The sequence below is a fragment of the Mercurialis annua genome, linkage group LG2 (assembly GCF_937616625.2).
Source record: "Mercurialis annua linkage group LG2, ddMerAnnu1.2, whole genome shotgun sequence".
Classification (NCBI taxonomy): Eukaryota; Viridiplantae; Streptophyta; class Magnoliopsida; order Malpighiales; family Euphorbiaceae; genus Mercurialis; species Mercurialis annua.
In genome coordinates this window covers 16,509,903-16,581,991 of record NC_065571.1, presented here as the reverse complement: position 1 = coordinate 16,581,991, position 72,089 = coordinate 16,509,903, and the positions used below count along the sequence as shown (strand labels likewise).

Here is a 72,089-nt window from a genome sequence, read left to right as displayed (position 1 = left end):
CCCGACGGCCTGTACTGATGGTGAGGTAACTACTCAGCCAGGGAATTTATTCTCTGACAGAGGGAATAAATTCCCTCTGTAAACCGCGGAAGTGTTCCGCGGTTTACGCTGACGTGGCTCCACCTGCGTCCAGATGGAGCCACGTCTGCAGACCGCGGAACACTTCCGCGGTTTACTCCAAACCGCTTAAGTGTTCCGCGGTCTATAAAGCACAATTTGGGGAAAAATGTTAAACACGGGCTAATATGAAAAATTTTATTAATTTTTGAGATAAACATGTCATTAATCCAAAAAAACACTCTGGTGAAAAGCCATGGTCGCCGTCTGTCTTTTCCTGGACGAACCCAGATCCAAGGTTCATCTTACAGAAGACGAACAAACAGATCTGGGTTCGAAGAACCCAAATTTGGGTTCAAGATACCCATCTCCCTCACGAATGCATTGGTCCACTGGTGGAAGAATTTCAAGAACACAAGCATTGGGATCTGGGTTCAACTTAGTCAAGAACACGAGCATTGAAATCTTGCAACTCGAGGTTATTTTAAAGATTTGTATTTGATTTTTGCTTGAGTCATCATCGCCACTTGCAACCGGTGGTGACATGATTGTACTTGAGCAATTATGCTACTGCTTTGGTCCAATTGCATAAGAGAAAATCGGGTGTGTTTCAAATTTGGAATTAAAATTTGTACAAAAGCTAAAAAAATGAAAGATCTGGTGGCGATTATAAAATGATGGTAGAATTAGTCTACAGATGGGAGTTGGGTGTCAAATAGAATTAAGTATGGTTAATTAGAGTTTAATTAGATGAACCTTGAACAACAATCGGTTTTCGGAATTTGTTCGATGTTTTTTTTTTGTAAATCGACTTTGTTTCGTATAATGGGCATTTGTTTTATGTTTATAAATTTTAAAAAATTATTAACAATTAATATAAATTAAATAAAAAAAATATTATTTGTTGAATGTTTTAAGGAAAAAAGTGTTTTTGTATAATTAAGGCTTAATCACTCAAAAACCCCTCACCTTTAAACTTTTTTTCAATTCTACCCCGACGTTGAAAATTTGTCAATTTTACCCACTTTTGAATTTTCTGTTTTCAATTGTACCCCAATATTTAAATTTTTGTTAATTTTTTTACTTAAATGATGAAATCATTCAATTAATTAAGTGTAAACATGAAATTAAATTCTTTTTTATTCAAAAAAGTACAAATAAGTCCTTTATTTTTAAAAACTAACTAAAAACCATAATCAAATTAACACTAATTTAAATTCTTAATTAATTTAACTAAATTTAAATAAATTTTAAAAATATACAATTAATATATGCGAGACATGTAGAATGTTTTAAACAAATTTCCAAACGCAAAAGACGTTAATTTAATTTTTCAGGGTACAATTGAAACACAAAAATGCAAAATAGGGTAAAATTGACAAATTTGCAACGTCAGGGTATGATTGAAAAGGGGCTAAAAGGTCGGGGTTTTTTAAGACATTAGGCCTATAATTAATAATATTAACATGTAATTAGAATATAAACTAAAAATGAAGGATTATTTTAAACTTTTTTTCAAATAAAAAGAGGTCAATTTAACTCATTAAGTACTAATGAAACATAAAAATCAAAAATAGGATACAAATGAATTTTTTCCTAGGTTGTGGTATAAATGAAAAAAAATTATAAGGTGGGTGGTTTTTAAGTAATTAAACCTTATTTCATAGAGTTATTGCTAAAATCTCCATCTAAAAGTTTGATTTTACCTCTAAAGAAAAAGAGAGAATCCAAAAAAATATACTAAATCAATAATTTGTCGGTCTTATCTAATAAATATTTTATTCATCAGTTTACATATCTTTATATGATCATAGTGAATCTAAGAAGAAAACAAAAACTCTATCTCTAAAACTTTTCTCTTTTCTCTCTCGGAAAGACTTTTTTTCATTTTAGGGTGGAAATAAACCGGATTGGACTCCGGTTCCTGATCGAAAAAATCGAATCGGCCGGTTCGGTCCGATTTTTAAAACACTGATTACGGCAAATCCGTATAGATTCTTTTTGAACTTACTTTGTCTTTAATTTATAATTCTTCGGCAAGTCCAATGTCCGTCTCGATGGGCGAATCTCACAGGACTCTATTCATAATATTTGATTTCCATCAGTAAGCTCTCTTAAAATTAAATTATATACTCCCTCCGTCCCGTAAAGATAGAAAAAGTACCACTTTTTTTTGTCCCATAAAAATAGAAAAAGTGGAGTTAGTTAAGTCAAAAATAATCAAAATACCCCTACTTACTTATCATAAAACATTAAATGCATATTTTGAAAAGATAACAAAAAAAGGAGTTGTAAGTGCTATATTTAGTAAAGTGGCTTTGGGAAATGTACATAACTAATTGATTACAAAGGGTAATTTAGACAAATTATCACAAATTACCTATAAATAACTACTTTCTTAATTCTTGTAAAATGGGTGCTTTTTCTATCTTTACGGGACGGAGGGAGTATAAATTTTCAAAAATAAATTACAATAAATAATATATCAAAAAAATTCAAATTTTGACATAAAAATTGAAAAAAAACCCTGAAAAACAGTTTACATTCCTTTTCTTTATTCAATATTTTTTAAAAAAGAGAAAATTAGAAAAATGAATATAGCAGGAATGTCAAAATATAATCTTTCATCAAGTAGCTAATTGATCTTAATATGAGCGGTAAAATATATACCGTTTAAATATGTCACCATATGAAGCAAACAATTATTTCATAATTCATGCTATTTATATTTACAAAAAAAAATATTCATGCTACTCATATGAACAAAGCAATATTGATTAAAATTAGGGTTAATTTTATAAAAAAAATTACCACCTTTATACTTTTTTTTGATCACGTGATTTAAAAAGTATCATATAAAAAATCACCACCTTTCATTTTTTACAAATGTATCACCGATGAGAAAATTTGATGTCTTACTCCCAAATAAATGTCCCAATCTTACCAGTGCCCTAATTTAAACAAAACATATCTTCCTCTTCCTATTTTTTTGTTGATTCCAGTTGTCGAGTTAGAAAAAATACATCGAATTTAAAAATAAAAAAAAATTAAATTGTTTTTAAATTTGTTTTTTTTTACTTTAAGTACTAATTTATAAATTTTAAAAAAGTATAAAAACTATTTTGGACTTTTTACCAGGACAGTGTTTCACACACGGTGTAAAAATAGGTAAGAATGCGTAATAGGAGTGTTTGATCAGGTTTGTCATAGGTGTGGACTTTGTTTTATCCGATTTCATGACCTTAGGCCTAATTGATACTTCATGAAGTTTTTTGATCCTTTGTTCGAACATTAATTATATATTAAATATTAATAATTAAAATTAATAGTGCCACAAATCAAACCTAAAATTATTTTTCGCCATTGCTCAAAAAATAAAAACTTACCGCCTATCATATCAAGCATCTAAATTTATAATTAGGCCTAATTACTTAAAACAACCCACCTTAAACTTTTTTTTTTCGTTTATACCCTAACCTTGTAAAAATGTCATTTGTATTCAATTTTGGGTTTTTTCAACTCTACCTAATACAAAAATATAATTGACAATTTAATGAATTAAAGGATGAAAAAAAAAGGTTATATCATACGTCTAATTAGTATATAAATATAAACTGAATGATTATTTTAAACTTTTTTTCAAGTGAAAAGAGACAATTTTAGTGCTTTTGGGTAGAGATGAAACCTAAAAACCCAAAATTGGATACAAATGATTTTTTTACAAAATCGGAGTATAAATGAAAAAAAAGTTCAAGGTGGGGATTTCTTAAGTAATTAAACCTTATAATTATTTCGTATGCTTTTTTTTTAAAATTCAAATAAATGTCACATTTTAAGTATGACCTCAATCTATGATACTATATTCATAAATTACAAATTATATCAACTAATTCACCTATCATATTAAAATAAAGTCCAAAATAATTTTTGAAAATTGAGAATCTATAGAGTCTTAATACTTCTAATATGCAATGTACATAAAAAAAAGCCAAATAACTTAAAAGGCCAAACCTTTGATGAAAGTTTCCCAAAAGTTCAAACTTTTATCGTCCTGAAACATATAATTTCGTTTCAATAATATCAACCTCTAAAAAGGCAAGCGATTTAGCTTATTTGGTGCTGATGTGGCATTGCCACACATGTGCCACTATGGCAAACAGTATGTTAAAATTTTAAATAAGTTCTCAATGTTTAGAAAAAGGGTTAATGTTATAAAAATACACCAACTTTACACATTTTCTCAATTTAATTACATTCTTTAAAACTTCTCATAAACATACACCAACTTTCATTTTTTTTCCAAAATTCATACATGGTGATGACGTGTCACTCATTCATTGGATGAAAATGACTTACACCTCAACAAATTGCACCAATGAATGCGTGCAACGTCAGCATCATGTATGAATTTGAAAAAAATTGAAAGTTGGTGTCTGTTTATGGGAAGTTTCAAAAAACGTGATTAAACTGAGAAAACATGTAAAGTTGATGAATTTTTCTGACATTACCCCTTAAATATTTTTACCAATTTTGTACTTACAAATTTAAATTTGAGGGTGTAAACATTTTTACAAAAAAATTTAAGAACTTACTTAGATTTTTAACTTAGTGTTTGCCTTGATGGCACATGTGTGGCACGCCACATCAGCGCCCCATAAGCAAAATCGCGTGTCATTTTAGAGTTGGATATTATTGAAACAAAATCCTACGTTTCAGAACAAATTGAATAAAATTGAAAGACTTGTGAAACTTTCATGAAATTGTAAATTTTACCAGAATATGGTTCCAAGTGCCAAGGCTTGAACAATCCTGTGTTAAAAAGCAGGTTGTTGGATGGTTAAACAGCAGTCTCACCTCAATCAAAAGACGGGATAGATGATACTAATTCCAGACCTGAATTAACATTGTCTATTCTAACTAAATCAACTCATTTTAGATTTTTCCTCTCACCTGAAATCAGCCATTTTGCGCCTTGCCAATATAGATTGTGGAACGCGATATCTGAACTCATTAGCCTTGCAGAATCTGCAGCCGGCTTTCTATATCCTTCGCTGAAATGCTTCACATTTGTTGAACTTCTTCAGGTTCCATGAATAAGAGCACAATCTGTAAAATAATTAAGAGAACTGAAAAAATGAGATTAGATAATATTCTTCATTCATTATTGGTACAATGAGATAGATAAAGAGTAAACAATTTTTACAACAAGCCCCCTGAGGTTAGGTGAAAATTACTATTTTCTACCTGCATTTCAAAGAGTTATTGAGTCTACTAACATTTAGGTGTTAGATAACTAAACCCCTTGGAAGGAACGTATAAGTTACGTGAAAATAACATGTCAAAAGAGAAAATAGTGATTTTTCAAAATGAAGGGAAGAAATGGTTATACCGATCAAACTTTAGAGGGTTGACAGTAATTATCTTCAAATTTACATAATACATTTACACAGTTATCAGTCAGAGTTGGGAGATCTGAACTCATTATAAAAAAAGGCATCCTAAACGAGTAGGCAAGCCTTCCGTTGTACCTGACGTATTCAGCTAAGAATTCATGGAGTCGATCGTGAGTGTTATTAACTGGAGAAAAACTGCTCAAATGCATCTGAGCTGAATGAGATTGTGCATTCCAAATTTTCTAATTGCAAGTATTAAATGCCCAGATCTCGAACTAAATGAACCAAAAATTCTAACAAACCCTTAAATAAAATCCAGTGTGTAGCATCATGTCCATACCAGTAGCTTGTTTAGGGTTAGGAGTCACCTATTTAATAGAAGTAGAGGTGTGTAATGAACCAAAAATGATTGATTTGATTTATTTATTACCCCCTCCGTCCATAAAGATAGAGAAGGATTTATCATCACAAGGATTAAGATAGTTACAATCATTATTGATCATCATGAAATAACAATTTTAAAAGAACAAGGTCATTATATATAAATTTATAATGCATATTATAAGACTATGAAAGGTAGTTTAATAATTTTATCAATAACTAACATTAAAAGTAGTCATTTTTTTATCTTTATGGACATAAAAAATAGCAACTTTTTCTATTTTTATGGGACGATGAGAGAATAAATTTTTCAAGAATTTTACTTTGTTTGGTTTTCAAATTTTAAAAAATTAAAAAGAATTAAAAAACCGAACCATCGATATATAATATATATTTCCAAAAAAATAACTATATGTTCAAATGACTAAAATGTAGTATAAAATATCATAATTAGCGTAGGTTTAATTCTTAATGATAGTATCTATTGTAGAAGTTGTTAGGAAGATTATTTTGTTTAGATGATTCAAAACAGAACATGAAATGAAAGGAACTGTAACTATAATCAATTTCATTAAATTAATAACCATTTGTACTATTTTTTGCAATTCCATCTTTTTAATCTTTACCTGTTTCTCAATCTGTCTTTATCTTCTCTATTATTTCTTCTCAGGCCATTACCCATTTACCAGGATCATCACAAACCAATCAAATCAAAGCTGATTTTTTTTTTTTTTTTTGCACTTTAGAGCAAACTGAATTCCAAAACTTCATAAATTGAGGAACAAAGGTTAAATCAAGGAGGTAACACTAACCTCTTCTGTCTCCTAATTTAGTAAACTGTGTAGAGAGGTATTGATGAATAACGTCTCTCATTGACGAAATCCTGTCACAAATCGTTGGATACCAGCATAGTCGGATATTATTTTCACATTGAAAAAGTGTTTGGAATAATTATTTTCCATGTGATCCACAAGAAACTTGCATTGTTTCTCCCCATTTGTCTGTAACAAAAAGATAGGATAACTTAATGTTTCAACCTCGGGAGATGCATAAATTACAAAACAAATCGGTAACATACGAATTGCAAAAGAATCATAAAACTATAAGAAATTAGCAACAAAATCATATTATACTATGACTAAGGCAAATATATACATATTTAAGTAAGAACCAAAATATGATACCTCAAATGCAAAAAAGCCACCAGGTTTCAACATTGAAGCAGCTCCATTGGTAAGGTGAATAAGACTATCCAGGCCGTTAATACCGCCATCTAATGCTATCTTTGGCTCATGTCGGCCAACTTCTGCTTGTAAACCAGAGATATCATTACTTGGTATGTATGGGGGGTTACTCACGAGGCCAGCTAACTTTCCTTCAACATCTTTTAATGGTTCAAACCAAGATCCTTTTCTGATCTTAATGATATCCTAAAAGTGTAAAACAAGAAAGTAAAAAAACACAGCTTATAGAAATAACAAAAAAAAAACAATAATTTGTAGCAACTGGTATACCGAAGATGGAATATGGTATTCCAATTATAGAGAACATATATTCATGATCTACAGAAAGAGTTGAGTGAGACAGATGCCTTGTTTAACATTTGTAGAGTAATCAAGCTCAGTCATTGACTCTTGTCACTAATAGAATTCACCATATTATATATTGTGTTCACATAACTCTACTTCTGCATAGACTTTATGCATAACGAGGAATAACTATGTACAGTCGGGCCACGCTCGCCTATGCATAAATTCTATGTATGGCCGCTTCCAAGTGCGATTAAATAGGAGAGTTATGGAAGGCAGGTGATAAGCACTATAAAGTTTTGTCACATTTCTTATGATATGGATCCTTATGATATACACGTTGGGGTGTCTCCCACTTATAACATACTAGGACTGGGGTGTAGCGGTAAGTGGGCAAGTAGGACATTCGCCAAAAGAAATGCACCATATCGGTTTCTATTGGTAGCGCTAAATAAGCAAGAATTCTAACATCAAGGACGAATATATGGATAAAGAAACTAGTTCAGAAACTAAGATAGATAGTGTAGGTTCTCTACTCTAGAGGGAATGGAGTTAGTGGACACAAAGGATAGGAGTAGAATTAGTATATGCATTGCAAGTACAGTGAGGGTAGGAAGGGTTATTGTTACTAAATATCCCCACTTAGCGTTATTTTCGATTTAAGCGCAATCAAACATACTAACAAACGTTATACCTCGCATCCCAAACTTTTCATTGTGTAACTCAGTTGCCGTTTTATGCGTTATTTTCCATAATAAAGATACCGTTTTGGCCGTTTGAATGACCAAAATGGTATCGCATAAGGCACATAGGCTATATAATTTGATTTTTAGATTATGCTTAACTAAAAAAAAAAGGCGATATATTATAACAACAACCCAATAAACAATTGCAAACTAACCTGCAATCCATATCTCTGAGCATTATAGGTAGCCACTTCAACAGCCACCGGACTTAAATCAGTGGCAATCACCCGTCCCTGAGCACCAACAAGCCTCCCAATACCAACAGCAATAGCACCACTCCCAGTACCCAAATCAACCCACAAACCCTCACTAAAATCCTCACTACTCCCCACCAAATCTCCAACCAAATCAACAACCATCTCAGTCTCAGGCCGTGGAATCAAAACCCCTTCTTGAACACACAACACCAAGTCCCGCCAATGCTCACATCCAACCACGTACTGAAAAGGTCTCCTCTCCTCAATCCTCTGCCTCCAAAGACTGTACAGCTCATCCAAACACGCCCTTAGCCTTACATTCGTGAGATTATTTTGAGTACCCAGTTGAGGTATGAGTGAATGGTCCTCGACTGCGTCTTGAATGAGCCACTTGAGCTCTCGGCGGAGGAGATCGGCGTCGGGGCCGTTGTCTGATTGGAGAAATGATGAGCCGACTGAGGAAGCGAGGTTCTTGGCCCAGTTGTGCCATTTGGTGAAGTCTGATGATGAAGCTGTGAAGATGGGGGGTCTTAAATAGAGTGGGGTTTTGAGTTTTGATTGATATTGGGGTGGTGATAGGGAAGAAGAACAGAGGGGTCTGTAGTGGAGAGTGGAACTGAGTGAGGGAATACGCAAAACAGAGAAGGCAGAGCAGCCTAGCTTCATTGTTTCGAATGCTTTTCTTTCAGAAACATTATTTTAATTTGGATAATTACTAAAAGAACAAAGGATCATTTTAGCCCCTGAATTTGGCATAAAGTATTAAAACGTCCAAATTAGTAAAACAGGATCACTTTTACTCTGAACTTGGTAAAACCGGCTCAAAAATTCCCCTATGATGACATGGCACCTTAATTGGAGAGTGGGTTTCTAATTATTTGTAATTTTCTTAATTAATCATACTTAAATATTAATTAATCATAATTAAACTCTAATTAACCTATGGGCCTTTTTGAACTTTTTTCATAAAAAAAAAATCTGATTTTCGGCGAGGATCCTCGCTAGAGAAGATGGTCTGTTCTTATGAAGAACAAACCCAGGTCTGTTCACAGACCACGCGTCTGTTCTCGGAAAAAGAACAAATCCAGGTCACATGTGTTTGTTCTTCTTCTTAAAAAACTTTGATTTCTTTTTTAAAACAAAATATAAATTTGGGGGTTAATTTGTTATATATATAAAACTTGGGTATTAATTTATTATATGTAGAAAATTTAGGGGGTTAATTTGTTATATATATAAAACTTGGGTGTTAATTTATTATATATAGAAAATTTAGGGGGTCAATTTGTTATTTTAAGTTTTTAATTAGAGGGATTAAATTGTTTTTTTTAATTATTAGGTATTAATTTAAAATGTTTTAAAAAATTAGGACTATTTTAAACCTTTTTATATCAAAAACCACCTTGGTAAAATGAAACCTCTATCAAAACCGGAGAGTGTATCTCACTCTTTTAGGTAAAAGTGGGGAGAAGAGTTTTTGTACTAAATTTGATAAGTTCAGGGTAAAAGTGATTCTATTTTATTAATTTGCACGTTTTTTATACTTTGTGCCAAGTTTAGAGGGTAATGTGATCCTTCGTTCATTACCAAAATATCGGGTAATTATCATCCACTGTGACGTTAGTTATTTTTTCAATAACATCTTATTTGGCATTTTAGAGAAACATTGAATTCTTTTAACTTAAATAACATACAAAATAAAGCTTTAATTTTTAATATATATGATATACATAACATAAAAATATCTTCTTTCATAAAAATTCTAAATTGATACTAATTTTATTGTTATTTAATTTAAATTACTAATGCTAACATATAATAATACTCTGCCATCCTATTTCGACTCTACTGCCTTCTTCGGATCCGCCAACGCTCGTTTTCCATGGAAGATGAGCTCACATTACTCGTCTTCCATGGAAGATGAGTGACGGCGAGCCCGAGGACGTCGGAGGAAGATCAGAAGATGGCAGTGGCAAATTTGAAGTCGGATGTTTTGACACATCGATTTTTAATTTATTTAACTTTTAATAAAATTAATTAATTATATATCTAATGAAATTTTTATTTATGATTTATTTGAATTTTTTAAAGATAAAAAACTTGTATGAATTTGTTCAAGTAGAAAAGAATATAGTATTACTTTTAAATTTAGTTGTTTTGAATGTTTTTATCCTTAAAGCAACAAAATGTTTATATTTTTTAATTTAGGATACAAAGTGAAGTCAAAAATGAAAAATAGGGTGTTACATGAAAAAAATAAAACGACACGATGCTATCAAAAAAAATTAAAAGTTAGTGATGGTAACAGTATTCCAACATAATTCAATGGAACCGAGTCGTATAGGATCTACCCTTATGGGAGAATCCCAACACCCTTAGTGATGGTAACAATATCGACACCCGAATTCATGAGATTCGCCAAACTTAAAGAGAAAAGGAAGACTCGCGCGAATCTCCAAAAAGACCGAATCCTAGAGGACTCGGTAAAAACGCATCACCCAAGCGTATCACCAGAAACCTAATATACGAAGAATAGAAGACCAAATATACGGGATCTCTTTCCTATTCAGATACAAACTCCTACATAGAAAGATAAGTTTATTCAGGAAGATATTCCTGAATAAGACTTCCTTTGAAAAAAGGAATCTCTTTCCTATTCAAATACAATGCTACTAAGTAGGAATCACTTTTCCTATTTGATGTCAACTAGATATCCTCTCAACTACTATATAAAGAGTGAGGTAAACTTAAAAATATAATTACATTCATATACGCAAAACGCTGCTCAAAGCCTAAACTGACTTTAGCATCGAAGAGTTAATTGGACAACCACCGTCTGGTTAGCTATTTATCATATTTTGCAGTTTTTAATCAGTAGATCAGAAGTAAGACTCCATCAAGGGGCGCCGTTTGTGGGAAAAGTTTGACAACTTCAAAAAATGAGCTTTTATAAACTCATAAACAAATTTGTCATTGGAGGAATGACTTCTAAAGGATCAAACCTCAAAAATAATCAATCAATAAATCCAAAAAACCAAAATCTGACACCCCCGCAAGGTTTAAATGTCACCGGACACGATGGCTCAAACACCACCAGAACATTCGATGTCACTGGAAATGATGCCCTAACATCATCGGAGAAAACAACACTGGAGGGACTTCATACTCCACGCCACAATACCAGACACACCATATCAGAGGAAGCAATCCCATCATCTTCCCAGATCTAGGAGGAAATAACGAATAAACCCCAAACGTGATATCTTCAGAAGTCTATCATGAGGTATTGAAGAAGATTCTAGAAGCATTCTAGGCCAACCTCGACAGAATGACCGGTGAGGCCCGAAAATCAAATGAAACTCGTGCAGAAAACATGAGATTTCTAAGAGACCATTTGACTATACTGCCTAGGCGACGCCAACAGAGAGTGGAAACCGAAAGAAGAAACCCCAATAATCAAGGAGCTACCAGAGGAAACGACGAAATGGAGAGGAATAATGACAGACACGAGACCCTTGAAAACGAAGAAAGGAATGAAAATGGAGAAGAGGTGAATTAAGGTAACGCCACCCAAAACGTCAAAAACCAAGACAAAGTCAGAAGCGGACTTAACTCAAGAAGAGACGAGCGAAGGGAAAGAGAGAGGGAGAATGCTCCCACGAAGAGCAAGAGGCAAGAAAAGGAAACTGGGAAAGCGCAATCAAAAAAGAAGAATCATGAGGATGAAAGCATATCGCCCGAATCCCCAAAACAAAGTAAAAACATATACATAGCCGAAGAAGACCTAGAGGACAAGATAGCCAAAGCGCAAAAGAAGCTGAAAGCCGAAGAGCTGGACATAGATGCTCTGAGGTTGAAAGGTTCGCCTTTGTCGGCCAAAATTATGGAGGAAACCATTCCCCATAACATGAAGTTGTCCATCTTGCCGACGTTCAATGGAAAAAGGGATCCAAGAGACCACACGTCTAGATTCTCAGTAACAATGGGCTTACTAAGCGTTTCAAACGCAATCCTATGTTGGGTCTTTCCCATCACCCTTATGGCAATCGCCCAAAGATGGTACAACAAACTCAAGCCGAGGTCAATCAAGAACTTCACAGCTTTATCGACCGAATTTCTAAACATGTATCTCACCAACATTCCAGCTAAAATAACCACTAGTATTCTGATATCGTGCATCCAGGAAAAAGGAGAGACACTGAGGAGTTACATCAAAAGATTTAACAAATAGGCCATGAAAATCGATAATTTAAACATCGACATGGCCACCGAAGCTCTAAGAGAAGGAATGCGATTTGGAAAGTTAGTGGACAATCTACTAGTCAACAAACTGACAACCTTTATAAACTTGACGGGAATAGCGCAGAAATATTTTTTGATTTGGATGAGGGTCGAAAAGCCATCTGAGGAAAGGAAGCGAAGAGCAAGGAGTCTAAAGAAAGATCAAGGGACGGGCTGAAATCCAGAACGGATGAGAGACGCCACAGGTTGGAAGAAAACATACGTTTCGCCCCTTAAAACAAATTTGAATCAAGAAATGATCCCCGAGATGACGAACGAAACTATACACCGCTCAACACAAGTAGGACGAATGTCCTGATGTGGATAAAATAAAATGTGAAGAATGTCCAATGGCCGTCCAAGATGAATGCTGAAATCAGAGACACCAGGAAGTTTTGCAAATTCCACGATGAACACGGACATGAAATTGACAAATGTAGAGACCTCAAAGTAGAGATAGAAAGAATTATCAACTCGGGCGAGCTCAGAAAGTATATCGCCACAAAATCAAAAAGTAATGACCATGAAGAGAAAATACATCGGGATGATAAAGAGAAGGAAGCGGATGAGGAGAGACCATCCAAAATTCTGGGGACAATTCACATGATCAATGGAGGGGTCCCTAGCAGCTCGAACATCAAAAATAAACAAAGGAAAGAAGTAATGAACATCAGGAAAACCCATATGCCTCTAGTTATCTTCTATGTCGAAGATTACGAGCATGTAAAAGCACCACAAAACGACGCACTAGTTGTAACTACTATCATCAAAAACTGGAATATGAAAAGAATCCTCATAGACGAAGGAAGCACGGTAAACCTCATGACAAATGCAACTTATAAAAGCCTCGGAGGAACTGCTGTCAAACTGTGCCGAGTCCCAATCCCATTGTCAGGATTAGGAAAGCCATCCATTAACCCTCTAAGCGCGGTAACCTTAGAAGTCATAATTGGCCCAGAAGGGGAATAAATAAGAAGATCATGTCCCTAATTAACATAGTAGACATGGATCTGACGTACAACGCGATACTGGAAAAACCTTTCCTCCACGACTCGGCCGCAGTCACAAGCATTGGGGCGCTCGCTATGAAAATCCCAACTGAACATGGAGTGGTAACACTTAGAGGAGACCGGAAAATCGCCAAAAAATACTATGACGAGTCAATTTTCCACCTTCAAGAGAAAAAGAAATAAAGAAAGGAAGAATGAATTGAGACCGAAAGATAACACATCGCCGGTAGGAACTTTAGGTCCTACCCGATGAAAGTTATAACTATCTTTATTTTGTAAGTAAGTTTATTTACATCAATAAAAGATTTATTCTCACAAAATTATGCCATGAATAATACAAAAAGGAATAGGGAGCTTAAAGCTCCGAGAAGGGTCCAAATACCCAATCAAAATAAAAAAAAGAGTTTAGATTAACACTCAACAAAAAATAATTTAAATTAACTTTTAAAAGGAGAACCGCCAAAATATAAAAAAGGAAACAAAGTTTAGATTAACTCTCTGCAAAAAAAAGTTTAATTTAACTCTCAAAAGGCAAAACGCCCAAAAATAAAAAAGGAAAGAGTTTAGATTAACTCTCGACAATATTTTTTTTAAATTAACTCCCAAAAAGGCGAAACGCCAAAAAAAGAGAGAGTTTAGGTTAACTCAAGCAAGAGTTTATATAAACTCCCAAAAGGCAAAAAATAAAAAGGAAACAAATCATAAAAAGAGATCACAGCTACTCAAAATAAAGCCTTTATTAAAAGAGGAAAAGCATTACAGATAGAAACACGCCTAAAGGCGAAATGATAAAACAAATTACAATCAAGATTATTTTGAAGCAGCAGCTTGATCCTTCGCCATCCTGTCCATCAAAGTCTTCGTCAAGTCTCGAGGATTCAATTCATTCACACCCGAGAGATCGATATCAGGATTTTGCTCGCGAAGCTTATTTCCTATAGCTAGGTGATATTCGCTCATCAACGTCGAGTAAAAAGACTTTGTGTCAAGAAGACGAATATGGAGTTTATCAACTTCGGTCCTCAGGTTATCTCTCTCATCACCAACATAAGTATATGTACCAATGAAATTCTCGATTACCAGAGTTATATGTGCGGTCCTTTTTTTGATGACCTCCACCTAATGAGCGTTGATGGGATTCCGAGCCTTCAACTTTAAAAGTAGCAACTCATAATCTTCAAGAGAAGCTTTCAATCTCGCCTTATTAGCCTCAGAATCGACTAGCAAAGCGGCTAGCGGTTGAACTTCACCTTCGGCGAACTGGCAGCGATCATTGAAAATAAAAATTGCCTGAATGGCCTACAAAAAACAAGCAATAAGGAATAAAGAAAAAGACGAATAAATAAAATAAAAATAGGGGGAAGAGGAAAAACATGAAAACATACCGAGAAGCCATGAAGACAAGACATATCTGACAAATCAGTCCCGGCCTTCGAGTCAAACCAATCAATATCCTGAATAATCATTAAGATGTTGATATACTCAGTCAAAATTGGGGGGATTCAACAAACTTGAAAATTCATGTCCCTCGGCCCAATCAGCCAACTTGGGAGCAAAATCAAAGCTCTCGGCATAAGTCCCTTCATAAGTTGATTCCTCATCAAGCCGACGTCTTTTCCGAGACTTAGATCCACCACTAACGGAAACATCAAACGACTCATCAGAAGGAAGAATGCCCTCTAACAAGTCCGGAACATCGTTAACGATCAGTTTCACATCAATGACTGTAACCTCTACCGTCTCCAAATGGGCCACTAGAGTTGGGGGAGCGGGTACCTCTGCGATTTCAGCATCGTCGTCTATCGCTACAACTTCAGCATCATCCACCGCTATGGGCTGAATCGCCCCATAAGGAACTAAGGCAACTTCGCCCATCGAAACATTCATATTTACTTTAAAACAGGAAAGCAGATCATCATAAGAGGAAGACATCCTACGAAAGAAAAAGCAAAAAGAATAATGTCAAGAATAATACCTTCAACGAATTCATATGAAAGATCAGCAAGACCCTTCGAGGGATCCTCCAAAGGAGGCCACCGACATTGGACGTGAATGTTTACTAAGATAAGAAACAACCGCCGTTGAAAAATACTATGCAAAAATAAATCAAAAGCAAGAATAGATTCAGACAAGCTTAAAGGCGAAGGATAATTACTAACTAACCTAACTAAAAAACCTGTCGGAAAACGGAAAAACGAAAAATCATGTATAACTACAAAGAATTTCTTCCTCCATCCGTTATCTAAACAGGGAAGGTAAATGACAGAACTACCTTTCCTACCGATAGCAAAAATAAAACACCTATCACACTTCTTTAAAGAAACGAAATGATGAAAGACATTTAAAGAAGAGGATTGCCCCAAAAGCCTATTGTAGACACCTATTTTTCGGACAGGTAAATAGTGATAAGGAACTGAAGCATCTAATGATGATTACCAGAGAAACCCGTACGGGTGACGAGCTTTCGATTTGCTTGTTGGAATCTAAGCAGGCGTAATCTGTGCACAGTTGCAAATTTGGAGGATTAAAACGTAAATAGCCCATAAAAATCCAAAGAAACTGTAATCTAAGTTTAGAAATTGGACGAATTGCCATATCTTAGATGTTTTATGGGCCAATTTTCAAGTTTGACAGACAGTAATTGACCTTAACCAAACCTATAGGGCCCGAGTAACCTTTTTTATCACTTTCGAGCACCAAAATGCACTTTTGGCAATCTTTTACTTAGTCACTAATCCTTAATACGAATTTAACTAAAGAGTTAGAGTTTAAAACTAATCTTAACACTTAAAAACTTATCACTTCACACACTTTCACCCTTGAATATTCTAGAATGTTCTAGAAGATTCTAGGAAACCCTAGGTCACCCCTAACCACTATAAATACAGCCTTAAGTGAGCCTGGCTAATAGTGGCATATAAACCCTAAAAACAGACAGCAAAATTCGACCATCACACACACACACAAAATTCTAGTCCTGAAAACACTAAATACGTGAAAATTCTCCAAGAACGCAACATCTGCACGGATTTGAAGCTGGATTTCGCATCCACTTCGCCAGCAAACGAGCCAAGGACTCAGATCGGTAATTCTGAGGACCCTTTATAAGTATTCCTTTGATTTTCCATGCCATGAATATCATAATTGTTATAATTGTGTATTTTAGGGTGTATTGCTAGCTTATCTGTTAATTTTAGCCATAAAATTGCCATAATTAGCTTAATCACTAAATTGCCAAATAGCCATAAAATTCGATGAAAAGCATGTTAATCACTACAATTAGCTTTTTAATGTTTAAAACCAGAAAACAATCAATTAGATACCTGAGTTACGCCCACAGTGTCCCCCTCCCCCACCCCACCTACTGCTGATGTCACTAATAGCTTAGAGTAGAATTTTGTTATACATTTACATTTGCTATTTTGACATATTTAGGTCTTTTTAATATTGTATGCTTTTGTATACATTTATATATATATACGCAAAATTTCTGGTTAATTAGCGACCACAAAAAACCCTTTAGCGACGGAAAATTCCGTCGCTAAAAGGTTTTAAAAATGACTGGGTTATGCAGTTAGCGATGGACAATTCTGTCGCTAACTGCATAATACAGCGATGGAATCAGCGACGGACAATGTCCGTCATTGAATGGTCGGCAATTGGTCGGCTGGCCCGACCAATTTGCCGACCGATATGCACCAAATTACCGACGGAAAATTAGTCGGTAATTTGGCGACGACCTCTCTTTTTGGGTTGCTAGCCAATTCGCGACCCAAAATGTACCGACGAACACGGTCCATCAGTAATCCGTCGCTCATTGGTATTAGTGACGGAATTCAGGTGTTTAGCGACGGAAAAATCCGTCGTTAAATAACTGATTTCTTGTTGTGAGATATAAATTGGAAATGAGTAGTTCAGATAGAATTGAAGTTTCGATTGACTTAGGCACTTGAGATTTTATGGATGAAGGTATGTTTGGATCCTATTTAATTTCATTCAGAAGAGGAATCTTATAAAGATCTTATTGATTCTTATAAAAAAAGAAGACATGATTAACCAAGGCCGTTCAAATAGACACATGTCAACTAAACGGCACTCATATAGCAATTGGAGTTATGGATTTTCAGTTTATAGGGGTAGTATGGGGGCTGTTGTAGGTGAGAAAACTACTCATTTAATCAAGTGTGCTTCCGGAGGAGCGCGGATGCAAGAAGGAAATTTAAACTTGATGCAAATGGCTAAAATATTTTATGCTTTATATGATTATCAATCGAATAAAAAGTTTTTTTATGTATCAATCCTTGTGTGTTACAAACGAAAACTAATATTTAAAAGAGAAAATATTAAATAAAAGAAATATAAATAAAGATAGAGAACAAAATATTTATAATAAAAAATATAATAATTTACAATTTTAAGTGTTGATCTAAGTATAGTACATATTAAAAAATAAAAAAAGTTAATATAAGTGAGATAAAATATTTTCTTTTAGTGAGTAATAATTGAAAATAATATGGATATAAAATTTATTCAATAATAAAATTTATATTTTATCATTTAATGTGTTCATTGAAAAAAATAAGGCGAAATTTGTGATTTATTATTTTAAGTGGTTTTTAACTTAACTAAATAAGTTAAGTTAAACTTTTTTCAGTTATTAAACCAATTTATAATAATTAAGTGCTTAATACATTAATTTAAGTAATAAGTTGGGTCATCAAATACCCCCTCTCATTTGCAAAAAGATAGATTTATTTTAATAAAATTCATTGATAATTTTAAGGTATTATTTATAGGCTTAATTACTTAAAAACCACCCAGCTTATAACTTTTTTTCATTTATACCATGACTTAGGAAAATTTTCAATTGTACCATATTTTTGATTTTTATGTTTTATCTCTACCCTAATGAGTTGAATTGACCTATTTTCTTTTAAAAAAAAGTTTAAATTAGTCCTTCATTTTTAACCTATATTCTAATAAAACGTTAATGTTAATCATTTATATATCTTGTTTTTAATATTTTCATCTTTAAATTAATTAAATAATCAAACAATTCTCTTTTGGGGTACAAACAAAACATAAAAATCGAAAATATGGTACAATTGAAAATTTTCCTAGGTCGTGGTATAAATGAAAAAAAATTATAAGGTGAGTGGTTTTTAAGTAATTAGGCCTTATTTATATAATACTTTACTTTTGAACCTTAATTACAACATTTTTTGTCGTCTTTCTATAATTTCTATCGCTACCATTTTTACTAACTTAAATTCAAAAAGGACCTAACTAACGGGACAAGACTTAACGATGTTAGCCATAATTCTTCAAACAAAAACACAACAATGTTAGAGAAAATGCCAAGACTAGGAAAATGGCATCGCTTGGAGGATAACGCGTTGGGTGCTGGTGATGAAAAATATGGTTATATGATCAATGCCGACGAGGAACGATTCTTCTTTGACGACAATAAGGAAAAATTTAAAATTATTACCGATGAGAAAGAAAATAAAAACGATGATGATAATAAGAAAGTTTCATCATTGATTTCTACCGTTTTGGAATTGTTTGGTCTTTACTCTTACTTGTTACAGAATAATCACAATGACACGAAGCTTAAACAATTCAATCTTTTGAAAATTTGGGGTTTAAAAAATAATAATGATGAAAAGAAGTTAAAACACTTTCAAAGTTTGGGGTTTAAAGAATAATAACGATGAAAGAAGTTTAAACACTTTCGAAAATTTGGGGATTAAAGAAATTAAAGATTGGGTGTTCTTTTATTAACCGTAATCAATCTATTTCGGCTTGCTCTTTTTGTAAAAATATTCACAGTGAGTCACTTTTTATCTTCAATGATTTTGCTATTCTCATTATCGAATGTTTTTTATTTAGTGTTGTTGGCGGTGGTCCTAGAGTCTATGTTAAATTTTCTGTTGATGCATACATATTTTTTAAAGGAACATGTTTCACTGTTGATGCATTTCGTTGTGGTTTAGTTCAACATTGTTCTGTTTTTGGTATCTTTTGGGTATATTTTCAATTTTTTTAGTCTATTTTAAGAGTTTTTTTGGTATATTTTCGGTGTATGTTCATTATTTTCTCGGTGTATTTTCGGAAATGCTGATACATAAAAGTAAACCAAAAGTATAATCATCTCTAATTTCGGTTTTTTGATGGAGTAGTCCGAAATTAAAACAATTTTTTGTAGTTTATTTTTATTATGTTTTTAGTTTATTTTTGGTATACTTTTGGTTGCAGTTAATAGGTTCTTATTTGAGACAACCCAATCTATATGCCCTTTGATAATAGTTTACATTCTAGTGTAATTACTTATTATTATTCCAAATGACCTGAGCTTACCATGGTGTTCAAATTACATCTATTTTACTAGTAACCATGCTTCAGAAGTTCAAAATGTTTTCATACTTGTTATGTTATCTTTTGCAAGATTTGAATATGTTAGAATAACTATTTAAAATAACAAAGATAAAATTTAGCTTTATCATTTAATTTTGGTCTATTGTCGATGAAATGTTAGTATATTTTCCGTGTAATTTTGGTATACGTTCATTTATATTATTTCGGTTTACTTTGGGAAATTATTAAGGAAACCATTGATGATTGATGATAAGCCATCACACAATGGAAAATAATTGTATTTTAGCTTTCTCATTCTTGTGCATTACAATATCAAAAAAGCTCGATGAGAGCTCAGGTTCAGGTTCGAGTAGATTAAAGCTTTTCCTGCAACACATTTCTAATCTTGGTAACAACAACTCGGTGTTGCCTGTCCTTGCTTTCAATGTCATCAACGGCGGATCACATGTAGGAAACAAAGTCGCTATGCGAGCATGCTTCTGAAATATTTAATTTGTTACATTTTTTTCCCTATACATATCTTTTTTAAGATTACTTCTTGCATGAGTTTCTTACATACTTATGCATACAAGAGTGTACAATTCTTCCAGTTCGATTGTCTTCATTCAAAGAGGCTATGAAGATGGTTTCTGAAGTATACCATCATTTGAAGGTTGGTGATTCCTCACTTTGCTTGACCTCTTTATTGACTTCAATTTTTTACTAGCTTTTTGTTTCTTTCATGATATTTTGTTGATGCTGATTCAAGTCAACAACAAGATGACAACATAATAATTACCCATGCCCTGTTATCAAAAATTAATTGCTAGTTGTACTTAACATAAGACTATGTAGGACTATGGGGTTTTGACAACGAATCTTGTTGCGCCATACATTCTTTTTTGGTGTTTTTTAGGTGTACTTTTTTTTTGGTTTTATTCACTGTCATAGTCATTTGTCTAAGTTCTAGCTTTGTTTTATTGATGTCTAATGTTTTCCTTATGATTACCAGATTATTCTTGCTACTATATAGGCCATGTTTGGTTCATGAAATAGGTGCAGAATAGAATAGTTATTCAGTATAGAATAACAATTATTTACTTTGATTCATGAATTAGATATTTCAAAGAAATGCTATTCCATGATTTTGTGGAATAAACATTCCTCTTAAAAACTAAAGAATGGCTATTCCATTTCTAATGGAATAGTTATTCTATTGCATGAACCAAACATGACCACAATTTAATGTTGATAAATTAAGGTTACTTTTGATCTTCTTTTCCATATTAATTATTTTGTTGGGTTTTCTTTCTGTGTGTGCATGTGGATTTTACATAACTTAAGTGTTTTAAGGATTTGGGTTTTTTTTATCAGTCCTTTTTTTGCTTTCTTTGATTTTCTTAAAATTAAATATTTATGGTTTCATGTTCTATTATTAAATATTTGATTCATTTTCTTTAAAGTTCATATGATCTTTTAGCTAGATGTTTAACTCTTTTGCTGATTGATTGATTTGCATTTCATATTCTAAGGATCAAAAACACAGTTTTTTAGCTAGATGTTTAACTCTTTTGCTTAATCATCTCAATCGTTCATGTGTACATATACTAATCACTTACTAGCTTAGTAGCACTGATTCGCACGCGCTATACTACATATTACCAATGCATATATCACACAATTACAGACAACTAAGGTCTGACTCAATGCTGCAGTAGTTCCTAGGTATACTTACTGACAGAATACTTCTAGTCAAACAGACAATCAGACAAATCTAGCAGTGGTAACTGGACCAAACTGCTCTGATACCAAAATTTGTCACGACCCAAAATATTGAGCCGCAACCGGCGCTAGGGAACGGGAGTGGTAGCTCCGGAACCCGTAGCAAGCCTCAAATCACTATTAATTTTTCGCAAACAATAAACAAATAATATCAAACAACGGAAGTAATTACATATATATCCCATATAACAAAATATTTACATTAACTGTTTAAACCTCGCGGGCTCTAGTTACCGTACCTCGTACGAACTAGCCTCGCGGTACTATATACATCAGTTAATGTCTCAAAACATCTCACCGGCATCTGGGGTCGTGGATCATATACAAAACACATAGCCTATCAGAAAGCATATAAAACAATGACAACAGTTAATATATACAATCAAAATGAACTGCTGTCTAGGCTACTATTCTATCGACACAGGACCACTACTGCAGCATTCACAGAAGTCAGAAACTATACATACACAGCTGACTTCTGGACTTCAAAATTGGAGTCTAGCTAGGTCCACAAACTAAGCACCTGAAAGACATCAAAGGTGAGGGGTCAGTATTTGGGAAAATACTGAGTGAGTTGGCATTTACTAACAGTATTAATGTAGAAACATAGCATCGCATCTCAAGAAAACAATAATATAAAACATATAAACATGTATTTGATCCGTACGAAACTAATATCCTAGCATGCGACACATTTCTCGAATAATCATATATCATTCAGCCCAATCGTAAATCTCAAGCTGTGAGTCCAACTCACTGGTGGGTCCAACCCACTAGATACGGGAACTTCCAGACTACACCGTAGCCGAGTTCACTCTCGTATCGAATTCATATCATATCATATGTATCCAATTATTTCTCAGATGCAAACACACTAGACTGACTCAGTACTGGTGATCATACAGCCTATTGACACCCAATAGGTAGCTAGTTTCTTCGGATCGCATACTAGTTCTCGTATATAGAAACTAGTAAAACATATAACATTTCAATAAATTATATATAATGCGATGCGTGTAAACAGTATATATATATCTATATAAAATAACTTTAATATATAATACGTGAAAGTAAAGTGCAACTCACAGTGACCGCTATCCACTCTATAACAAGATCGATGTGGTAATATGCTCGTACTAGTACACCTCTAGAGCCCTCACTGCTCGGTCGTACGTCTGATACATATTAATTAACGTTTAATAGTCAGACGTAAATCATGTGTTTATACGTATAATACTTTCATAATTTAAGTATTGGTTTCATTCTTAGTATTATTTACGCATTCAGAAATTCTTAGTCGTATCCACGACTTATCGAATACCATTCCTTGTATTCGAGAATTATATAATTTCCTTAACGTTTTTCATTATCGTTACTCGCGTAAAATGTCGAGCTAAATCTTACTTTTTAAGTTATCGGGGTCTTTTATTGAATTTTAGGGTTTAATATTCAAAATTATCGAAATTCGGGTCAAACTAGGTCAAAAATCCATTTCGGTCCTCCGACTCTACTGTGCGGGCGCATAGCATGACTATGCGCTCGCATAGTCTGGGCTATGCTGGCGCATAGTTTGGCTATGCGCCCGCATAGCCTTGCCTGGCTATGCGGGCGCATAGCTTGGCTATGCGCTCGCATAGCCTCAGCTATGCGTGCGCATTGCTTGAGCTATGCGCTCGCATAGCTTAGCTATGCGGGCTATGCGCTCGCATAGCTTTTGCTATGCGGGCGCATAGCTCCTCGCTGTGCTCGGCCCGGAAACGCCGTTTCCGGGCCGTTTCGCCGCACCCCGACCTACTCCATACGTCAATTATCTCATTTCTCACCAAACCCGTCATTTAGTTTTTACCAAAACGCTCAAACCGAGCCAAAAACGTCAAATTCACATCCTTTACCCAAAACAGGCCATATATTGCAGTTTTGACACCAATTCTTGAAATCTTACCTTGAAACGAAGCTTGAGATCGATAGAGTTTTCGATTTTGAAGAGATTGACGCGAAAATCGCTTGATTCGGACGTCGAACGGAGAAACGGCGGCGAAACGACGTAATCGGCGATTACCTTCTAATTCTCTCGATCCTTCTTCTGTTTCCTCAAATTCAATCTTCATTTCCTTATATAACATGGCAAAAAGGCCACTTTAATCCCTGTTCTTTTTGTTTCTTATCATTTATCCTTTAAACGTTTCTTTTATACGATTTAGTCCATAGCTAAATCGACAAATTATTTTATTACGACTTATACGTATTATTTATACCCGATAAATAATACAAAGATCGATATCAATACTTTCCTGTCAAAATCCAATATTTCTATCCTCGACACAAAGTGGCTAAATTACCACTTTGGTCCCTGTACCCTATTTTGGGCTTTTTTTGACATTTTTCCTTTTAATTCCAATTCTAACTTTAGAATTGAAATATAATCTAAATTTTCGCATAATTAGTTTCCCAAAACCGACCTACTAAAACTTATTTATCTTGATTTTATCAGAATTCTTTCCGATTTCGCCACCCTGGCGAGTCCAAACTGGACACGTGTTCCAGTTAACTAATTAATTATTTTGGGGTATTACAGAAATGAAAAAAATGAAAAGTTCAATAATGGTCAGAATCAATTATCCCAGTTTTTGTTTCATTAATTCTATAATTTCAGTATCATATCTGAGTATCACCTTAAAGGAATCACTAGCATCATTCGAGCAAGAGAGCCGGTGGACTCTCAGTACTTGGTATATTGTTGAGCTGTCTAGCAAGTGATAGATGGAAGATGAAGATGTGGAATCAAGAGAAGCTGTTAGGCTACTCGACGCAAAGGACAGTCAACAAAAGACGGAGAGTCTTTTAGAAGTTCTCCCTACATTGCATATTGATCAATCAGATAGGCAGAGAGCCAAGCAGAGGCTCTGATTATTTCTATTATGTAGATGTGGGAAATGGGTGGGTTTGGGTGGATATGGGTTGGGTTTAAATGGACAGAGTTATAAATGGATGATCTACCCATTTATGACCCGTTTTAATTTTATATGTATGCCCATATCCTTGTTACCCTGAATGATCCTAACCCACCCATTAACCCACTTTATATGTATAATATTAAAAATTGACTTTTTAAAATTTAAATTATAGTACATTTTAATTGTACATCTTGTGAGAATTAATAAATTTTAGAGAGAAACCTTTAGAGAGAATATGTTCCAGGAAAAAAATACTTCCCGAAAAAAATATCTGGAAATCCAGAAAAGAGATTTGGAAAAAAGTATTTTCTGAAAAAAAAAAATTCTAGATAAAAAAAAATTTCTGGATAAAAAAATTTATGGATAAAAAAATATTTTCCGGAATATTTTTTTTTATTTTGGTTCTTTATGACTTTTGAATATTGATTTTAAAATTTAAAATTTATTTGATATTCTAAAAAAAATCAAGGCTTAATTTCTTAAAAACCCCCCACCTTACACTTTTTCTTCGTTTATACCCTGACCTTGTAAAAACACCATTTGTACCCAATTTTGAGTTTTTATGTTTCATCCCTACCCAAAAGTATTAAATTGTACTCTTTTCATTTGGAAAAGAGTTTAAAACATACTTTTTTCTATTTTTAAGAATACAAATAAATCCTTAAACTTAAAAAATAATCAAATACATCCAAATAATTAATTAATTTTTTTAATTTAATAAAATAATAAAAAAAATTATTATTATTTTAATTTTTTTTTTCGGAAACATTTTAAAAAAAAATAAAAAAAATTTAAAAATTTTAAAAAAATTCGGAAATATTTTTTAAAAAAATAAAAATAAAAAAAATTAAAATTATTTTTAATTTTTTGAAGAAAATAGTATTTTTGTACTATTAATAACATTAATATCTAAATAGTATATAAGTTAAAAATAGAGGATTGTTTTAAACTCTTTTTCAAATGAAAAGAGTACAATTTAATGCTTTTGGGTAGAGATGAAACATAAAAACTCAAAATTGGGTACAAATGGTGTTTTTACAAGGTCAGGGTATAAACGAAAAAAACATACAAGGTGGGGGTTTTTTAAGGAATTAAGCCAAAAATCAATTACTCTTAAATTGACATATGTCATTCAACCAACTTTGCATATTGGATCATTATGGAAGAATGTGGATATCCATGTCAAACTCTTTTATTATCCTTATCTTAATTGGTTGGAAGATTTTTTCCCATTTACTATCAATTTAACAAATAACGATCTTTTTATAACTCATACCCTTTATATAATGGATGGGTATGGATGGGTAAATGGGTATGGGTGAAAATTACCACCTCTATTATCATGGTTTATGGATGATATGTTGAGGGATTGATAATGATGAATTATGATAGTTCAAACTTAGCTATAAATATTTACAATATTTTTGATTTTATAATTTACCAGAATTAAATATTTATTTTTCGGTTCACTTTTGACATACTTTTTGTTATTAATATTGTAAAAATACACTTTAAATACACCTAAAATAAACTTTAAATACACCTGAAATACACATGTTGCTAAGAAAAGCAAACTTATACATTAATATTTGGGTTAATTCTTAAAAAAATCACGAACTTTACACGAAGTTTCATTTCAATCATGAACTTTAAAAGTTGTCATTTAAAGGTACGAACCAAAAATTCCTAATCCTATATACTTTAACTAAAAGATAATAAGATTTAATGTCGATTTATAATTTGGGTCTCATTAATGGTTTATTGAAGAATTTAGTCAACAAAAATACACTGAAATGATAGATTTGAAACAAAATGAAAGTTCGTGCCTTTAAATGGCAACTTTTAAAGGTCATGATTAAAATGAAACTTCGTGTAAAGTTCGTGATTTTTTTAGAAATTAACCCTTAATATTTTCTACACTTAAAATACATCTAAAATAAACTTTAAATACACCTAAAGTACACCTAAAATACACCTAAAGTATACTTAAAATACACTAAAGATATATACGCTGTCAAGAAAAGTTTAGACCATCTCCAATCCAACTTTAAAAATGAGTTGGGTCCCACCATTTAGAATTAACCAATTCCAACCCAACTCTCTAAACTCACCTTTGTTAGAGTTTTGAACAATTTAATATACATTAAAAAATTTACTATTCATTTACTCTATAAGGACTAGTTTGTATTTTTTTGATTTTACATATTACTTATTTACCTTATAAGATTTATTTTATACAATTATATTCTATGACAAAATAGTATATTCAAATATTATATTTAATGTCTTTATTATATAATTTTTAGACGACTTCTAATAAAATTAAATAATTAATTAAAAACTTCAATATATTTTAAATTAATAATATATAAAATCAATAAAATAATATTTTAATAAGTAATACAAACAATTATAAAAACAACAACAATTGGCGATATTAATGAAATCTTAGAGCCATCCGAACGTTTTAACTGCAATAGCTACTCAGCCTCTATGCTTGATTTTTCTGCTTTTGTTTCTAATTCGGCTTTGATTGAACATACTCTCCAAGGCAGGTTCTTCACGTGGCAAAACAGTTTTGCGAGATCGAAACTCGACCGATGTTTCATGTCCTCTCCGGCATTCACTGCTTGGCCCAGTGGTATTCTTAAGGCTCTTCCCAAGTCTTATTCTGACCACATTCCCATTCTTTTCACCTCGGATTTTACTAAGGATTGGGGACCAAAACCTTTTAAATCAATCAACGCATGATGGAGCCATAACGACTTCAGCTTATTTGTTAAGAATACATGGACTTCCTTATCTCTTAGGCTGCCGAACGCTAATCTGGTTATTAAGCTAAGGGAGCTCCGGTCAGCTCTTAAAGCTTGGAATAAAGATATTTTTGGTGATTTGAATGCAAAACTTGCTACTATTCAGAAGGATATTTCAGCCCTTGAAGCCGAAACTGATTTCAGCAGCTTATCCGAACAGGATGGTATCACACTTGCTGGACTTAATGCTGAATTTGATCAACTTTCGAAACACTTAGAATCCCTTTGGCATCAAAAATCAAGACTTAACTGGAATATTAACGGAGATAGAAATACTAAGTTTTTTCATACAGTGGCTTCAATCCACTCGAAGAGCAATAGTATTTCAGATATTTGCATTGATGGGGTATCATATTCGTCCCCTGCGGATATTAAACAGCGGGTCCAATCCTATTATAAAGATCTCTTCCAAAGGGATTCTAGTGTGAACTATTTGCTGGATGATCTCCCTATCCGGTCACTCTCCGCAATTCAGGCCGCTTCGCTTTCAGCTTGTTTTACTGAAGAAGAGATTTTGGCTACTCTTTTGAGCTGTGATAGTAATAAAGCTCCGACTCTACTCTTTTGAGCTGTGATAGTGTTTAAGTTGTTATTTAAGGTTCTGGCGAATAGATTGTCTCCTATGTTGCCGCATATTATTCCTGAAAATCAATTTGGTTTTATCAAAGGCAGGAGTATTCATGATTTCCATATGATCGCGACGGACATTATTCACTTGATAAAGCGTAGACGAGAGCAAGTTTTTCTTATCAATTTGGACTTCAGGAAAGCATTCGATTCTATCTCCTGGAATTTCATTTTGAATACGCTTCGCAAGATGAACTTTGATCAAAAGTGGATTTCATGGATTTCGTCCTTCTTCGATTCAACACAACTTTCTGTTCTTTTGAATGGTAGCCCTACAGAGAATTTCTTTATGGGTAAAGGTGTTCGCCAAGGCGATCCTATCTCGCCAATGTTGTTTGTTTTAGCTGTGGATTGTTTGCGTGCATTATTCTCCAAAGCTGTGAATTTGGGTCTTTTATCGGGTGTTCATATTGATGGTCTTGATGAGCCGGTTTCCATTTTACAATTTGCGGACGACACCCTTCTTTTTGTTCCTAATGACTTAGAGATGGTTGATAATCTTCTTTGCATTCTGAGATGTTTTGAGTTGATTTCGGGCCTTAAAATTAATTACCAAAAGTCCTCTATTATTGGTATTAATGTTGATTCTTCTTCTCTTGCTAGAGCCTCTGAAATCTTGGGGTGCAAAATTGAGGAACTTCCGATCACCTATTTAGGACTCCCTCTCTCTGATAGAATGTTGGGTATAAAAGCTTGGGATTCAGTGGTGGCTAATTTTTCATCTCAACTTTCATCATGGAGAGGTAACCTTCTTTCTCCGGCAGGTAGACTAATTCTTATCAAGTCCGTTCTTTGTAGTTTGCCGGTTTATTACTTGGGTTCTTTTAGAATTCCATGTACTGTTGCGGATTCTCTTGAACGCATCATTCGAAGATTTTTATGGAATGGCAAAGCTGATACTCGTGGTTTTAGTAAGGTTGCATGGCTTGACGTTTGCGCTCCGTATTCGTTAGGAGGTCTTAATATAACTCCTTTGCGAACTTGAAACATTTGTTTGTTGATGAAATGGTTGTGGAAATTGATGGCGTGTAAAAAAGACTCCTTATGGTTTGCGGTGGTCTCTTCTAGCTCGTCGATTGATAATTGGTTCGCGATTGAATCAGCGAATACTCTCCACTTCTCGCATTTGTGGAAAGGCATTCATAAAGTTTGTGTAAAAAATAAGGTTGCTTGGGATTGTTTTTTGAATTCAGTTTCTATGTCATTAGGTGATGGTACTCGGACTCGCTTTTGGTTGGATCGTTGGCTAAATGAACCATTGTTCTCTATTTTTCCTAGCTTGTTCAAGATTTCAAGAAATAAACATGCCCTTATAGTTACTGTTTTCGATCAGCAGCTGAGCCATTTTGGTAATTTTGAATGGGCAAGACGTCTTCGTGTAGGTGAGCAGGAGCAGCTATCCCAGTTGCAAAATTTGCTTCCTCGTCTGGATGGATTGCAAGATGAAGCTGACAGGTTTTTATGGCTGAAATCAACAGAGTTCACGGTGGCATCAATGGCGAAGCTTTTTACTTCAGCTTTGCACTCATCTCAGCTCAGCTCTCACAGCAGTTTCACGTTCCTTGCAGCAGCAGTTTGGAAGGAATTCCTACCTCCTCGGTTGCAATTCTTTGTCTGGCTAATGGATCGGGACCGAATCTCCTCAAATGTAACTTTGGTGAGAAGAGGTATTCTCAATCATGAACAGATTTCTTGCTCCATTTGTTCTATGGAGGAATCATCAATCCACATTGTGCTTCATTGTAAGTTTGCATGGAGCTTCTGGAACTCTATGTTATCTAACAGTAATGTTGTTTGGGTGACTCCTTTTTCTCTTGATTCATTCTTCATGCAATGGATGGCTTTAGCTACGGGTAGATATCTGTCACGACCCAATCTCTGAGCCGAGACCGGCGCTAGGGAATGGGAGTGGTTGCTCCGAAACCCGTAGCAAGCCTAAAAACGTACAATAATTTTTCGCGAAACATAAACGTCATGCATGACATAGATAAACACGTATCATGCAGAAGCACCCATGCCAGGCACATATATCCTCTGGCAGTCATAATATATATAACGCAGCAAGCGTAAAACGTTTAAAACTTTAAAACGTTAAAGTTATATTTACAGAAAACTATATATTACAGCTGACTCACAAAATACTTATCTACTGCAGCTCTAAGAGTAAAGTACTGTTTCTTTACATACTCAAAAATACAGACTTCTGGAAGTAGGATAGAAGTCCGTTGCTTCAAAGCGTCTTTATCCTGAAAGGAAATCTGTGAGGGGTCAGTATATTGGGATATACTGAGTGAGTTCATACATTTACTAATAAGTATTCAAACAAAACATAAAATCGTAATCAATCATATGCGGCCAAGTACAGGATCCGAATGAAACCTTAATCCTCAAACATACTAATAATCAATCGATCAACCCAATCATAAATATCAATCGCGAGTCCAACTCGCTGGTGGCCCAGCCACTAGATACGGGGACTTCCAGGCTACACCGTAGCCGAGTTCACTCTGCGTATCTAACTCATGACCCAATCGTAAATTTCATATTCATCATCAGCTCCCAGCTGAGTTATATCAAAACTGGTGATCACACAGTCCTATTGTCGCCCAATAGGTAGCACGTTCCATCAGATCAATACTGGTTTCAAATCAAGCATATGCGCAATTCATATAAAAGTTTCGCATATAAAACATGCAATTCAAATATAAAGCAATATAAAATAATTGCTTAAATAAATACTTTAAAAGCAAATCGTATAAACTCACTGAAAACGCTTATCCAAAAATACGTCGGGGCTTTAGAAACGTCAAGCTTCCCGAGCTCCTGGTCCAGCTCCTTCTTGCCTCGCTGGATCTAAAACAATTTCAAAACATTTGACTCACATCAGAATCCTATTCTAAGATTGACTCTAGACTCAAGACTCGACACGTTTCACTTTCATTAATCGTCGTGCTTCTCACGCATATCCCAATAAACGATATCAAACTCGTTTACGGATCGCAATTTACTTCTAATTCAATCTTCTTATAACCTCATTAGGTTAACTACTATTCGATTTCCGATTCAATACGTGAATTCCATTGATTCAATCAAGGCACGAAGACTCAGGGTGCGAGAATCGAAGGATGCACGCTCGTGCAGGGAGGTACACGTTCGTGTACCATATGATGGTACACGTTCGTGTACCTTAGTACACGTTCGTGTACCATTGATGGTACACGTTCGTGTACCACAAGTACACGTTCGTGTACCACAGTACACGATCGTGTACTGTCGTGCACGATCCCTGGAATCGATTTCCGAGGTTCCCGACCTGCTATATACGCAAAAACGCTCCAAACTCAACCAAAACGCGTATTCTAAGCTCAAAACGCTATATATCAATCCTATACTCGATAAAACGATAGAATCGTTTCGTGGCCTAAAACTTTGAATCGATATAACTTAAAATATAATCAACGAAACGGTAAAACGTCAAGCTTACCGTGATTCGCCTCGAGAGTACGATCAATTCGAACTATTAAACGTCGAAAATGGACGAGAAACGGAATCGAGCGATGGAACCGTAATCGATCGCCGTTAAGAACGAAAGAAAGAAAGAAAAGGAATGAAGGTTCTGATCCCTTCTTCCTTCATCTCAATCTCATATATATATCCTGGCTAAAGTACGCTTTGGTCCTTGAAACTTTTCAAAAGTTTCAATTTAATCCAAAACTTATTCAATTAATCTTTCTATTAATTCATATACGTATTATTTATATCCAAATAAATAATACTAACTTAAAATATAGATTTTCATCGAGAATCCTCCAATTTCTATTTTCGGGCTTAATTGGCTAATTTGCACTTTAGCCCCTAAAATGCTTCCACATCCAACTTTTCATAATAACTCCTTTAATCCTGCTAATTGACTCATTAAATTTTTATTCTAAATTTCCGATATAATCAAATTAAATTCTCCTTAATTTAATTTATCGGAAATCTCGACACGTGGCACGACTTAATTACCTTAAAATACTTTGGGGTATTACATTCACCCCCCCTTAAAATAAATTCGTCCTCGAATTTAAAATTTAGCCACGTACCTTGAGTGAATAGATATGGATACTTCTGTCTCATATCCTCTTCCGTCTCCCACGTGCACTCTTCTACAGATTGACTTCTCCAAAGAACTTTCACCATTGGAATCTTCTTCGTTCGTAATTGTCGTATCTGCGTGTCGACAATCTGCACTGGCCGTTCTTCGTAAGTTAGTTCCTCGCTCACGTCCATCACTTGTGGTTGAATTATTCGAGAAGGGTCTGGTACATATTTCCTAAGCATGGAAATATGAAAGACAGGATGAACTTGCGACATCTCCTGTGGCAAGTCTAGCTTATAGGCAACTGAGCCTATACGTTCCACGATCTGATATGGTCCGACATATCTCGGAGCCAATTTACCCTTCTTTCCGAAACGAATAACTCCCTTCATCGGTGATACTTTAAGAAACACGTAATCTCCGATCTGAAATTCGATATCTTTCCTCTTGGGATCCGCGTAACTCTTCTGTCGACTAGAAGCAGTATTCAAACGCTGCTTTATCAACGGAACTTTTTCTGACGTAATCTGAATAATCTCTGCTCCAGTGAGCTTTCGCTCACCGACTTCGTCCCAACAAATAGGAGATCGACATTTTCGCCCGTACAATGCTTCGTAAGGAGCCATCTCGATGCTTGAATGATAGCTGTTGTTGTAGGCAAACTCGACTAGAGGTAGGTACGTATCCCAACTACCTCCGAAGTCTAATACGCAAAGTCGAAGCATATCTTCTAACGTTTGAATCGTCCGTTCAGACTGACCGTCTGTCTGAGGGTGAAACGCAGTGCTGAAATTCAATCGCGTTCCTAATGCGTCTTGTAAGCTTTTCCAAAAATGAGAGGTAAATACGGAACCTCTGTCTGAAACGATTGATACGGGAACTCCGTGTAGGCTTACGATCTTATCGATATAAATCTCCGCTAACTTTGCTGCAGAATAAGTCATCTTGATAGGAATGAAGTGCGCTGACTTCGTCAAACGATCCACGATTACCCAAATAGAGTCAAACCCTTTCTGCGTTTTGGGCAATCCGATTACGAAATCCATCGTGATTTGCTCCCACTTCCACTCCGGGATGGGTAAGGGCTGAAGAAAACCGTAAGGTCGTTGATGCTCTAATTTGACTTGCTGACAAGTCGGGCATTTCGCCACGAACTCTGCGATGTCTTTCTTCATTCCGCTCCACCAATACGTTGATTTGATGTCGTGGTACATCTTCGTGGAACCAGGATGAACGCTATAGAGCGTTCCATGAATCTCCTCCATGATCTTCTGTCTTAAGTCTTCCACATCTGGAACGCACATTCGATTGCCGTATTTCAAGATTCCGTTGACGATACTGAAATCTTGACTCTTTCCTTGTTGTACTTCCTCAATTAGATGCTTCAATTGAGGGTCATCCGCTTGCAACTCTTTGATCTGATCGATCAACGTCGATCGTATCGTTAACTGAGCCATTAGGTTTCCGAGAGATGAGATTTCAAACTCAACCCCTTGGCTAAACATCGTATGAATCTCGTTGATTAATGGTCTCCGCCATGACGTTGTAACGTGCGCGAGAATTCCTGCCGACTTTCTGCTTAAGAAATCTGCCACTACGTTGGCCTTGCCTGGATGGTACTGTATCGTACAATCGTAGTCTTTCAGTAGCTCCATCCATCTCCGCTGTCTGAGGTTTAACTCTCGTTGGTCAAAAATGTACTTGAGACTCTTATGATCTGTAAAGATCTCGCACGTAGCGCCGTATAAATAATGTCTCCAAATCTTTAGCGCGAAAATCACTGCTGCTAACTCTAAATCATGCGTCGGATAATTCGCCTCGTGCTTCTTGAGCTGTCGCGAAGCGTATGCAATCACTCGACCGTGTTGCATAAGGACACATCCTAGCCCAACTCTTGACGCGTCACAGTAAACTGTGAATCCTTCCGTTCCTTCTGGTAGTGCCAAAACTGGTGCCGTCGTCAGACACTCTTTCAGTTTCAGAAAACTGAGTTCACATTGGTCCGTCCAGTTGAATTTCGCGTTCTTTTGAGTTAACTTTGTCAAAGGTACAGCGATCTTCGAAAAGTCCTGTACAAATCGTCTATAATATCCCGCTAAACCAAGGAAACTTCTAACTTCCGTAACTGATTCAGGCCGCTTCCATTCTATCACAGCTTCGATCTTCTTTGGGTCAACCTTAATGCCTCTTTGTGAAACCACATGACCTAAGAAAGCCACTTCCGTTAGCCAAAATTCACATTTAGAGAATTTGGCGTAAAGCTGATGCTCTCTTAGCGTCTGTAGTACTATTCGCAAATGTTGAGCGTGCTCTTCTTCTGAACGTGAGTAGATCAAAATATCGTCAATGAACACGATCACGAACTGATCCAAGTACGGTTTGAATATCCTATTCATCAAATCCATGAAGGCTGCTGGGGCGTTCGTCAATCCGAATGACATAACGAGGAACTCATAATGTCCATATCGAGTTCGGAAAGCAGTCTTTTGTATGTCATCGTTACGAATCTTCAATTGATGATAGCCTGATCTTAGATCAATCTTGGAGAAAAACTTCGCTCCTTGTAACTGTTCGAACAAATCGTCGATTCTGGGTAACGGATACTTATTCTTAATCGTCACCTTATTCAGCTGTCGATAATCGATACATAGTCGAAACGATCCATCCTTCTTTTTCACGAACAACACTGGTGCACCCCATGGGGATACACTCGGTCTAATAAAACCACGATCAAACAATTCTTCTAATTGATCCTTAAGTTCTTTGAGCTCTGCTGGCGCCATTCGATAAGGAGGTATCGATATTGGCTTCGTGCCAGGAGCCAATTCGATACAAAACTCAATCTCGCGATCTGGAGGTAATCCAGGTAATTCCTCTAGAAAAACGTCTGGATATTCCGACACAACTGGCACATCACTTAAATTTACACTTTCCTTTTCCATGTCTCGCACTATCGCTAAGAATCCTTGACATCCCTTCTTCAACATACTACAAGCTTTAATAGCTGAAATGATACTCGTAGAAGATTCCATCTTATCACCCTGAATTGAAACCGCTTCAATTCCAGGCGTGTTAAACGTCACCGTCTTCTTCCGACAATCCACGTTGGCATAGTGCTGAGCTAGCCAATCCATTCCTAGAATGACGTCAAAAGCTAATACCTCGAGTAAAATTAAGTCGACTAACAAATCTCGTCCTTGAACTTTCACAGGACAAGACGGATAAACGATACTAACTTCCACACTTTCTCCAACTGGAGTAGCTACAGATAAGGGATTCCTAAGATACGCTGGTTGTACTCCTAACTTACTAGCGAAACTAGGCGAAACAAACGAATGTGTAGCGCCCGGATCAAATAAAACTAAGGCGTCTTGAGAAGCGATAGAAAAGGTACCTTGCACCACCGCATTGGAAGCCTGAGCCTCCTGAGGATTCAGTGCAAAGACCCTAGCTTGACTCCCGCCAGCCTGCGAAGTCTGGCCAGTACCACGACCTCCGCCATTTCTGCCTCCTCGATTCGCATAACCACGGCCTCTCTGGCCAGTAAAGGTACTTCCTGTTTGATCATATCCTGACGCTATTTGCTGCGCAGTTCTCTGCTGCTGATAGGAAGGCTGTACTACAGTAGTCATCGAACCTTGGGGCATCTGCCTTGGACAATCTCTAGCAAAGTGGCCTCGTTGACCACAGTTAAAACATGCTCCATTAGCAGTATAACACGCGCCGTAGTGCCTCCTATTACAGTTCAGACATAAAGGAACTCCGCCTCCCATGTCACTCATCGATCTGGCACTAAATCCGGTGCCTGAGGTACTAACTCGAGTTCCACGTCGAGGTCTTTTGCGTTCTCGCTGACGTTGTGTATATCGAGAATAATTCCCAACATATGACTGAGTAGGCGCACTCTGTACGCTACGAAACGTATTATCTCTCACAGGTGCAACATTGGAAGGGTCAGGAATTCTTCCAAAACGGATCAGAGAAACTTCCATTTGCCTAGCACTATCAATCAGTTGCACTAGGGTTCTTCCGATATCAGACGTCAGACTTACAAATTCCGCTCCTAGACCCTCTACAAACCTCGAGTTCACTCTGACTGGGTCTGTAGTCAGGTCTGGTGCAAACCTACTCACTCTAGTAAACTCCGTCACATACTCCTGCACAGACCGATTGCCTCTACTCAGGGTCAACCACTGACTACGATAACTCTCCGTCACCGCATAAGGTAAAAAGTACTCTCTAAAATGGTTCGCGAATTCAGCCCAGGTCATAGTATCCATGGTTGGCTGAATATGCTGCTGAAACCAATCTTTCGCAGGTCCTTTCAATGACATTTCCACCATAATGATGGTCTGTCTCTCATTAGCTTGCAGGCGTCGAGCATTACGTTCTACTTCTTCGAGGAAATCGAGAGCATCGCCTGTACTGTCAAACTTAGTTGGCTTGAGGCGCATATAAGCCAAAACGATATCTCGATCAGTGAAAGCCACATTACGTAACTGTTGCTGCTGTAGTTGCTCACGATGCATATTCTGCACCTCAGCCTGATTAGCTTGCATAGCCGCAATTCCCGTAAGAAACTGATTCAGATCAAAACCCACAACATTAGGTTGCTGGGCTTGCGCTTGCACTCCAGGTGCCTGCGCCTGGGCCTCTTGGCCACCACCTCCTCCCTGAACAGAAGACTCATCTTGAGCTTCTGGATGGACGTCATGCGCCCCTTCTATAACATTTCGTGCTGCAGCGGCAGCTCACTCTACTTCTTATCGTTGGTCAGACATCCTGACCAAGACAAACAGCGTTACTTAGCCACATAACCGCATATTATCGCAAACGCATACCGTAATAAACGCGCATCTCATCACAAGCGAACACACACAAGACAGATTCACCTCCTAAAGGGAAAGCTGAAAATTTGAAAATCAAACGAATACGTAACAAAGACAAGACTCGAGCCCTATGTGCTGCAGTAGAATCCTAGGAAAATCAATCACTTTTCTAACATAAGCAATGGTAACTGGACCATGCTCTGATACCAACATTGTCACGACCCAATCTCTGAGCCGAGACCGGCGCTAGGAAATGGGAGTGGTTTCTCCGAAACCCGTAGCAAGCCTAAAAACGTACAATAATTTTTCGCGAAACATAAACGTCATGCATGACATAGATAAACACGTATCATGCAGAAGCACACATGCCAGGCACATATATCCTCTGGCAGTCATAATATATATAACGCAGCAAGCGTAAAACGTTTAAAACTTTAAAACGTTAAAGTTATATTTACAGAAAACTATATATTACAGCTGACTCACAAAATACTTATCTACTGCAGCTCTAAGAGTAAAGTACTGTTTCTTTACATACTCAAAAATACAGACTTCTGGAAGTAGGATAGAAGTCCGTTGCTTCAAAGCGTCTTTATCCTGAAAGGAAATCTGTGAGGGGTCAGTATATTGGGATATACTGAGTGAGTTCATACATTTACTAATAAGTATTCAAACAAAACATAAAATCGTAATCAATCATATGCGGCCAAGTACAGGATCCGAATGAAACCTTAATCCTCAAACATACTAATAATCAATCGATCAACCCAATCATAAATATCAATCGCGAGTCCAACTCGCTGGTGGCCCAGCCACTAGATACGGGGACTTCCAGGCTACACCGTAGCCGAGTTCACTCTGCGTATCTAACTCATGACCCAATCGTAAATTTCATATTCATCATCAGCTCCCAGCTGAGTTATATCAAAACTGGTGATCACACAGTCCTATTGTCGCCCAATAGGTAGCACGTTCCATCGGATCAATACTGGTTTCAAATCAAGCATATGCGCAATTCATATAAAGTTTCGCATATAAAACATGCAATTCAAATATAAAGCAATATAAAATAATTGCTTAAATAAATACTTTAAAAGCAAATCGTATAAACTCACTGAAAACGCTTATCCAAAAATACGTCGGGGCTTTAGAAACGTCAAGCTTCCCGAGCTCCTGGTCCAGCTCCTTCTTGCCTCGCTGGATCTAAAACAATTTCAAAACATTTGACTCACATCAGAATCCTATTCTAAGATTGACTCTAGACTCAAGACTCGACACGTTTCACTTTCATTAATCGTCGTGCTTCTCACGCATATCCCAATAAACGATATCAAACTCGTTTACGGATCGCAATTTACTTCTAATTCAATCTTCTTATAACCTCATTAGGTTAACTACTATTCGATTTCCGATTCAATACGTGAATTCCATTGATTCAATCAAGGCACGAAGACTCAGGGTGCGAGAATCGAAGGATGCACGCTCGTGCAGGGAGGTACACGTTCGTGTACCATATGATGGTACACGTTCGTGTACCTTAGTACACGTTCGTGTACCATTGATGGTACACGTTCGTGTACCACAGTACACGATCGTGTACTGTCGTGCACGATCCCCGGAATCGATTTCCGAGGTTCCCGACCTGCTATATACGCAAAAACGCTCCAAACTCAACCAAAACGCGTATTCTAAGCTCAAAACGCTATATATCAATCCTATACTCGATAAAACGATAGAATCGTTTCGTGGCCTAAAACTTTGAATCGATATAACTTAAAATATAATCAACGAAACGGTAAAACGTCAAGCTTACCGTGATTCGCCTCGAGAGTACGATCAATTCGAACTATTAAACGTCGAAAATGGACGAGAAACGGAATCGAGCGATGGAACCGTAATCGATCGCCGTTAAGAACGAAAGAAAGAAAGAAAAGGAATGAAGGTTCTGATCCCTTCTTCCTTCATCTCAATCTCATATATATCCTGGCTAAAGTACGCTTTGGTCCTTGAAACTTTTCAAAAGTTTCAATTTAATCCAAAACTTATTCAATTAATCTTTCTATTAATTCATATACGTATTATTTATATCCAAATAAATAATACTAACTTAAAATATAGATTTTCATCGAGAATCCTCCAATTTCTATTTTCGGGCTTAATTGGCTAATTTGCACTTTAGCCCCTAAAATGCTTCCACATCCAACTTTTCATAATAACTCCTTTAATCCTGCTAATTGACTCATTAAATTTTTATTCTAAATTTCCGATATAATCAAATTAAATTCTCCTTAATTTAATTTATCGGAAATCTCGACACGTGGCACGACTTAATTACCTTAAAATACTTTGGGGTATTACAATATCGACCTATATGGAAGCTTATTTGGTTCTTCGGAGTTTGGCACCTATGGAAAGCACGAAACAATCGAGTTTTTAATGACACAACTACGAATGCTCAGAGCTTGGTTTTCTTAACCATTTGCAAGGCGGTGGAATACTAACGAACTAGGAATCAGAGGTTTTCTTTACTCGGAAAATGATGTTTATCGCTCTATTGATTTCTTTATGTAATTTTATTTGCCTAGAGGTTTGTCTCTGACTTTTTTTGCCGCTTTCGCTTTGTGAGCGTGCTAATATACCTACCATTTATCTAAAATAAAAATAAAAATAACACCAACACCAACACCGACAATAATAATAAAAAATAACAATAACAACTCCTACTACCACTACTAATGCTACTACTGCTACCACTGCTAGCTACTGCTACAGTTATTGTTACTACTAGTGCTAGTGCTACTACTACTACTAGTGATTATGGCTTACCGTAAAATCTATGATTGTGATGTAATCTCTAAAAAATGAATCGTAATTTTTTAAATTCAGTTCATAATTATATTTTAGCCCTTAAATTCATTTTTATTTTAAAACAAAGTTAATAATGGATTTAAACCCCTAAATTTAAAATTATAGAAAATTAAAATCTATAAAGATTCAAAAAAATATAGAAATTGTTTAAAATCATTAATAAAATATGTCTAATTTTATAAATTATGTGCATGTTATCATTATTTTTTAACGAATAGGTTGAGAAAAAAAGAAGAATGTCTAGTTGATTAGAAATTGAATGAATTGAATGAAGTATATAAGGTTGTCCCAAATTTTAAAATAGAAATTAGCAAAATAAAGTATTATAGTTTTTTCAAAGTAAGTTATAATATCATACAAAAGGGCAACTGTATATACATTTTTATATAAGAAAATAACTATTAACTACAAATTTATATATAATGCGATTATTAGTTATTTTTCTATAAATAATACGTATATTAAAATTTACAAAATACTCAAAATTTTCGCACAAAAAACGGCACACTCATGATGACACATTAAAAATTACGATTAGCAGTAAATGTTAAAAAGTCATGGAACAAAAAAAAATACAGGCAGGATTCCTATAGCAATCGAATCCCAAGTAAGCAAAATTTTCATTACAGATTTTAAAAAGAAAAATTGCATTTAAAAAACAGTTAAAATTATATCTTCATATGATCACCGTACTAAAACTCTTCTATCTATGCACTTTCAAATTTTCCAAACTAAAAGAGACCAAAACATCTACAAAAAATTTCAAGTACGATCCTTTGGGCACTATAAGCTGCCGTTGAAACATGAACTTCACAAAACAATTTTAAAAAAAATCCAAGCCACGTCCATTCTCGGAAGTATACCAAACCAGATGCTTCTTGCAAAGTCACAATTAATTAAATCTAATCTTGCATTTCCACAACACCACAAATAAAACACGTGGAATTATCCCCGTGATAACCGAAGAAATCTTGTTATGCACAGTTAATCAAATGAAAAAACTTAACTCGAAATGGAACTAGCGATTTCATACTTGGAGAAAAGGGTTGACTGCTCCAATATTTCTTCTTAAACTGCCAATGCGGTTGTCCCTCAAATTATCAATACCTTCTCCATCAACTTGGCCTAATCTTCCTTTGTTAGTGTATACTGTAAACTGAACATTATAGTGAGTAATTGTCCCGGGCCCTGCTCCACTAAATTTCACAAATTTTAGTTTTATTGGGGAAAAGTTGAACTTCATTTAAGAGTAAACGAATTTACACAAATCTCGAGTCTAGCTACAGTATTTGTACTAGCGGATTGTTACAAAATTTATAATCTCTAAGGACCTTTTTAGCAACTTTATGTGCCATCAAATATAATCACGACGTTCAAAAGAAAAAAAATGCATCTGAAAAAACACAACACAAGTTATGGCAGTCTTGAAAAATCATGTCATAGCTGATGTCGACCGCCCCGTCTCACAATGTATCATAACTCCTTTGGTGTCTCATTCAGAGATCGGATTCATAAGCCGCAATCTTCTTGCCATCTTCATAATGATCAATTGTCCGTCCATTCCCAGTTGCTACATTAGCATGATTTACCGTTTAGAAGGAACTAAACGGTAAATTAAGATAAATGTTAGAATGGTCAGAATAATTTGATCTTATTAATAATGTAAATACAAATTCAAATTTGATATAAATGAAAAAATGACTATATTTTTCCTAATTTGGTATAATGTTATAATACTAATAAAATTAATTAGTATAGATTTATATTAATCGATTAATCACCATAAAATATATCATCAACAACTAAATAAATATTTTAATTTTATGATCAATTAATTAAAGACCATGAAATGTATATATTACTAAAATATTTGTTTAGTTGTTGATGATAGAATCAAAATGAAAACAAAATACTAAAAGTTTTCCTGATTGGCTATAAACTTTTGAATATTAATTTAATTGTAAAAGATATAATTTGATCTATCTTAATTTAATTGATACAATTTGTTTGGACTTCAACTTTCAATTTTTGACAATTTCATATACCGAGCAATTTTCAGTCAGAACAATGCTGATATGGACGTCAAAATAGTATTTATTGCGGGTTATAGATCAACATTTTTAACGGAAATTGTTTGATGTCTAAAATTGTAAAAAAAAAAAACAGTTCATGTATTAATTTGCAAAAATTAAAAATTTGTATTTGCAAAAATTAAAAGTTTGTATTTGCACAAACACACTAATGTTTGTAATTTTTTAAGCTATCGAACCTGTAATATAACGTAAACATAGAAGTGTAAACAATTTGAATATTCTTAAAAAATGTGAAAGAAAATATTTTCAATTAAATGATGACATAAGTAGTATAATTTGTTATTAACCCATTATTATAGCACTAAACTAATTATTTCATATTAAAAATAAAATAAAATTAATTCTAATAAGCCAATGTAGTGATGTACAATACATTAAAATTGTACATAAAAAAATTTCTCCATCTGTTTCATAGAGATAAGAAAAGTTTATAATATGATGCAGAAGAAAACGGTTTGAAATTGACCATGACCGACTCTCTCTAACCGATCGAAAGGATAAGATGATGCGGAAGAAAATGGTGATTTCCAAAGAAGGAATCGATGCAACAAGTTCAGGGACCAGTTAGTGCAAAATTAAAGATAAAAAACGAGTTAATCAAAACATGCTCAATTAAGAAACCGTAACATCGGTTAATTCTTTATTTTTTTATTATAATTTAAAGAGAAGGTTGAAACCTAATCTCACACGTATGATTACATATTTTTATGAAGGAGAAATCCAACCATATATAGTTTGAGTAATAATACAACTTATTCATATTTATTTAAGTATTAACCTGATCATAGGTTTAGTGATGATATAAGTTAACACAGTACTTATCAACGCCATATCCATCGGTGGGATTGAAAAATATTAATTCAACCTTAGCAAAACCCTCAGCCATCCTGAAATTTCCTCTTCCACCAACAACTGCTAGCTCATGTATTGGCTCTAAATATAAATCTCTTGAACAAATAACAAATGAACTTCCATTAAGTTCACCCGTAGTGAATCCGAAATCCAAGTAAACAACTGCGGTCGGCATTTCATTTCCTTGGCTCGCTTCTACTTCGAGTCCTTTAGCACGCCCTATGATTCGTGAGTTCGGTTCGATCCCTACCCTTAGAGCATTATTAATAGCATTAAGATCCCCGAAAGGAGGAAACGGGTTGCTCTCGTTTCTGGTTGCATTGGCTTGAGCTATTCGAACAACGTTAGGATTTTCGCCACCCGAAACGTAATGGTAGAAGAAATTAATTTTGGTCATTTTCTTCTTCATAACTATACCATATTTGGTTTCGCTGTAGTAATCCCCTTCATCATTTGCACTACAAACATAAAACATCATCATTAGACATACAAAATATATTAATCCTTTCATATTTCTATTAGTGTATTTTAATAACTAATTAATAATTGCATTTTATATGAATTTATAGGCACAGTTACGTTCTTATATAAAAATGTAGGTACAGTTGCCCTGTTGTATGATATTATAACTTGCTTTGAAAAGACTATAATGCTTCATTTTGCTAATTTCTATTTGGAGATTTTGGACAACTTTATATCCTTCATTCAATTCATTCACTTGTTAATCAACTAGATAGTTTTTTTTTTCTCAATTTATTTGTTAAAAAGAAACAATAATAACATGCGCTAGCTTTATTATAAAGCTGTACATATTTTATTAATGATTTTTAACAATTATTATATTATTTTTTAATCTTTATAGATTATAATTTTCTAATTTTAAATTTAGGAATTTAAATCTATTATTAACTTTGTTTAAAATTAAAATGAGTTTAAGGGCTAAAATATTGTTTTTTAGTAATTATGAACTGATTTTAATAAAATAAGGAAAACAACACAACAAGCCAAACTAATTAATATTTTTAAGTTCAGTTTCGTATTGTTTTCCTTATTCGATCAAGATATACACATAAATATGAAAATAGAGATTGCTAACATGTTATTTATTTGGCTACATAAAATTGAAATGTTGTTCGCGTGGAAATAATTTTAAACTTCAATTTTAATTTATAGTTGGGTATCGTACCACTACAAAAAAAAGAGATGTAAGGGAACCATAAAAATGGTCTTCTATTCTTAAAAAAATGGTCCTCTAATGTTTTGGGGACAATAAAGTTGGTCCCCATACTTCGTCTCTATTGCCTCCATCCCCAATTTATTAGGGGACGAAAAGAGAAAAGTTGTCCCCATTCCAGGGAGGATTGTTGTCCCTAACTGTGGGGACGAAAGTCATCCCCTTATATAAGGACGACTTTCATCCCCATTGAGTAGGGACGACTTTCGTCCCCATTGAACACGGACGACTTTTGTCCCTATTGAATATGCGGACGACTTTCGTCCCCATTGAATATGCGGACGACTTTGGTCCCCATTTAATAGGATGATTTTCGTTCATATTTAGTCGGACGAATTTCGGTTTCCTTTTGATACAAACCATTTACATAAATTTAATAAAAACACAATAATGAAAACAATAATCCATTGATTTTAAAATTATGTCCAACATAAGAAAAGTACATTGCTGAGTTCAAAAAAGAAGAAGTACGTAGCTAAAAATTAATCCACTAAAAGTTATTTAAAAAAATTAAAAGTACTAAGATAATAATGTATACACAATGCAAAAAATAATATTAGCTTGCTGAGAAGTCTTCATGAAAATGAATGATATTCTTTTGCCTGATTACACATCGTCCTGTAAAGAAATTTAAAAATAAAAATTAATAAAATTAAATTTAAAAGTGATACCTAATATGATCTAACAAAATGCAATTGTGTATTGCATTTAACCAATATATAATCATTGTGGGTATAATATTTGAAGAATTCAGCTGACAATTTTATAGAACAAAAAATTGAAAATGTTCTGTTCTACTTGGATAGTTCTATATCAAAATGAGGCAATAAATCTGAATAGGCCAAAATATACTATAGCACGTAAAAGCTATGGGAAGAAAGACAAAGACATAAAGCATATTAAGACAACAAGAATCATCAATTAAGATTGAGCTTCAAATGTAAATTTTCTGAAACTAACATTATGAAGTTTTTTTAATAGCTCACCTTTAGATTCTGAGCTAGGAACCATCCCGAATCCACCATCATATGACCGAAACAGAGAGACTGTAAAATAATCTAAAACAAAAAAGATTAAAACTTACAAAATGAAAAATCAAACATACTTGGTATTTTAAGATGTCACCATTTGCATTCTCCTTGTCCATCTCACTCCAATTTTCCAACATATAATAGATGGCCGCTGATACATATTATTTGAGTCAAATGAATATATAAATTTAGCTTAGAGAACCTTATTAAGGTACAAGATAGGTTTTTTCTATCATTATTACTACCTACACAGTATATGAATCAAAAGATTCTCTCAATATGGATATGAATTTAATTGGAGAACAATGATAAGAAGCTAAGACATATACACAATGCATTAACCTAGGGAGTCTGTTAGTAACAACTCAAGTATGGAAAAGAATGAAAAGTCAGCTTCTAAGAAATAATTAGAGTCCAAAGAAAAAAAAAGCTTATCTGCCATCATGTTGCTGCAGGTTACTAATTGACTTAGAATTGAGAATTGGCAAATTATAGAAACCAAGCAATGGCACAATATGAGCTTGTCAAATGACTATGATTGTGAATTGAAACCTACAAGCATATCAAACTAGAGAAAATGATGAAAAGACATGAAGTTACAAGAACAAACATAATTATAAAATAATAGCTCAACTATGCAATACCACATTACGAGTTGAAGGGAACCGAGAGGATGGAGAACCTTGAAATCGATAAAAGTATCCTTCAACAAAGAAAAAACTCATCATCAATTCTTTAGATTCAATATAAAGTGAATGATCAGTATATTGCTTTTAACCAATGTGTGAAAAGTTAAAGCAATCAAAATTGACACTAGAAAATACAGCTTGTAAGTTGTAACTAATAACTAACTGAAGCATAAACCAAAATTTAAAATAATTCAGTTACCAATAAAACATAAATAAAAAAAAATGGCGAACCCTTAAGAACTTTTTCAAAGCATTTTAATTTTAAAAAAGAATACAAAGCACAACTTTATATTCAAAAGACCCACACCTTGAAGAGTAGCACGAATGAGTACATTCCAACACTTCTGGAAGAAGTAAATTTCACGGAGAGGTATTGATTATGGGTTGTAATGATTATTCAGAAACTAATCAAGAACATTATAAAATAAAATCATTAAACGCAAATCAATGTGCTGCTAGTTCTATAATCAGTACTGCAATTACATTAAGTTTAATTCAAAAAAGAAACAATTCAAAGATCAATTATTTCGTGCCCTAATTTCACCGTGAAACCCCAAAAAAAAAAATAGAGAATTATTGCTAGTAGCACCACAATATATCAGATATAAAATTAGAATCACACTAAATAAAAGCAAAAAAAAAAAAAAAAAAAAACTTACCCAGATGAATTCGAGTAGAAAATTTAAGCTTGGGTGAATGAACTTTTAGAATCTCATACTTTTGTCTATTTAGCCGGCGCAAGAAAAGAAAAAGTCGGTGGCTTTTTTGCTAGGTTGAATGTGTTTTGTCTCCTATTCTACTTGAATTACTATTTCATATAAAATCATAGGTAATTCCACTATCTCCGTCCCCAATAGTTGTATGATAAATGATTTGGAGACAACTTATCGATTACTCCCCATTTTTATTGAGTTATAACTTTTAGGGACCATTTGCATTCTCCTTGTCCATCTCACTCCATTTAACTATAACTTCTAAATAATAGTACATATTACCCTACTCATCTTTATACCATATATATTATATAAATTTATTTTATTAGTTTTATTTTTTAATTATAAATTATACCCTTAATAAAACCTAATATCGTATTGTCCCCCCCCCTCCCACATATAAAATAGTTATAAATAGATAGATTATAGATAGATAGACTAGTTTTTCGCCACGTGCCACGCACGTGAGCGATATTTATATGATCCGTTATTTAAATTTTTAATTATAGTTTTTAAATGTTATTTAATTTCAATAATATAGTATTATTTATTATTTTATTAGAATTGTGTATAATTAGAGTTGTCTTTTTATATATTCAAATCTTATCTAATTTCAACATAATTAAACTTCTATTGAAATTAATTTTTTTTATCTAATGCAAAAACAATAATAATATATTATTATTTAGTTTTCTTCGGTAAAAGGGAGTTTAAATGTTGTAATTTTAGGAATTCATCCAACATCATTAATTTAATAAATAAAATATGTTAAGGTCTATTTAAACAAATCCTATTTTTATGAAATACCTTAGAATGATGATTATTCTTTTCCATCAACTATATTCAAAATAATGCAATTTATGCCACAATAATTAATTAGAATTATCCATCGGAATAAGAACGATTAACTCTTATTAAAAATTCAATTATAAGACTATTCCAACCTTTGATATTCGCGTGTTTGTCACGACCCAATTTCATGAATCGTGACCGGCGCTAGGATATGGGTATGGTTGTACCAAAACCCGTAGCAAGCCTTGCGGAAATCAATTAACCATTTAAACCTGCAGAAAACTGCTCGGGGGCAACCGAGACTCCAACCTAGGTCTAACACTTTATATTACAGTTCTAATATAAATAATTTAAGTATCTGAAATATTCCACAGCATGCCTTAAATATAATAATAAAATATTCCAGTGTAAACATGCTAATAATAAATAATCGGTCTAATCGACAATCCCAATGTAATAACAAACGTAATATATAAACTAGTTCTACTGCGGTCTAAGAGTTTGAAAACAGAAACTAGTTTAATAACAATAAAACCTCCGAGGAATCAAAAGAATCGGAGTGGACCACCTTTCAAATCATAAACCTGGGAAAAATTTGGGAAAACAACGGGGTCAGATATACTGAGATGAGTTCGCAATACTACTTATATTTATTAAGTTTAAAACCCTTAAATCAAAACAGTTTATACTAATATAGTATGATTATGGAAAACAGTATTGAAATGATCCCAGCGTAAGTATGACATAGCATACCGATAGACCCAGAGTGGACGGGAACAAATCCTCGTCATATAAATATACCAGCGTAAGCAAGACTTTAGTCTGCCTTTTCCCAGAGTACTTACCGGTGCACAGTCTCGATACAAGCCTATCGAGTAGCTCGTTTCAATCCAGTTCCATAATCCGTAAAAACAGTTCACAAACATTCATAATATTAAAATACGATGTGGTACTTAATAAAGCGGTAAATAGCACAACAAACTCACTGCTTGCTTATCCACGTGATCTTGGCAAACAGCTAACCCTGCGTAGACTCCGAACCTCGAGCAGTCGACGGGTCTAAAATAATAAATAGGTTAAAATCCGTACGAACCCTAACTCTAAGATCACTAGACACCACGTAGGACTAGCACAATTAATAACCAGACAAATCACAGAGAAACACAATTCTCAAATAAATTGTAATGCCGTAAATTAATTCAAGACTATTGAGTTCGCACTTAAATCCAATCCGAAAATATTATTAAAATAATATTTAATTGATAAATAAAATCAATTCCTCAAATAGTGGGTTAGCCGAGTTTTTCAAAACTACCAAGCTAAACCCACATGTCGGTGACCCAAGTCCAAACCGACCCAACTAATATTCCAGAGTTTATAAACCACAGTTTATAATTAATATTAAATAGAATATTAATTAATATCAAAATAGAACTCAATAGCTTGAAACGCAAGTAATTAAATATTACCGGCAATTTACTTTACTAAAATAATTTAATAAACAATTAAAAGCAAAATTAAAAATTTAATCAAATTGGCACTCTAAGCCAGAATCTTGAAATAATAATATCCATTTTGTCATTTATATTAATAATAATTATTATTAATTTAATTATAAATGAACCAAATATTATTTTTAGATTTTAAAAATATTATCAAAATTTTCTATTTAAAATGAAATCCCCAAGTTAAAATTAAAATCAAATAACCCATAGATAATATTTAACTTAAAGAATCAATAGGTTTAAAACAAAATCACTTAAGGAACATTCTTGCCTTTTAGCCACCATTTGCAATCATTTGACACAAAACAATTTCATTGTAGCAGATACGAAACCCACCAACCTCTCATAACCAACAATTCAAAATTTAATCATATCTTCTAATATTAATAACCCAACAAAATATGATTATGAATGCTAAGAAAGCCACTGGAACTAACTTATCACTTTCTCCTTCTTCTTTAATTCAAACACTATCCCGCCATTTTCAACACACAACCCAGAAACTTCAATATCAAACAATCATGAATTCAAAGCTTCCAAAATCAACCCAGTTAACAAATAACCATCAAGAATACAAAATCAAGCAATCAAGAACATCACCTCAATCATGCCATCACAAAAAGATAGGAGCCGAACTAAAAGAAACGATTGATAATAACTTTAAAACCATCGAAAATCAATAACACATAAACACTAAGAAACGACGACGACAATCACAGTTAAGGATTAATGATTAACAACCCGTAACCAAGGAATTATAGTCAATAGAGTATCCAAATTATCAAGATCAAAGAGTAAAAACCCATCGGCAACAACCAATTAACACTCACAGTTAAGAACTATTAAAAGCGGTAAAACGGCGGCGATTGATACGGGTTCGTTTACGTACCGTTTGACGAGAGGAAAGTTTTGAATCGTAGAGGCGTGAGTCTACTTTCACGGGGAATGAACGGAATTGATTTCGACCTCCGAACGGCTGCCAAACGAATTGAAATCCCAAGAGGTCGATTTAAAACTCAAAAACAGAATTTCGTAAACGCGGCAACGGTTACTGCAATTACGAGAAAGATAACTTACCGTTGTGTGAAAACTAAGTTCGGACTTGTAGATGGCTGAGTCTACAATCTCAAGAATCAAACGGAACAAAATTTAGAGCTAAAACGAGAGAGTTATCAATTACGAACGAAGATGTCGATATTAAGCAAAACTGAAATATTCAAGCCTAAGGAAACTTACTGAACGACAGATTTTTGAAGAGGATTTGCTACGTTTTCTTCAGGAGATTCCAGGGTTAATGACGGCTAGGGTTTAAAGAGTATGTTGTATGAATTAGGGTTTAAATCGGTATTCAAAAGACCTAAAAATATGGAAATAACTAAGTTGCGTGCTGCTGAAAAATTGAATGAAAGAGCAGATGTTGATAAATTTTCTAATATTGAATCACACACAATTATGGCCAAGACTAAATAAGAATTAGCCCAATTAATGAATAGCCCAATTAATAAAATCATAAAGGATGATGGGCAACAGTACGTGGAAAGAAAAAAATGATGAAAGAATGCATGGATTTCTCTTTTCATGTATGACAATGAATATGTGTTTTTCTTTTTTTCTTTTTTTTATATATATTTTCGAAACCCGGACTTTAATTAACACTTTTCGAAACCCGGACTTTAATTAACACGTTTTCGAATCTAATCACAAAACGACTTTAAATTACGTAAACTACTAAAATGTTATCGGAATTCGCAATTTAAATTTTTAAAATTTTACGGGTTATTACAGTGTTATATTTTAGCAATTGCGTTACCTATCTTGTTTAAATTCTTGACCAATTCTACGCTAATTGAACTTCTTTTCTTTTCTTATTGTAATCGCGTTAATTTAATTAATTATTCTATTGTTAGACAAACTTTAGTGACTACAAATTTAAAATTAGACTCTAATTGAACGTTAATATTGTAATTTTGTCTATCTTTCTATACACGTGACGTGAGAGGGGTATTTATATGACCCGTTATATATAAAAATTATTAAATATAATATTTATAATTTTTTAATAAATGATATGAAATATTATTTCCCAATTTCAATCTTCAAAACACAAAACAATCACACTATGGTATCAGATTGCCATTAGCAAATTGGAAGTGTATTTATACATCTACCTATTTTAATTGTCGAGTAAGCACAATTTTTTAGGACATTAATTTAGAAGGAAATATGAGCTAAGGAAGCCGTTTTTCCGTTTATTAAAAATGAAAAAAAATCACGACCTAAAATGTAAAGCATTGTGATTTACATTGACCACAATAAAAAAAATGAGAGAAGTATCTATAAAAGCTGGAAAATTCTATAAAAAATCAACAATTATTGAAATTTTATTTTATTGTAGAACAAATTTAAAATATCGAATGAATATGAGTTAATAAAATAATTTCAAGAGCACATATTATAGAAGCAAAGTTATTTTCAAATAGTTTTCTATTTAAATATTAACTCTTAGCAGTAATATTTGTTAATTTCGGAACTCTAATACAGGGACATATGCTTAATTATGAGTTGGTGGAGTATAATTTGCTAGTAAAATACTAATTTATGTTTACTGTAATTTTTTAATCTTAATAGATAATGATTAATGTGTATAAGTTAGTTGTTGGGTTTGTAGAATTAACTTCATCTTAATAAAAATTAGACTCCTACTTAGCTAACTTCTCCTATCTACGAATCAACTTCATCTTAATAAAAATTAGACTTCTGCTTAACTTACATCTCCTATCTACAATTAAACTTATGTTTGTTATTATTACTATTACATATTAAAGCCCTTATCCGATTTTATATTATTTCAATATTATTATTTTTTAATTATAAATTATACCCTTAATGAAATCTATTACCGTAATTTTGTCTGTCCCCCCTTCCCCCTTCCCTTCCCTTTCCATCCCACATATAAGATAGTTATAGATAGATAGATAGATAAGTACTTACAAAATAATATACATCATGACTAGTTAAAAAATAATTAAAATAAATGACCTTTGAGTTAAAAGAATTTGAATTAACCCATATGCACTCTTTTTAGACCGGTATAAATAATGATATTAAAAAGGATTAATTCCATAAAAAATCACGACCTTTACACAAAATTTCATTTTAATCATGACTTTTAAAAATTGTCATATAAAATTATGACCTTTCATATTTTTTTTCAAATCTATCATTTTAGTGTATTGTTTTGACTAAATTTTTTATTAGAGTATTAATCAATGACCCAAATTATAAATCGACACCAAATATTATTATCTTTCGGTTAGAGTATGTAGGATTAGTAATTTTTTGTCAGCATCAATTTTTTTTTTTTTAAGAAAATAAAAAAAAAGAGCTTCATTACTAGACAATTAACAAAGAATCAAATTCAAAGGCAAGCCTTCAACAAGCAACAAAAACTACTAAGCCTTACTTTGCATGCACGCAGGCAGCAGCTAGGCAAAAAACAAAGGCAGGTCTCCAACTAACAAAAACCACAAGCTTAGACTACATAGCACGCAGGCAGCAGCTAAGCAACAACTAGGCCAACAAACTTAGCAACAAAAGAAAATAAAACTAAAGGGTTTTGCACATTGCAAATATCAGCATAAATAGGAGATCTAGTGTTGTAAGAATCAAACTTAGCTAGGATAGCCATTGTGTTGTAAGAATCAATAAATATCTTCTCAAAGCAGCTTTAGCAGTTTTTTGCTTTTCTTTTCTGCAGAACCATCTAATGATCCTCCTCCAGCTACTTATGTTAGGACAATTGCAAATATTCAGGATTTTATTCCAAATGCTTCTAGAAACAGGATACTCATAATAGATGTGATCTCTAGTTTCAATATCATTCTGGCATAGCACACAAAGGTCTTCATCAATAACCCCCCATTTCTTAAGTCTATCCTTTGTTCTGAATATGTTCTTCATGATAATCCAGGGAATAAAATTGTGTCTGGGAACTAAACTCTTGCCCGAAACCATTTTATGCCAAGCTACTTCTTCATGCTGCTCTCTATAAATGTCCTTAGTCTTGGATATAGAGAATCTATTGTTATGAACCACCTTCTAGTTAATGCTATCCCTATCATTAGACAACTTAAAATTACTTCTGATAAAACTCCAAGCTTCCTTTGTTTCTGCATCAATGAGATCAGGAATGATCCATTGTTTCTCCAAAGATCAGAAACTTTTGCATTCTTGTTAACAGCAGCATCCCTCATCTTGTAATCAATAATCTGGGAAATTTTGCATTCTGGGAAATTTCTCAAGCAAAGAACATCCATGAATACAAGGGTCATTCCAGGAATTAACACTGGTTTTATCCCCTAATTTGTAATCAATAATCTCTTTCAGATCATTTCTCAAGGTCAGCATACCTCTCAACATCCAGCTAGCATCTGAGTTAGTTTTTGCCCTCCAAAAACTGCCCTTTTTGATCTTGTTACTCTTCACCCACATAAAATCAGTACTATTAAGAATATGCCAAGCTTGTTTACTGATTGCTGCTTTGTTCCACACATTATTATCATTAATGTTTAGCCCCTCTTCTTTTTTAAGCTTGACAACTTCCTTCCATGAAACCAAAGCTTTACTTTCCCCCTCATTAGAACCATTCCAAAGGAATTTAGAACAGACTCTCTGGATATCTTTAACTATGCTTTTAGGCAAAATAACCACTGAAGCCCAGAACACATGCATACTCATAAGCACAGAACAGATTAATTGGTCTCTACCAGCATAAGAAAGGAACTTAGTGGTCCAGGAGTTAATTATGTTGGTGATTTTCAGAATTATCCCTTTACAATCAACCTTAGATAATCAAGTGGAAATAAGGAGAATCCCAAGATATCTAAAGGGTAAACTTCCTTCTTTGAAGCCCATGGTGTTCAGGATGTCATTTTTAGCATTACTCTCCACATTATCGAAAAACAACTGACTTTTAGAGGGATTAATATTAAGACCAGAAGTGGTTTTATACTTTTTCGAACAATCAGCAAAGAAATTAACTGAAATTAAATCACCATGACAAAACATCATTAAGTCATATGCAAACATAAGGTGATCGACTCTGAGATTCTTACAAGTTTTGTGGAATTTAAAAGACTCACTAGGACAGTTCAACATTCTAGAGAGATAATTCATGCAAATCACAAAGTGGAGGAGGGAAATGTGGTCCCCTTGTCTTAAATCGTTTTCAGAGTTGAAAGCTTCTCCATTATTTCCATTCCAGTTTATGGAGTACTTGAGAGTTTTCACATAGTTCATAATGAGAGAAATGGTAATGTCAGGAAAATTAAGGTTCAAAAGAATTTCTTCATGGAAGTCCCAAGACACAGAATCATAAGTCTTTTTAAGATATATATTAAGAAGACATCTAGAGAGACCTTTGTTAGAATGGTAATTTCTAACAATTTCATGGGCCAGCATGATATTAAAAGCTATAGATCTATTAGAAATGAAGGCTGACTGGTTTTCAGAAATCAACTTATAGAGGATATGGATGATTATATTGGTAAGGATTTTAGAAATAACTTTGTATAGAACATTGCAACATGCATTAGGTCTGAAATCACCTAGACTCTCAGCATTAGACATCTTAGGAATGACATTAATAGAAGTAGAGTTTATAGATTTGAGAAGTTTACCAGAATTGAAGGACTCTTGGACTGCTTTCACCAAGTCATCTTTTATAATACTCCAAGTAACTTTGAAAAAGTGACTGTTATAACCAACTTTTAAAATGAAAGGTCATATTTTTAAATGCCAATTTTTAAAGGGTGTGATTAAAATGAATTTCGTATAAAGGTTGTAATTTTTTATATAATTACCCCTATTAAAAATTAGCTAGATAGTTGTTTTGTTGTATGATATTATTACTTGCTATGAAAAAACAATAATACTTCATTTTGCTAATTTCTATTTTAAGAATTTGGGCAAGCTTTTTCTTCGTTCAATTCATTCATTTGCTAAGCAACTAGATTGTTTTTTAATATATTTCCATTTATCAAAAGAAAAAACTAGATATCTTTTTTTTTCTCAGTTTATTCATTAAAAAAACAATATGAGAAAAAAAAGATATCTAGATATCTTTTTTTTTTCCAGTTTATTCATTAAAAAAAATACTGCATTTACCAAAAAAAAACAATACTAACATGTACATAATTGATAAAACTGTACGTATTTTATTAATTATTTTTAACAACTATATTATATTATTTTTAAATTTTTAAAGATTTTGATTTCCTATAATTTTAAATTTAGGGGTTTAAATCTATTATTAACTTAATTTGTTTAAAATTAAAAAGAGTTTAAGGTTTGATAGTTATGAACTGATTTTAAAAACTACGATCCATTGTTTAGAGATTATATCACAATCATAAATTTTACGATAAGCCATAAGTTTGATATTTTAAGGTTAATTTCATATTGTTTTCTTTATTCGATCAAGATATAGCAAATAACACCAAAAATAGCGCGACAACAAAATGGAAGAAAACGATATGGGGTGGAAGTAGACGAATGAAAAAAAATATTGAGAGAATTAGATGAACGGAAGAGAAAAAGGAAGATTTTTTTTTAGAGAAATAGATATAGAAAAAGAGAGAAAAATGCGGCTGTTTGTATGCAAATGACTTAAAATGAGTGTTAACCTTTTTATATATAATATGGTGTTTTTATAAATATTTTTATTAAAAGGGTACCGACGGAAATTATGAAAAAATAGGTGAAAAAGATATATAAATTTGAAAATAAGATATTTTAAAAATATAAATATCATGAAATCATAAAAAAAAGAGTCAAATACCATGAAATTTATAGGCCTAATTATTTAAAAAAATCTCACCTTGATTTTTTTTTCGTTTATACCCTGATCTTGTAAAAAAGTCATTTGTACCATATTTGGGTTTTTAGGTTTCATCTCTACCCAATACAAAAATCTAATTGACAATTTAATAAATTAAAAGATAAAAAAATTAAAAACAATTAAATAAAAGATTATATCATACGTCTGATTATTATATAAATATAAATTAAAGGATTATTTTAAACTTTTTTTTCAAGTGAAAAGGGGTAATTTTAATAGTTTTAGGTAGAGATGAAACATAAAAATCTAAAATTGGATAAAAATGACTTTTTTTATAAGATCAGGGTATCAACGAAAAAAAAAATTCTAAGATGAGGTTTTTTTTAATTAATTAAGCCAAATGTATATGTTGCTAAATTATTTTTTAGTTGTTTTTTTTTTTTGAGGAAAAAGCTGAACTTTATTAATCAAGCGAGAACAATAAGTTCATTGACTGGGAAAGGAACATTCCCGTCAGACATACAATCTTTGCCAATAAAAATACCCCATTTTGCCAGGGTGTGTGCAACCGAGTTACACTGCCTTCGAACGTGCTGAAAAGAAACACTTCGATCTTGGGCCAACTCTAAGCAATCATCAATAACAAGCTGTATCGGATCAACTGCGCTAGTAGGAACATGAAGTCTACTGACAACGTTAGAGGCATCCGACTCGCATATCACATTATCTCCAGGGAGAGTTGCAGCGACCTGCAGCCCAAAGAGAACAGCTATGGCTTCTGCTAGTTCGGCATCAACAATACCTGCTAAGCGCTTCACTCCCCACCTAACAACTCGACCACTGGATCCCTGCCAACAGCGCCAGCGACAGAAAACTGACCAATAACCGATATAGCAGCATCGGTATTTATCTTTAAAGATCTAGCAGGTGGAGGTTCCCACGCCGGTGGATTTGCAGAACTGAGGGACGACGAGCATTGATCAGAGGCAGACCGCATTTCCTGCATGGGATAGATGTTGCGAAACATGATATTCGGAGGTAAACGGCTATTGCCGAAAACAATATTGTTACGGTCCATCCATATCGTCCATAGGCTCATGATGAACAGTTTCAGCTCATCTTCCTTGAGTGAAGTGAACATATGCGAAAGCCATTCAGATAAAGTATTACAAGGAAACCTGTCTGTGCGAAGGTTTAAAGGGGACAACAACCAAAAACCTCTGACACCAGCACAATCCTTTAAGGCGTGCAGCTGAGATTCTTCCCCAACACCACATCGCTGACACAGATTCGAGAAGGCCGGGATATGATGAGCTAGTTTATCATTGCAGGGGAACGAATCGTGCAAGATTCTCCATAAGAAGTGTCGAACTTTGGGTTGAACCGATACACGCCAGATTCTGGTCCACATACCATTGTCCGGAGGTCTAGAGCTAGCGGACGCAGAGGACCTGTTGATTACGTTGCATGCTTGATGATAACCTGACTTTACCGAGTAATAACCGTTTCTATTGAAAACCCAGAACATTTTATCATGTGGAAGATTCCTGCTTATAGGGAGCTTAAGGATATTAGTAACGTCGTCCGGTGTCAGATGGTTGCGAAGCTTTTCCACGTTCCAAACACCATTGACATCTAAAAAGAAACTGACCTTACAATCCGTAGGTAAATTGGAGACATTAAGTAGCTTCATATAGCTACCCGAAGTGATCCAATTATCACGCAAAACATCAACCGACTCGCCATTTCCAATCCTCCACGCAATTCCTGTGTCGAGAACCCGTTTCCCCTCCATTATACTTTGCCACACGAAACTAGAGCCTCTCCGTGAGACCGCCTGCAAAAAATCATGATCTGGGTAGTATTTCGCCTTGAAAACTCTAGAGCAAAGGGAATGAGGGTCTTGAATAAGTTTCCAGGCCTGCTTTGCGAGCATCGCTAGATTGAAAGCACGAAGGTTCCGAAAGCCTAATCCACCCTCCTTTTTAGGCTTGCAAATTGGATTCCAACTTACCCAGCAAATCTTGTTCTGGTCATTCGATCCACTCCACCAAAATTTCGAGATAATGCTTCTCATCTCGTTGCAAAACGTGATTGGAAGCGCAAAACAACTCATAATGTAGGTAGGGATCGATTGAGCTATTGACTTAATTAACACCTCACGACCTGCTTTGGACAAGAATCTCTCTTTCCAACCGAGCACCCTCTTGCGTAATCGATCCTTCAGGAAATCAAAAATTGGCTTCTTCGACCTACCAACAAGCGTGGGCATGCCGAGGTACTTATTGAAGCAGCCAACTACCCGAAACCCAAGAAGATCAGCCAACGCTGCTTTATTAGCCGCAGACACCCCAGCGCTGAAGAGCAGTTCCGACTTATCAACGTTAACAACCTGGCCTGAAGCTCGTTCATAGTCATTGAGGATCCGTTTCAACACCTGCCCCTCACTTACTGATGCTTTGATGAACAAAACACTATCGTCTGCAAATAGAAGATGACTGATACGAGGGCCACCCCTATAAATTCTGCCGCCTGTTATGACTTTATCTCGATTACCCCTTCTGATAAGTGCAGAGAAGCCCTCTGAACATAATAGAAATAGATAAGGAGATAAAGGATCACCTTGTCGTAGACCTCGCTCCGGACAAAGCACACTTAAGGGAGCTCCATTGATGAGAAACGTGAACGACACCGAAGAGATGCAGGCCATGATAAGTTTGATAAAATGACAAAGAAAATCCATCTTCTCCATAACCCGTTCAATGAAACTCCACTCGACCCTGTCATAAGCCTTACTCATGTCTAGTTTCAGGGCCGCCGACCCACACTTTCCTTGAGAACGCTTAGCCATTGAATGAAAAAGCTCGAAAGCTATCAATGCATTGTCTGTAATCAACCTGCCTGGAACAAATGCACTTTGGGCTTCATCAATCAGATCAGACAGTACCCCTTTTAGACGGTTGGCAATCACTTTAACCATCAGCTTATATATAACGTTGCACAGACTGATGGGGCGTAAGTCTTTCATACCTTCAGGAGAAGTTACCTTCGGGATAAGAGTCAAAAACGTATGATTTGCTCGGTCAGGTAATACACCCGTGGAAAGAAAACTCAGCACGCACTTAGTCACATCCCTGCCGACGACCTTCCAATAGGATTTATAAAATAGAACCGGCATACCATCAGGACCAGGAGCCTTTAGGGGTCCCATTTGTTTAAGGGCTGCCACAACCTCAGTTTCACAGAACGGACGTTGAAGCTCGTCGACCTGCTCAGGGGTGAGGGCTGAATCTATGCATTCTGTAACTCTTTCCTGGTTTGTAGGGGCAGACGAAGTGAACAGCTTCCTATAGTAATCCTCCACAACAACATAAATCTCCTTGCCATTCTTCCAAACTTCATTCTCATCACGAATGCGATGAATAAAATTGTTTTTTTGCCTGTTTGAGGCTTTGTTGTGAAAAAACTTTGTATTACGATCCCCTTCATGAAGCCAGTCCGCCCGAGACCTTTGTTTCCACATTATCTCCTCTTTTGAGAGAAGATCGTCCATTTCAGCCGAGACTGCCGCAATCCGATCACCCATGAGACCCACATCATTGCTGTTTTGAAGTCGGATAATCTCATCCATCTTCTTCTTAAGAGTTTTACTTACACTGCCGAAGTTGGAATCTGCCCACCCTTTCAAGCTTGCGCCACACACCTCCACCTTCGTTATAAAGTCGGAACCTGTGCTTTTGTCTCTCCCCCACGATGAAGATACAATCTCATCAAACTGCGAATGAGTCATCCACATCTGATCAAATCGAAAAATTCTTCCCCTCTGAACACGGTTCTGTGTAGCAGTGATGCCGTCGGTGTCTAGCAAGATCGGGCAATGATCCGATTGGTAGCGAGACAAATGTCTTACCCGCCAGCCCGGAAAAACTTCCTGCCACTTCGAATTAGCTAGAAATCTGTCTAACCTGATTTGGATAAGTTCGGTGTGACTTCTTCTATTCGACCATGTATAGGTGCCCTCCGAATGACCCAAGTCCTCCAACTCGCAATAATCGATAGCTTCTTTAAATCTATCCATATCCCTTTGCTCACTGTTCCTGCCGCCCTCTTTCTCGTCGTTAGACAAATGTAGAATGAAATCGCCAAACAAAACCTGAGCTTGAGACGATAGACACCGACATTCCTTTATAAGCTAACAGGTCCGAAGCTTATTCTGAATTTCAGGCCAGCCGTAAACGCCGACTCCCCTCCACGAAACATTGGCAGACACATCCTTAACAACAAAGGCAATATGATTTTTGGACGAATTATCCACCTGGACATCGAACGTATTCCTCCAAAATAAAGCAAGACCGCCACTGCTGCCATTCACATCAACAATGAAATAATTAAATCTATCAAAACTTCAAAAAATGTTACTGAACTCGTTATGAACTAACTTTGTCTCCATTAAGAAAAATAAATCTGGGGAATTATTCTTGACGAATAATTTAAGAGCCCTAACCGTCCAAGGATTCCCCAATCCTTGGAGGTTCCAGCTGAGGATTTTCATTGCGTCCGGCGAGACTGAACGTCAGTCTCCGCCGATATCTCAAAATTTTCAAACCTATTCATTAACCCATCTCTACTTTTCTTCGAGAAAAAGTCTACTGAATCACCGTCCTGAACATCACATCGCACTCTTTTAGAAGTATTCTTCTTGCTCGACTTCCCTTTGTCTACTATCAGCACCCTACGTTCAGCTTTGTTACGAGTCCAGGACCCCTCTTTAGCTGTTCTCCCAGTGAATTTTGGTTGTTTGGTAGCCAAATCACCAACATTCTCCACCACTGCTCCATTTGTAGTCTGGACATACTGAACACACACCTCCACAAGACCCTCAATCTGACCATCTTGCCTCTCTGAACCACTGATAATTGCTGAACTTCTCAAATTCACAATCTCACATGGTTCTTCAGCCCTAAGAGCATTTCGTTCACCTTCATACCCCATGCCATGCAAATTCTGATCGAGATTGAGCTCTCGACGCACACCTGACGACTCGCCACTGCTGTTCATGGGAGTACGCTCCCTCCCTAAGAAAGCTGCATTCTGAAATCTCATATCTGGCCCTACTTTCCTTCCCATCAAACTCCTTTTTCGAGGGGTAGCATGCAAGCCAGGCCCGTAAGGCCATTCAATAACATCATTCTCCTCCGGTTTCTCTTCACAGTCATCTAATAAGTGATCCATCATGCCACACCAGTAGCAAAAATTCTGGATACGTTCGTATTTAAACGGTATCCAACATTTCTCTCCTAACGGATTGATCACTTTCGTACCTCGGACGATGGGTTTTGAAACATCCAGATTAACCCTAACCCTACCGTAACGGTTACATTCCCCACTATCCCTGTCAACCTCCAGTACATGTCCCAATTTTGATCCAATCTTGCTAACAGCTGCAGGCCCTCTACAGTTCATAGGGAGGTTGTAGATCCTTACCCATACGGGACAGGATTTGATAATCATATTATTAGGCTGTAAATTTCCTGACATTGCTTCAAACAGTATCAACTGCTTATCAAAATTCCACGGCCCCTCATTCAATATCCTGTTTTTATCATTCTTTGACGCGAACTCAAAGACGAAAAGATCGTCGCCAATATCCCTGATATTGAATCCTTTTGCTAACCTCCATGCACTAGTTAACGCACTCTTCATGTGGTTAAGATTGTAAGGTTTCTGCGTCAACAATTTACCCACAAGACTACTCTCAGCCTTGACATCCGCTACCTCGTCAACGACATCCTCTAAGGTAATTGTTACCAGTTCATCCTCCGTCAATCTCAATTGGGAACAAGCCTCCACCAACCCTTCATCCATTATCCCTCAAGAAAACAGGTATAAAACGCACAGGAAGGCGTAAACAATCGATAAACGATGGAAAACTTCAAGAAGAAGAGTGAAAACCCTAACCCTAAAAACTAGGGTAGAGAAACAGCTCCACAATTTTAGGGAGAGAATCTTATTTTTTAGTTGTTGATGATAAAAAACAAAATACTAAAGTTTTCCCTGGTTGGCTATAAAGTTTTGAATATTAATTTAATTATTAAAAATGATATTTGAATGAATTATAAAAATGACTCATCTATCTAAATTAAATTGATATTTTTTTGAATGTCTCATCCAATTAATAATTTTTATTTATAAAATGCGTTTTACGTTAATTGTTTTTTCCTTTTTGATTAATTTCTTCAGAAATAAAGCTTTTAGGAAGATGTTATGTATTTATTATAACATTAATAACTGATGGAATCTGCTTTTGATCCGGTGAGTAAACCTGCAAAATAGGATAGAAGCTAACCGGACGATTGTTGTTCCATTAACTCTCTGATGCTAAAGTTAATTTAACCTTGAACAACATTTTTGTCACGACCCAAATTTATGAGTCGCGACCGGCGCTAGGGAATGGGAGTGGTTGCTCCGAAACACGTAGCAAGCCTAAAATCCTGTGTAAATTTTGCGCAAATCAAATCATTTTTCATATATCAAAATACACGTGACCCCATTTTACAAAAATATCAGAGTTAAAATGCGCTAGATAAATACATAGACAAAAACATCTAGACTAATGCGGACCGCTAGAATGAAAATCTTCTTTAACTTCTTGTGCAAATGACTTCCGAAAATTTAAAACTTCGGAAACTTGACTTTCCAAATCATATCATGTTATTCCTGAAAAATGGGAGGAGCAACGAGGTCAGTATAAAACTGAGTGAGTTCACCAAATTACACGCAATATCACATAAAGGGTTAAAATCCGTTGAAAACCCATTTTATATATCAAAAATAATCTTTTGACATCATATTGCGTATCTTCTTTACTTTCCTTTATAACTCTTTGTTTATTTCATAAACTTATAGTTTATAAGTATTTGTCGTCATTGATTTCTTATTATGATATTGATATTTTTCTTTCTCGTTTTGTTGCATTAGTTTTCGACCGAATCTTAAATCTAAGTTTATATTATCATGATTCTAAGTCGAACTAAATCATTGGCAAGTCTCTTGTGACTTGATCCTTATGGTTGGGTCCCGAGATAGTTCAACCGAGTTACCCATAACCATATGGTACAGTCCCGAGATAATTCAACCGAGTTACTTGTACCATTTCTCAATCCCAAACGATCGATAGGAGTCCCGAGATAATTCAACCGAGTTACTCCTTAGACACGGGTCCCGAGATAGTTCAACCGAGTTTAACCTCGTGTCTGTACCCGGACTCTGCACCCTGCAGGTCTTTTAAACTTAACTATTGATTCATATAATTCCTATTGTCATTTAATAGGAAAGTTTGTTCCGTATTGCTTCACGATCTTGTTTCGTACAATTTCTCGATGTATACTTACTTTTTATTTCGTATGAGTCCCAAGGACTATTATCGAGAATGGATGAGATACAGGTCCGGGGATAATTCTACCGAGTTCAACCTTATATCTCAGTTCTTATTATTGGGTGTACCATAGAACAATTCTCATTTTACGCTTACTAGTTGATTTTGTATTTTTCGTTCTGTTATATTGATTCTTTATGGACCATGGCATGCACATTACATCTACAAGCATACATCTATAACACACGCACGTATGGGTATTTATTATGTTTGATAGTACATTTCGGAATGTACTATATTTCCTTATTCATATTTGATTCGATACTTGTAATTTATTCGATGTTCGATTTCATATTGTATAGCTTTACCCTTCCCCGATATTTCAATAAGTTTATTCTCTTTATTTATTTATGTTATTATGAAAATAACATAATATGATAAACAGGTAATTCAAAACATATATACGTAGTACATTTGCAAACATACATCTCAAATATATAAATATTCATATTGCCTTTCGTATGAAAATACGCGGCTTTATGAATATTGACGAGTAATTTAAAGTGTACTCACCACTTGCTATCCAAATCCTTCAAATAAGCTTGACGATATCTCGATCCGTTCGCCTCGAGCCTTATCGATAGTCGCTTCTTCGAGTCTATGCAAATTCGATAACGCTACGAATTAATAAAATTTCTAAGTATAACTAATTTATCAAAAATGTATTTTTCTAGTCTACTTCGGCTGACGAAACTCTTATCTAAAAATAGTCCGACCCCAAAACAAAATTGACATTCTTAAAGTTCGGAATGTCGCCTACAACTTTTGTTTAGGTCTCGGAATGCAATTCGCACCCGAAGGTGTCGGAATCTAGCACATAAGGTTTTTACATAGGGCTGTCCTAAAACTGCAGACCTGCTCTGAACAATAAACTGTTCTGCTCAATTGGCTCATCTTAGAGGCAGAATTAGAGAAAACTTAAGCTAGACAATTGTAGTTAATATCTCAAAGTTTCCGTACCAACAAACGGAACTTGATTTGGACTTATACAACTCTGGATATAGTCCTCACAACATGGCTGTTTTGCATTAAAACTTTTCGCAAAACGTCAACTAGTTTGCGTTGATTCGTATCACAACTTATTATGCATCGAGGCTAGCCTATCGATATCACATTCCACCATTAACACAATCCAGCCCCTATTACTCTATCACAAACATATGCATTCCATATATATTCATCATTCAAAACACTTAGACATGAACTTCACAACTTGGCCGAACTTATACCTTATGTTCATGTCAAATTTTCATTCAACTTAAACAATCAAAACCTACTCTTAATTCAGCTATGCCATATTTAATTCATGCTTATTATCATCAATTATCATTAATAGCATCACCCCATCTAAATGGCTGAAACCTAAGCTCCACATTCATTCCATCATTACACTTCACAACAAAACAATTCCATAGCTATAAGGCATCAATCATCAAACACTATTCAAAACATGCAATTGCCGAATCCCTAATCCAAATCAACATTGAATTCATCAATCAATATCTAACAAATTTCAGAAAATCCTCACCTTGGTTGAAGTCTCAAAACCGAAGGTCTATGCTCATGATTCACCATTAAAATTGCTCCATCCAAGCTCTTAAACATCTATGAACACCAAACATTCAAAGCCCCCAAATTAAACTTCAAAACAGAAATTCAAACTCAGAAACCCTAACTTCAAGTTGGTTTTCTTACCTCAAATTGAAACCATAGATCCGTAGAGGATTCTTTCCTCGTTCCGTGGCCGCAAGAATCACGCAATTCCGATGAGAAACATAAAAGTTATGGGCATTTGAAATTTTTCTTTCATGAAGAAGATGATCATCACGTTTTTGATTGCTGAAAATGAGGGGTTTCTCATCTTAGATCATATGCCTTTGATATTTATATGTTGGCAAAGTATCCCTTGTAGTCTTTTAAGTTTCCACCTCCTTTCGCTTCAATTCCTAACTTTTCTTTTGTCCGATTTAGTCCACTAATCGCTTAATCTTTTGATTCTCGATAAATTCCGTATTATTTATTTCCAAATAAATAATTTTAATTCCATATCTTATAGCTTTACTTTCCAATAATTTATTTTGGCAATTTTGTCCAAAAACGCTCAAATTTCCATTTTGAGCTAACTTGCATTTTTTCTCACTTTTTCGTCCAATTTTCATATTAATGACTATCGATAACCACTTTATCGATATTATTTTCTTATCTTGAGAAAATAGAGTAAAACACAACTTCCTCCGAAAGTTTATGGTTAAAAGTCCACTTTAGCCCTTAAAGTAGCTAATTTGCACTTTAACTCTTATTCTTGACTAATCGTCAAACTTTCTTCTAAAACGATTTCGTATACTTATGAAACTTTAACGATCATTTATTAATAATATTTCATAAACCTTGATGTGAATATTATTAGCTCGGGCTTTCCAACTTATTTTATTTTATTCCCTTTAGTCCCGATTAAATCCAATTGATCGCATAATAATTTTCCATTTAAATTATCATTCTACGATAATTCCAATAGACCCGCTTCGGTCTAAGTCCTTATTATCCAGTCTTAATCTGATATTCTCGTTCTTAGTCCGTACGATTAGACCTCGTGACACTTTACATAATACCTTAATAATTTGGGTTATTACAGTTTTTGCATATATGAATATAATTGTAATTTTAAGCATACTTCAATCTCTTTATATAGCAGTTGAAATTAGAATACCTAATAGACTTCAAATAGGAAAGTGATTCCTATTTAATAGTGATTGTACTTGAATAGAAAAGGGATTCTTTATTAGGGAGAAAGTCTTATTCATGAATATCTTTATGAATAAGCTTATTTTCCTATATTGGTGTTTGTATCCGAATAGTAAAGGGATTTCATATATTCAGTATTGAAGATAAGATTCTGCGTATATTAAGACTCTTAGAAAATCGCTTTACTTTTTCCGAGTCCTTTAAGGTGTCGGTGTTAGAATATATTATATTAATTAGTCAATATACTATATTAATATAATATATTTCAGTCTTGAATGTAATTGATTTAGTCAATATTGTTTAGTTACTGTATTTGATTTGTATAGGATTCTTAGCCTAGAATTACTCTTATTTGAGTTGTATAAATTCCCTTTTGGGTTGAATGAGAAAGGCAACAGATTATCTTCTTTCATGGTATCAGAGCAAAATCTTTCCCATTCTTCCGCAACCTAAAATTATCTGCCTCTCTTTTACCCTTTCTTCTTCCTTACCAATCTGTTCAACCTCTCCAACATGTCAGAATCCAAGTTTCATCCCGCTCTCGGTGTTTCCAACATCCGTAACCACATCAACATCACTCTTGAACTAGAACACGTTCAATATTCAACATGGGCCGAATTATTTAAGATTTGTGCTCGTCCTCATCGGGTTCTTGAACATATCCTCCCGTCTCAAACAACCCCTACTGAACCACGGAGTGCAACCGAAGAAGAATTGTGGGTGACACTTGATGCTACTGTGCTTGGATGGATTTATTCCACCATTTCTACTGATCTCCTCCACACTATTATTGTTCCTGGATCGACGGCCATGGAGGCTTGGAATCGATTACGGAATTTATTTGAAGACAACAAACACTCTCGTGCCGTGGCTCTTGAACAAGAATTTTCTCATACTACAATGGAGGAGTTCACTAATGTATCGGGATATTGCCAACGCCTCAGAAATTTCTGATCAACTTAAAAATGTGGGTGCACCGGTATCTAATGACCGCTTGGTTCTTCAAATGGTTTCTGGCTTAACAGAGGCTTTTAATGGCGTTGGAACTCTTCTCCGTCAAAGCAATCCCTTACCCCCGTTTCACAAAGCACGCTCCATGCTTACCCTTGAAGAGGCGGGACTTGCAAAAAAGGCCGCGGCAACATCGTCATCTGCTTTGGTTACTCAAACCCAAGTACCATTCACAAGCCCAAAATCGGCTCCCAATCATAGGAAGCGGCAATCCGGGGGACGTCACAAATCCGGCGGGCGTGGTGGCAGAACTGGTGGCGGTGGCGGCGGCAACGGCCACAACCGAGGCGGCGGGATGAGTCGCCGGAACACTTTCTCCACGGCAGGTAGCTGGCCGGCACAGCATTGGTACGGGAATGGGGGTGTTCCATGGAATTATTGGCCTATTCCTCCTTGTCTATATCCATCAGTTCCTTGGGCTAGGCCTGTTTCTACTAATAACACAAGACAAAATGAGGGGCTTTTGGGCCCTAGACTACAACAGGCCCAGCAACAAGCATACTCCACAACTGGATCCGAGTATACCCCTACCGACATTGAAGCCGCAATGTACACAATGGGCCTTAATCCACCTCAGTCCCCTTGGATTATGGACACCGGAGCATCCTCTCACGTGACTTCGGACAAAGGTACGCTTCCATCTTTTTTTTTTTTAATTCAAGCAAAAATAATGGTATTTTAGTTGGAAATGGTCATTTTATTCCAATTCACGGATATGGACATACTAAATTGCCACACCCACACCCACCTTTAGCCTTGAATAATGTGTTGTTTGCACCCCATATTATTAAAAATTTAGTTTCAGTCAGAAAATTTACAACTGATAACTCTGTATCTGTGGAATTTGATCCTTTTGGATTTTCTGTGAAGGATTTTCTGACGGGGAAAATTTTAATGAGATGTGACAGTCAAGGTGATTTGTATCCAATTACACCAAAGTATACCTATAAAGCAGCTTCTCATTCTAATTTTTCAGTTTGTGCTCCTTCCTTGTGGCATGAGCGGTTGGGTCATCCGGGTAAACCAGTTCTTGAGTCCTTAAAACGTAATAAATTGATTCCTAGTGTTTTGATTGATTATGTATGTCATACTTGTCCTCTCGGAAAACACATAAAATTGCCATTTACTTCTTCCTCTAATAGTTCTTCTTCTCCTTTTGATATTGTTTATTGTGATTTATGGACTTCACCGATTTTGAGTTCATCGGGTCACCGTTATTATATTGTATTTTTGGATGATTATTCAAATTTTGTGTGGACTTTTCCTTTAGCAAGAAAATCTGATGTTTATTCTATTTTTTTAAAATTTAGTAACTTTATCCATACTCAATTTGAAAGAAAAATAAAACATATTCAATGTGATAATGGTACTGAATTTAATAATAAATCTTTTGGGGATTTTTGTTGCAAAAATGGGCCATCTTTTCGATTTTCTTGTCCATACACGTCCTCACAAAATGGGAAGGCCGAATGCAAAATCCGGTCTATTAATAACATGATCCGTACTTTATTATGTCATGCTTCTATACCTCCTTCATTTTGGACACATGCTTTACAAATGTCAACTTATCTTCTCAATATTCTTCCAAGCAAAATCTTGAATTTTAAATCACCTCTTACAATTTTATATCAAAAGGAACCTACTTTTTCACATTTACGGGTATTTGGTTGTTTATGTTTTCCTCTTTTTCCCTCTTCTACAATCCATAAACTACAAGCTCGTTCCTCACCTTGTGTTTTTTTAGGATATCCGGAAAATCACCGTGGATACAAATGCTATGATATGACATCTCGAAAAATCATTTTATGCCGCCATGTTATATTTGACGAAACTAAATTCCCGTTTGGCCATATAACACCAGCACCTACTTATGAAGTGTTTGATGACAATCAAAGAATTTATCTACAACATATAACATCACAAATATACCCACAACCAACCACAACACCTCCACACCCAATACCCACACGCCTCACACCTTCCCCCACTGGGCAAAATATGCCCAATACCACCCCTACCCCAAACAGCCCCAATCCAACCCCAAGGCAGATGGTCTCTCACGCCTCCACCCCACAACATAGCCCAATCCCAACTCCACCACCACCACCTCCACTCCGGCCCATCACTCGAGCCTAACGTGGGATTTTTAAACCAAAACTTCCTTTTTCCCTAAACACTCAACACTCTCAGTCACCCTTACCTCGTAACCCAGTGTCTGCTCTCCGTGATCCGAATTGGAAAATGGCTATGGATGACGAATACAATGCTTTAATTAAAAATAAGACTTGGGAGCTAGTACCTCGTCCTAGTCATGTGAATGTCATTCGATCTATGTGGATTTTTACTCATAAGTTACGATCTAATGGTTCTTTTGAGAGGCATAAAGCCCGTCTTGTAGGTGATGGAAAAACACAAAGGGTTGGCATTGATTGTGGTGACACTTTTAGTCCAGTGGTAAAACCGGCGACTATCCGGACCGTGCTTAGCTTGGCTCTGTCCAACTCATGGCCCATTCATCAATTGGATGTCAAAAATGCTTTTCTCCATGGTGAGCTTAATGAAACTGTGTACATGCATCAACCATTGGGATATCGAGACTCCAATAGACCCGATCATGTTTGTCTTCTTAAAAAGTCACTTTACGACCACAAACAAGCCCCACGGGCATGGTACAAGAGGTTTGCAGATTTTGTTTCCACCATTGGTTTCTCCCATAGCACTTGTGATCACTCACTTTTTATATTTAAGCAAGGGAAAAATACAGCATATTTGCTACTTTATGTTGATGATATAATACTCACTGCTTCTTCTGACTCTTTGCGAAAGCATATTATTTGTCTTCTTAGTTCAGAATTTGCAATGAAAGATTTGGGCTCGTTGAGTTATTTCTTGGGCATCTCCGTTCAACAACTTCCGGATAGCCTCTTCCTATCTCAAACAAAATATGCTATGGATATCGTCGCCGCGCCGGAATGTCCTCCTGTAAACCCGCTGCCACACCGGTTGACACAAAGCCAAAAATGAGTGCCAATACTAGTCCTTGCTTCTCCGATCCATCTCTTTATCGAAGTCTTGCGGGAGCTCTCCAATATCTTACTTTCACCCTACCGGACATCTCTTATGCAGTTCAACAGGTATGTTTGTTCATGCATGACCCAAAAGAACAACACATGCAAGCTTTGAAACGTATTATTCGATATATCCAAGGCACTCTGGATTATGGCTTACATTTGTCTAAATCTTCGACTTCATGTTTACTCTCCTACACGGATGCCGATTGGGGTGGGTGTCCAGACACTCGGCGTTCGACTTCGGGTTATTGTGTCTATCTTGGGGACAACTTAATTTCTTGGTCTGCAAAGAGACAGCCAACCTTATCCCGTTCAAGTGCCGAAGCGGAGTATCGAGGGGTTGCTAATGTTGTAGCAGAATCATGTTGGTTACGCAATCTATTACTTGAGCTTCATTGTCCTATTCATAAAGCTACTTTGGTGTATTGTGATAATGTAAGTGCCATATATCTTTCCGGAAATCCCGTTCAACATCAACGCACCAAACACATCGAAATGGATATTCATTTTGTGCGAGAAAAAGTTAACCGAGGTTTGGTGCGCGTCTTACATGTCCCCTCCCGTTATCAGATTGCTGACATTTTTACCAAGAGTCTTCCATTGATTCTTTTTGAAGATTTCCGCAACAGTCTCAGTGTTCGTCCTTCTACCGCTGTGACTGAGGGGGTGTGTTAGAATATATTATATTAATTAGCCAATATACTATATTAATATAATATATTTCAGTCTTGAATGTAATTGATTTAGTCAATATTGTTTAGTTACTGTATTTGATTTGTATAGGATTCTTAGCCTAGAATTACTCTTATTTGAGTTGTATAAATTCCCTTTTGGGTTGAATGAGAAAGGCAACAGATTATCTTCTTTCAGTCGGTCCTTTTGGAGATTGGGACGAATCTTCTTTCGATCTTCAGGTTCGGCGAAACTCGTGGATTTGCGTGCTGATATTATCAGACTTTTGCCTTTTAGGCGAGTACTAGGATTCTTTCATAGGGTATATCCTATACTACTCGGTTCCACTATAGTTACACTGTTATTCGGTTTCCATCATTCCCCCTGCTGCAAGTGAGTTAAAATCTTGGTTAGTTTTAACTTTATTTGAGGTGAGTCGTTTTTTCTTCCGGCGAGTTATTTCGCTTGCCCGTTTGGGTTTCTAAATTTCTTTATTTGACATGGGTCACTCATATGTTATTTCGCATTCTAGACTTGAGACATATGTCTTTTTATTTGACATGCGTCAGTCACCCATTGTGCTAGCTTAGGGTTTTATCTTTTAGGTTTCTCAACTCTCATCATTACCATTTTGGGAATTGTGAGTATGTATATATATTTTTGTTTTGTTTTATTTTCTTCTTCTTTCTTCATATCTTTTTTTTTGGAACGTTTATGAGAGGATTTGAATTCAAGACCTAACAGTTTGCTCGCCAACGTTTATACTATTTGAGTTATAACTCATTGGTAGTTCATAATTACTAAAAAATATTTTATCTCTTAAATTCATTTTAATTTTAATCAAAGTTAATAATAGATTTAAACTCCTAAATTTAAAATTATAGTAAACTAAAATCTTTAAAGATTAAAAAAGTAATATTAAAAATCATTAATAAAATAAGTATAGTTCTACATATTATGTGTATGTTATTATTGGTTTTTTTAACAAACAAATTGAGGGAAAAAAACTCTAGTTGTTTACCAAATGAATGAATTGAGTGAAATATATAAGTTTGTCCAAAATCTTAAAATAGAAATTGGCAAAATGAAGCATTATAGTCTTTTAAAAGCAAGTTATAATATCATACAACAGATAAACTGTACCTACATTTTTATATAAAAACGTAACTGTACTTACAAATCTATATATAGTTCAATTATTAGTTATTAAAATACATAGAAGAAATATGAAAGGAAAAATATATTTTGAATGCCTAACAATGATCTTTTAGTTTGGAGTGCAAATGGTCAAGGGGATTAATATATTTGGTTTCACTAGAAGAAAATAATCAAATTTAATTTCTTTTACCATTACGTTTCTGGTGGCGAAGAAATTAAATTTGGTTTTTCTTTTTTTGGTTTAATTTGGTTATTTTCTTCTTCATACATATACCATATTAAATAAAGGGTAACGCGTCCCCTAAACTTATAATACGGGATCATCTAACTCAATTTATACTTTTTGAC

The 72,089-nt window shown here is 34.9% G+C and overlaps 6 protein-coding genes and 1 long non-coding RNA gene across 12 annotated transcripts; 3 read left to right on the top strand and 4 right to left on the bottom strand.

The window, feature by feature from the left end:
* Positions 1 to 1,780: 1,780 nt before the first annotated feature.
* On the bottom strand, positions 1,781 to 8,993 carry LOC126669941 (uncharacterized). Of its 3 annotated transcripts, XM_050363589.2 has the most exons (6): positions 8,262 to 8,993; positions 7,016 to 7,261; positions 6,644 to 6,832; positions 5,008 to 5,163; positions 4,831 to 4,866; positions 1,781 to 2,135 (listed from the first exon to the last, which is right to left on the bottom strand). In XM_050363589.2, exons 1-3 carry the CDS (start codon positions 8,967 to 8,969, stop codon positions 6,701 to 6,703), a joined length of 1,086 nt encoding a protein of 361 aa, XP_050219546.1. In that variant the 5' UTR covers positions 8,970 to 8,993; the 3' UTR covers positions 1,781 to 2,135; positions 4,831 to 4,866; positions 5,008 to 5,163; positions 6,644 to 6,700. The 3 variants fall into 3 exon arrangements, with proteins under 3 accessions (XP_050219546.1, XP_050219547.1, XP_050219545.1); XM_050363590.2 differs by lacking the exon at positions 1,781 to 2,135 and having other exon boundaries at positions 3,464 to 4,866; positions 5,008 to 5,183; XM_050363588.2 differs by lacking the exon at positions 1,781 to 2,135 and having other exon boundaries at positions 3,464 to 4,866.
* A 3,954-nt stretch (positions 8,994 to 12,947) lies between these two features.
* LOC126668288 (uncharacterized) lies at positions 12,948 to 13,553 on the top strand. The gene has a single exon (XM_050361491.1). The coding sequence runs from the start codon at positions 12,948 to 12,950 to the stop codon at positions 13,551 to 13,553; it is 606 nt and encodes a 201-aa protein (XP_050217448.1).
* Positions 13,554 to 27,180: 13,627 nt separating this feature from the next.
* Positions 27,181 to 28,068, top strand: LOC126668287 (uncharacterized). The gene is made up of 2 exons (XM_050361489.1): positions 27,181 to 27,350; positions 27,498 to 28,068. Exons 1-2 carry the CDS (start codon positions 27,181 to 27,183, stop codon positions 28,066 to 28,068), a joined length of 741 nt encoding a protein of 246 aa, XP_050217446.1.
* Positions 28,069 to 29,148: 1,080 nt separating this feature from the next.
* LOC130015100 (uncharacterized) lies at positions 29,149 to 30,009 on the top strand. The gene has a single exon (XM_056104640.1). It carries the CDS (start codon positions 29,149 to 29,151, stop codon positions 30,007 to 30,009), a length of 861 nt encoding a protein of 286 aa, XP_055960615.1.
* A 12,685-nt stretch (positions 30,010 to 42,694) lies between these two features.
* On the bottom strand, positions 42,695 to 43,360 carry LOC126670758 (dirigent protein 4-like). The gene has a single exon (XM_050364579.2). It carries the CDS (start codon positions 43,329 to 43,331, stop codon positions 42,789 to 42,791), a length of 543 nt encoding a protein of 180 aa, XP_050220536.1. The 5' UTR covers positions 43,332 to 43,360; the 3' UTR covers positions 42,695 to 42,788.
* Positions 43,361 to 44,556: 1,196 nt separating this feature from the next.
* Positions 44,557 to 46,724, bottom strand: LOC126666944 (uncharacterized). Of its 4 annotated transcripts, XR_007638021.2 has the most exons (5): positions 46,464 to 46,724; positions 46,112 to 46,208; positions 45,760 to 45,818; positions 45,071 to 45,667; positions 44,557 to 44,702 (listed from the first exon to the last, which is right to left on the bottom strand). It is a non-coding gene; the product is annotated as an uncharacterized LOC126666944 (long non-coding RNA). The 4 variants fall into 4 exon arrangements; XR_007638019.2 differs by lacking the exon at positions 46,112 to 46,208 and having other exon boundaries at positions 45,071 to 45,683; positions 46,464 to 46,721; XR_007638018.2 differs by lacking the exon at positions 46,112 to 46,208 and having other exon boundaries at positions 46,464 to 46,720.
* A 5,765-nt stretch (positions 46,725 to 52,489) lies between these two features.
* Positions 52,490 to 54,442, bottom strand: LOC126668286 (uncharacterized). The gene is made up of 6 exons (XM_050361488.1): positions 53,956 to 54,442; positions 53,758 to 53,853; positions 53,581 to 53,643; positions 53,224 to 53,523; positions 52,954 to 53,099; positions 52,490 to 52,912 (listed from the first exon to the last, which is right to left on the bottom strand). Exons 1-6 carry the CDS (start codon positions 54,440 to 54,442, stop codon positions 52,490 to 52,492), a joined length of 1,515 nt encoding a protein of 504 aa, XP_050217445.1.
* Between the last annotated feature and the right edge of the window lie 17,647 nt (positions 54,443 to 72,089).

Coding starts and splice junctions, on each gene's coding strand:
- LOC130015100 (XM_056104640.1), top strand. CDS start 29,149: ATGGCGTGTAAAAAAGACTCCTTATGGTTTGCGGTGGTCTCTTCTAGC.
- LOC126668288 (XM_050361491.1), top strand. CDS start 12,948: ATGAATGCTGAAATCAGAGACACCAGGAAGTTTTGCAAATTCCACGAT.
- LOC126670758 (XM_050364579.2), bottom strand. CDS start 43,331: ATGATGATGTTTTATGTTTGTAGTGCAAATGATGAAGGGGATTACTAC.
- LOC126668287 (XM_050361489.1), top strand. CDS start 27,181: ATGCTTGATTTTTCTGCTTTTGTTTCTAATTCGGCTTTGATTGAACAT. Junction 27,351..27,497: donor ATTCTTAAGGCTCTTCCCAA/GTCTTATTCTGA, acceptor CTTATCTCTTAG/GCTGCCGAACGCTAATCTGG.
- LOC126668286 (XM_050361488.1), bottom strand. CDS start 54,442: ATGTCTAATGCTGAGAGTCTAGGTGATTTCAGACCTAATGCATGTTGC. Junction 53,854..53,955: donor TAGAATGTTGAACTGTCCTA/GTGAGTCTTTTA, acceptor ATTTAATTTCAG/TTAATTTCTTTGCTGATTGT. Junction 53,524..53,580: donor TAAGTTCCTTTCTTATGCTG/GTAGAGACCAAT, acceptor TCTGGGCTTCAG/TGGTTATTTTGCCTAAAAGC.
- LOC126669941 (XM_050363589.2), bottom strand. CDS start 8,969: ATGAAGCTAGGCTGCTCTGCCTTCTCTGTTTTGCGTATTCCCTCACTC. Junction 7,262..8,261: donor CTCAGAGATATGGATTGCAG/GTTAGTTTGCAA, acceptor TTACACTTTTAG/GATATCATTAAGATCAGAAA. Junction 6,833..7,015: donor GTGGCTTTTTTGCATTTGAG/GTATCATATTTT, acceptor TTTTTGTTACAG/ACAAATGGGGAGAAACAATG.